The sequence below is a fragment of the Hevea brasiliensis genome, chromosome 16 (genome assembly GCF_030052815.1).
Source record: "Hevea brasiliensis isolate MT/VB/25A 57/8 chromosome 16, ASM3005281v1, whole genome shotgun sequence".
NCBI classification, from domain to species: Eukaryota; Viridiplantae; Streptophyta; class Magnoliopsida; order Malpighiales; family Euphorbiaceae; genus Hevea; species Hevea brasiliensis.
The window spans coordinates 65,959,647-66,029,339 of NC_079508.1; the positions used below are offsets into that span (position 1 = coordinate 65,959,647).

The 69,693-nt window shown below is 34.3% G+C and overlaps 8 protein-coding genes and 1 non-coding gene across 14 annotated transcripts; 5 read left to right on the forward strand and 4 right to left on the reverse strand.

Annotated features, from left to right (window-relative positions):
* Positions 1 to 5,789: 5,789 nt before the first annotated feature.
* On the reverse strand, positions 5,790 to 10,497 carry LOC110634433 (RGG repeats nuclear RNA binding protein A). Of its 2 annotated transcripts, none has more exons than XM_021783418.2 (7): positions 10,037 to 10,497; positions 8,802 to 9,120; positions 8,634 to 8,699; positions 8,382 to 8,514; positions 7,246 to 7,404; positions 7,109 to 7,162; positions 5,790 to 6,334 (listed from the first exon to the last, which is right to left on the reverse strand). In XM_021783418.2, exons 1-7 carry the CDS (start codon positions 10,230 to 10,232, stop codon positions 6,155 to 6,157), a joined length of 1,107 nt encoding a protein of 368 aa, XP_021639110.2. In that variant the 5' UTR covers positions 10,233 to 10,497; the 3' UTR covers positions 5,790 to 6,154. The 2 variants fall into 2 exon arrangements, with proteins under 2 accessions (XP_021639110.2, XP_021639111.2); XM_021783419.2 differs by having other exon boundaries at positions 10,049 to 10,496.
* A 1,494-nt stretch (positions 10,498 to 11,991) lies between these two features.
* Positions 11,992 to 13,817, reverse strand: LOC110634431 (phospholipase A1-Ibeta2, chloroplastic-like). The gene has a single exon (XM_021783417.2). It carries the CDS (start codon positions 13,682 to 13,684, stop codon positions 12,113 to 12,115), a length of 1,572 nt encoding a protein of 523 aa, XP_021639109.2. The 5' UTR covers positions 13,685 to 13,817; the 3' UTR covers positions 11,992 to 12,112.
* An 8,781-nt stretch (positions 13,818 to 22,598) lies between these two features.
* LOC110634461 (polycomb group protein EMBRYONIC FLOWER 2) lies at positions 22,599 to 29,199 on the forward strand. Of its 2 annotated transcripts, none has more exons than XR_002490988.2 (15): positions 22,599 to 22,752; positions 22,926 to 23,082; positions 23,168 to 23,223; positions 23,516 to 23,580; positions 24,062 to 24,114; positions 24,467 to 24,520; positions 24,598 to 24,657; positions 24,940 to 24,986; positions 25,093 to 25,226; positions 25,635 to 25,896; positions 26,740 to 26,788; positions 27,377 to 27,460; positions 28,158 to 28,272; positions 28,504 to 28,593; positions 28,847 to 28,904. XR_002490988.2 is itself a non-coding variant. In XM_021783468.2 (15 exons), the coding sequence occupies exons 2-15, from the start codon at positions 22,957 to 22,959 to the stop codon at positions 28,983 to 28,985; spliced, it is 1,299 nt and encodes a 432-aa protein (XP_021639160.1). In that variant the 5' UTR covers positions 22,599 to 22,752; positions 22,926 to 22,956; the 3' UTR covers positions 28,986 to 29,199. The 2 variants fall into 2 exon arrangements, 1 of the variants encoding a protein (XP_021639160.1); XM_021783468.2 differs by having other exon boundaries at positions 28,193 to 28,272; positions 28,847 to 29,199.
* Positions 29,200 to 29,922: 723 nt separating this feature from the next.
* LOC110634418 (uncharacterized) lies at positions 29,923 to 32,434 on the forward strand. 2 transcript variants are annotated; one of them, XM_021783401.2, is made up of 6 exons: positions 29,923 to 30,076; positions 30,512 to 30,632; positions 30,777 to 30,915; positions 31,001 to 31,123; positions 31,210 to 31,300; positions 31,808 to 32,434. In XM_021783401.2, the coding sequence occupies exons 2-6, from the start codon at positions 30,556 to 30,558 to the stop codon at positions 31,975 to 31,977; spliced, it is 600 nt and encodes a 199-aa protein (XP_021639093.2). In that variant the 5' UTR covers positions 29,923 to 30,076; positions 30,512 to 30,555; the 3' UTR covers positions 31,978 to 32,434. The 2 variants fall into 2 exon arrangements, with proteins under 2 accessions (XP_021639093.2, XP_021639096.2); XM_021783404.2 differs by having other exon boundaries at positions 31,210 to 31,310; positions 31,808 to 31,951.
* Positions 32,435 to 33,147: 713 nt separating this feature from the next.
* LOC110634451 (increased DNA methylation 1-like) lies at positions 33,148 to 35,503 on the reverse strand. Its single transcript, XM_021783453.2, has 7 exons — positions 34,766 to 35,503; positions 34,589 to 34,688; positions 34,417 to 34,502; positions 34,088 to 34,308; positions 33,854 to 33,940; positions 33,627 to 33,726; positions 33,148 to 33,465 (listed from the first exon to the last, which is right to left on the reverse strand). The coding sequence occupies exons 1-7, from the start codon at positions 35,501 to 35,503 to the stop codon at positions 33,148 to 33,150; spliced, it is 1,650 nt and encodes a 549-aa protein (XP_021639145.2).
* A 3,045-nt stretch (positions 35,504 to 38,548) lies between these two features.
* LOC110634428 (uncharacterized) lies at positions 38,549 to 41,627 on the forward strand. Of its 3 annotated transcripts, none has more exons than XM_021783414.2 (8): positions 38,564 to 38,705; positions 38,831 to 38,867; positions 38,990 to 39,192; positions 39,584 to 39,620; positions 39,741 to 40,018; positions 40,166 to 40,202; positions 40,392 to 40,594; positions 40,703 to 41,627. In XM_021783414.2, exons 1-8 carry the CDS (start codon positions 38,682 to 38,684, stop codon positions 41,411 to 41,413), a joined length of 1,530 nt encoding a protein of 509 aa, XP_021639106.2. In that variant the 5' UTR covers positions 38,564 to 38,681; the 3' UTR covers positions 41,414 to 41,627. The 3 variants fall into 3 exon arrangements, with proteins under 3 accessions (XP_021639107.2, XP_021639106.2, XP_021639105.2); XM_021783413.2 differs by having other exon boundaries at positions 38,567 to 38,705; positions 40,341 to 40,594; XM_021783415.2 differs by lacking the exon at positions 38,831 to 38,867 and having other exon boundaries at positions 38,549 to 38,705; positions 40,341 to 40,594.
* Positions 41,628 to 47,600: 5,973 nt separating this feature from the next.
* Positions 47,601 to 48,551, forward strand: LOC110636750 (AP2/ERF and B3 domain-containing transcription factor At1g51120-like). The gene has a single exon (XM_021786577.2). The coding sequence runs from the start codon at positions 47,601 to 47,603 to the stop codon at positions 48,549 to 48,551; it is 951 nt and encodes a 316-aa protein (XP_021642269.2).
* A 912-nt stretch (positions 48,552 to 49,463) lies between these two features.
* On the forward strand, positions 49,464 to 54,136 carry LOC110634462 (ubiquitin carboxyl-terminal hydrolase 3). The gene is made up of 9 exons (XM_058138110.1): positions 49,464 to 49,714; positions 50,013 to 50,144; positions 50,495 to 50,533; positions 51,245 to 51,350; positions 51,894 to 51,952; positions 52,116 to 52,190; positions 52,979 to 53,027; positions 53,196 to 53,272; positions 53,749 to 54,136. Exons 1-9 carry the CDS (start codon positions 49,640 to 49,642, stop codon positions 53,845 to 53,847), a joined length of 711 nt encoding a protein of 236 aa, XP_057994093.1. The 5' UTR covers positions 49,464 to 49,639; the 3' UTR covers positions 53,848 to 54,136.
* Positions 54,137 to 64,637: 10,501 nt separating this feature from the next.
* LOC131175202 (small nucleolar RNA R71) lies at positions 64,638 to 64,745 on the reverse strand. Its single transcript, XR_009145365.1, has one exon. It is a non-coding gene; the product is annotated as a small nucleolar RNA R71 (small nucleolar RNA).
* Between the last annotated feature and the right edge of the window lie 4,948 nt (positions 64,746 to 69,693).

The following is a 69,693-nucleotide window of genomic DNA, read 5'->3' on the forward strand; positions in this document are numbered from 1 at the left end:
GAGTTTAGCAAACATAATAAAAGTGAAATAAAAGAATATAAAAAAGTAGCCTAAAGAATTAGAACAAAAGAATCAAAGAGAATTCTCTGCAGCTTTGAACTTGTGAAACTTTGGCTGAGGACTCCTTCTTGACGCTAATGCACTATTCTTCAAGACGGCTTCAAAAGAATGATGAAGATGTATGTATATGCAAATGTGTGTATGAAGATGGTGGATCGAATTCGGAATATTTTCTCTATTTTCTGCTGCTTTTATTTATATTCAATGTCCTAGAATTAGGTTTTTAGAGTCCCAAAGGCATCAGGAGTATGTTCTGAGTGTCAAAGCTGGAGCTGGAATCAAATTAGGAAACTGGCTGTCGGCTCATATACAGCTCATATGTCACTACACGGCCCAGGTCTGTGTAACTTACTGGAACTTGAAGGTTGCATCTCATTTTTGGTCAGAAGATTACACGGGTCTTGGCTAGTTACACAGGTCCAATTACACGGCCCATGTTCTGTTGCTCTTCTAAAAATTCTTTGAGTTTTGCCAGACAAAATCTTACACGGGTCTCCACAGGTTACACGGGTCATGTTACACGGTCCATGTACTATATCTCTGTTTGGCTTCTTTGGTTTTCTCCTAGCAGTAAGTTATAAAGGTCTATGGTATATTTACACGAACTGTGTAACTTGTATCAGCAACAATGCTCTTCTTCTTGAGTTTTTCCAAGCTTCCTTCTTTACTACTATGCTTTATAACTCCCTCAAAACACTTGAAAATATGCAGAAAACATAGAATTCAGTGTATAGTAATAAAATTTACAAAAGTTAATGAATTTGATGATTATGCATGCAATTATCTATCTAAATGCTATGAAATGTTATACAAATATACTTAAAAATATCTATATAATATAGGTGTATCACCTAGGAGGGACTAGATGATGTTGTTGAGATGTGAATTTGAGACTTATAATTTTAGAAGTGTGATCTGAGCTACTTTAAAGGTTGGGTAGGTTTTAGGTATAGGAGAAATTCTGTCGAATTTTCGGTAAAACTTAGGCTGTCTTTAACTTTTTCAAAGTTTTATTTAAAGTAAATATTGATTAGTTTGTAATGTAATTGTTTAGGTGAGCCAGGCCAGCCTTCCTCCTCTGCTCAGCCGCTGTAGTGACTTGTGAAATACTGTGAATAGATATTGATTTTACTTATAATCTCAATATTATTATATATTCAAGGCATATTTATATATTACTTATAGATATATGTATATAGTTATTGGCTAGGCATGTCTTATATTGCATTTTTATTTAATGACATTACTGTGGTTGAAGCTTTATGGCAACCTAAAGTCGTGTGTGTGAGTTAGTGTGCATATGGTGTGTATATGGATATGAGTAGGACGGATAGTTGTGGCTGGAGCTTGACTCGCTGGAACCCAATCCTTATTATGGATAAGTCAGGGTAGGCACGGCTCAAGTTAATCTCATTGGCTCCCACATTTGGATATTAAGAGAAAGTCCGACTTTGAGTTGATCTTGCTGTCAAAGGTTGGAATTAAGAGAGCTGTCTAGGGGATCAACTCCCATATATATATGTATAAGTATTTATTTGACACACGGGTGTGTGAGTGCTCCGGATTGCCTTTGGTGTGATTATGACTTAACTTATTTGAATTGTGTGAATATGTTGCATTTCATTCTTAGGGATGCACTAGACTTAGATAGTTATAAAAATTATATGTAAAATCAATATCTTACTCTATAAGTCAAATGCTCACTCCAGTTCATTATTTTTTTTAGGCTACAAGAGGGCTTTTCTTTGTGACTTACTTGCTTTCTTCCTCGCAGGTCTATTAGTCGCTGTATTTATATTTATATTATGTTATTGATTTAAACTCTAGAACTCCGCATGTGCTATAAATATTTTTTTGATTTGGGGCTGTAAGAGATTATTAATTGAGGTTGTAAACTTAATATTATGCATGTATGATTAAAAGAGATGGACATATATTTTGGATGAGGGAGCTGGGCTCCCATTTGATTAAACTAATTGATTGTGGGTTGTGAGGGTGAGCTAAGCTCTTCACACACACACACACACACACACACACACACACACACACACACACACATATATATATATATTGTGATCACAGGTCGGGCGAGCTAAAAAAACTTCTCGTTGGATAATCCAGTTTATAGTCGGACTCTATCCGATTAATTTCTTGAAAATGGGCGTGGATATGGTCTTTAAGGTTGGATTAGAGAATATTTAGGCTTATAACGAGCTTTGAGGGTGTTATGCTGACCCAAGCCCTAGTGCCTATTTGGCCTAAAATTTGGGTCCTGACAGGCAATCTGAAAGAACAATTCAAACATTAGAGGATATGCTTCATATGTGTGTTCTAGATTTTGAAGATCAATGGGATGATCAGCTACCATTAGTAGAATTTGCCTACAATAAACAGCTATCATTCTAGTATTAGAATGGTACTTTATGAGGCGCTATAAGGTAGGAAGTATAGGTCTCCTATTTGTTGGACAGAAGTTAGAGAGGTAAGAGTACATGATATAGACCTAGTGCAGTACACTGCAGAGATGATCCCTTTGATTAGGGAACGTTTGAAGACAACTTTTAGCAAACAGAAGAGCTATGCAGATCCTAAACATGAGAACGTAGAATTTGCAGTGGGTGACTATGTATTCCTAAAGGTCTCCCCTATGAAAGGGGTTATGAGATTCAAGAAGAAAAGTAAATTGACGTCTTATTACATAGGACCTTTTGAGATTCCTGACAGAGTGGGAGCAGTTGCCTATCGGTTAGAGTTACCACCAAGCCTTTCTCATGTCCATCCAGTTTTCCACATCTCCATGCTTAGAAAGTATATTCCTGATCCTTCTCATGTGCTGTAATTAGAGACAGTGGAGTTAAATGAGGATTTAACCTTTGAGGAGCAACCTGTTGTCATAGTGGACTATCAGATGAGACAGTTTCAGTTAAAGCAGATCTCTATGGTTAAAGTCTTATGGAGGAGCCAAACTGTAGAGGAATGCACCTGGGAGTTAAAGCGGGATATGCGTAGCAAGTACCCGTACTTGTTTAATATACAATTCTATATTTTTATTCTGCCTTGTATAAAAATTTGAGAATGAATTCTCTGTAAGAAGAGAAAAATATAACGCCCTAAATTTTTAAACAATTATTTTCTGTTGATACTGATGAATTCATTAATATAATTGTTTAGGTGATTAGAATTAGCCTTCTTCTTCCACCCAGCCACCACAGTGATATTTAGTGAATTTATGAGTAAATATTGATTTTATTTATAATTTTAATATTATTATACATACAAGGCATACTCACGCATTCACTTATAATTATATGTATATAGCTATCATAGCCACGCTTTATGTTGTATTATTATTTGATGAAATTGATATGGGTATCACCTTTGGTAATTTGGAGCTGTGTGCATATGTCGACGTGCGTGAGGTGTAGTACTGGATATGGGTAAAAGGAGCAAATCAACTTGAGATGATCTCACTTAGGGCTCAGTCCTTTTTGTGATAAGTCGGGGTGAGTATGGCTTTGAGTTGATCTCGCTGACCCTCGCATTTAGATTATTAAGAGAAAGTCTGGCTCAAGTTGATCTCACTGGCAGATGTTGAAATTAAGAGAGTTGTGTAGGGATCAGCTCCTATATATATATATATATATATATTTGATTTATGTGACACGCGAGTGTGTGAGTGCTCTAAATTATTTTTGTGTGAATATTGTTTGAGCTTGGTTTAATGTGTTGACATATGCTGCATTTCATTTTTAGGGATATATTAGCCCTAGATCGTTATAGAAATTGTATTTAAAATCAATATCCTACCCTATGAGTTGAACGCTAACTCCTGTTCAACTATTTTTTCTTAGGTAACAGGAGAGCTCTTTGAGTTTAATCTGTTTTCTTCTTCGCAAGTTTACCAGAAGCAGATTTATTAAATTCTTATTTCCTTATTTATATTCTAGAAACTCCACATGTATCATTAGTGTATTAAACTTTATGGGACTGTAATAACTTATTCTGTTGGATGTTGTAAAGGTTATTATGTGATTGTGCTTGGATGAAGGACCTGAGCTTCCATTAGATTATAGTGTGTTTTCGAATATTATAAGGGTGAGCTAAGCTCCCAAAATTGAGATATATTATGATTACAGGTCCAGTGAGCTATTGCTCTCCGTTGGATAGTCCAATTTATTGTCAGACTTTATTTATTTATTTTCTTGAAATTTGACTATAATTATGGGCCTTATAATTGGATTAAGAATAATTAAGTTTATTACTGATTTTGAGAGTTTTATAATGACCTAAGTTCTAGTATCGATCCGGCCTAGAATTTGGGTCGTGACACACTTCATGCATTTGCAAGAAGATCAAATGGAAGAAAATTCGAGTTGCATTTCTCATGCATCTGTAGACTTTTTTTACTATAATAAATAAGCTTACTGTTGAGATTTTTCTAGTGAAGTTAGTTGAGGCGAAACGAATAGCTTAATACAGGAGAAATTATACAGTTTCCTGTACTTAATGTTAATATTTGACATAGAATGATAATTTAATAATTAAATATTATATAAATAATTACAGTTATAGTTTTTTTAAGAAATAATTGCTGATTAATTATTATTTTTTATGATCTATTATTAAATAGTTATTATTTCATGAGACTTACTTATACATATATATATGAATTGTCATTCCATAAAAATTATTTTGCATAAAATAGTAGGATACTCTTATAATTATACTTAATACTGTGAGAATCAAGAGTTCCTCATCGATAATGGGTTATTTGTTTTTGTTTTTGTTGGTTATTTATTTCATTATTTTGCATTGTAAATATATACTTTTGACATAATTTTGTATCATTATGACATAACCCATTCTGATATGCATCAAAATTTGAATATTGTATTTCTCACTAAAAAAAAAATTTATAAGTATTTTTAAACATACTTTGATACGTAAAAAAATTTATTAAATTTTTATTATTTTTATTATTTTTTTTTTTATCTAATTTTATTTATTTATTTTTTTATATAACATAATAAATAAAAATAAAAAAATTTAAAATTAACAATAATATAAAAATAAAATTATTTATAAAATTTCTCCATTCATTTTATTTATCCATTTAGATTTTTTTTAATCTAAAATTATTTATCACTTTTAAAATATAATAAATATTTATATAAAAAATAATTAAATAAAATTAACAATAATATAAAAATAAATTTATTTATAAAAATAAATGGATTAACTTTCATGATGCATGAAAAGGCTCGCTTCTGGTAAAATAAAGCGATTGTGTTCTCCCGTTATTTCATATAAACATATTACATAAAATAACAATCCAATTAAAAAAACACTTAAATTAAGAAATAATTACTATTTTTAAAAGAAAACTTATCTGTTATATGTAACTACATTTTATAATATCAATTATCGCTTATTATAAGAACCATCATCACTTATTTGACATTTTATCATTGATTTACTATTCCATAAGCAAACCTACATGAAATCACCGGATGAGGATATAATTTCTCCCCAAAGCAAGCGTAACAAATTGAGATCGAGAGACTTTGAGGGTGTGGTATTCATCAGTCACAACCTAGTCAAGTGAACCATGCCACAAGTTCATATGCCAAAGCAGACCTTCATAAGTAAGACCTTTGCTTTTAACCAACAACGAACCAAATTCATTTCTCTTGAAGCATTAATGAAAAATAGCTATAAGAAACACAACATAGAGAATTAAAAAAAAAAATAATAATCACAAAGACTAAAAAGTACTCTTCACCTATTACAAACCAAAACTGATGCCACTACTCCGTCCAAGACAATAATGACTCCATATTCCCTAACTTAGACCCAAAAATAAAAAATAAAAACAAAAATAAAATGGAGTATGAAAGCATGTCAAAGTCGAGAAGGAATCACAGGGAGATACCCACGGAGGAATATCTAAAATTTACATCAAAAGACTAAATGTTAAAAGTCGGTTTTTTAATGCAGGAAATAAAATTTCCAGTAGATGACCTTCAACTTTTACTCTCAAGCAGATTGCAAAGAAATTCCAACCATTACGACTTTGAAATAGGGATGTAAGATCTCACTTGCCACCCAGGGTGGGGAACTGACCAGGATCTTCAATCGAGGGGGCTGCTGCATCACGCATGTTACCGCCACCATATCCACCTCTTGAACCACGGCCACGTCCACGACCACGGCCACCAGGGTTATAGTATCTCCCCCCATCAGCAGGCTTCAGGAACTCATTTATGCTGACAGACTAAAAGCAAATACCAATTTATTGAAAATAAAATTTGAAGCGCTTAATTACATAATATGCAATGATTATGCAAAGCACAGGACCAAGACTTGTAATCCAATAACTAAAAGAACCTTAAAGCAACCAACTGCAAATAAAAAATACAAAGGTTGTGTACATGCTTCCCCATATAATGGTAACATGGATGAAAACATTAAAAAAAAAATGAAAATTCTCTGGCCATGACTGAACCGGGGGCCCAAAACATTAAGGAATCACTCCTGTCGTCCACATAACAAAAAGTTGAGGCCATGATAAAATCCTCCTGGCCCAAAATAATCATACTGCTGATCAATAGTGATACAGCATGTTGTGATGCCAACAAAAACATAGTGGCAATTCCAATAACTGGTTGCACGCAGAAACCCAATAAAACCGAAGCAAAGCTCAAAACCCCAACCTCTCACTGAAAGATGAATGACCAGAACAGAAAATGATAGTTACTGTTATGAAAATGAAGGTAATAATAGATAAAAGATTTTTTCAAAAACTACTCAAAACTCCACACATGCCGGCCATCATGGAATTGTGTACACAACCACTTACCATCCTTTCCATTTCAATAAACTCCAGATTAGCCAAAACGATCAAGTCTTTAAACATTCCAATACATATGCTAAAAACAGGGCAACTCACAACATATAAGCACATAAGCAGTCACAACATCCAGGCCATGGTAAAAATACTGCAACACCACTCAATGCATGAAAGAGAGAATCACTTAAAGATACATACCTTTTTTGCTCTGTCATCTTTGTCAGCATCCTTTCGTTTGTCCTTTTCAGAACCCTTACAACCATGTAGAGCAAGTCAATATGTCTATTAATGCTTTATAAACAAAAGTATCATGTATCATGAAACATTGTTCATACCAGTTTGATAAAGATGTCATCATTGCCCTTCTTATGTGAAAGCTGAAGCATGGAGCCAAACTCTTTGTCCACATCAACCTTTCTTTCCTCTGACTTTGTAGAAAGCAAAGCTTTCCTCTTTTCTTCACGAATTTTCTCATACTCTTCCAGAGTCATCTCCTATCAGATGAAACAAAAATTAATTACTTGCATACCAAACATTACCACAGAATAGGAAATATACAAAACTGTTTTTTAAAAACTTTACAATTAGGAGGAATGATCATACAACACAATTGTATTTTTAAACTACAGCATGATTATGCCCAAAGGCAGACTGAAGTGTTTACTCAATTAGATCATTCAACCGAATGTAGTATCACTCAAATGTACATTCAGTAACCTTTATCAACACATTATAACATGCATACCAGAGCAACACAACATCTGTTACTCCACTCAGAATACTAAATCCTCATTCATAGTTTCATAACCAATATGCAATAGTAAGTAATCAATTTCCTTCATTTTTTGTCATGATCCTGTCTGTATGAACTTTATATCTTTATTCACACAAAAACCACATTATAACCAAAAGGCAATAGTAAATAGTAAATTTCCTTCACTTTTTGTCATGATCCAGCATGTATGAACTTTATATCCTTTGATATAAAAATATGTATGCATCTATAAAATAATAATAATAGGCACAATAAGAAAAAAATTATCTAAGAGACAAGAAACAAAAGCTTGAAGAAAAATGCTTCCGTGTTACACCACGACAAAAGCTAGATCCAACAAAAAAAAAAATTCAAATAAGCAGCAAGACAATTCAAATATGAAACCCCAGCTTCACCATCCACCCATTTAGTACATTTTGACCCCCGACCAAGGAGACATAAAAAGTCTGTTCAACTTCTGTAATATCATACCCAAATTCACTGAATCCTGGAATCAAGAAAAGCACTATAACCTACCTCTGACCAGTCCGTCTTTACTTTAGCTGATAACTGTCCACTTAATATTATGGTATAGTACTATGGACATCAAGAAAATCAAAATAACAATTGAAATAATTTAAAATTTTCTTGAAATATGACTCAAAAAGTAAATTTCAGGAAATAAACAGAAAACAAGGTCCAGAAAAGAAACTGTACCTTGTTCTCGGGTTCCTTCTCTTCAGGCTGATCTACAGGACTATCCTTGTTGGCATCTGCAGCATCCTCCTCTCCTGGCTGTTTCTCAGAACTAATGTCCTTTTCATTTTCAACCACAGGTTCTTCAGTTTCCCTTTAAAAGAGAGTAATCATAGATGTAAATACAAATGCCTTGCACTAGACATATTAGCTCTAGTACAACATCAAGAATTTCAGGAACTGTTTGGATTGCCAAAATTATAAATTACTCACTGAGCAATTTCATCAGTGGGAGTTCCCCAATTGCCACGACCAGCTCCATCACGTTTGACCTCATTGCTTTAAAAGGACAAAGAAAAAATCATTATTCTTGCCAATATATGAACAAGCATGTGTAATGTTCCATACAACAAAATGATTATTTCAACAACAAATACTAACCCACGACCAGTACCACTGCGACGTTCATACAACCTACGAGGGCGTTCACCCTCTCCAGCTTCCCCATTGCTCAAACTACCCCGGCGGCCACCACGGAAGCCACCATGAGGGCCTCCATAGCCACGCTTCTCAGATGGCTTCCCAGTGTCACCCTCTTCAGACGGTCTGTACCCTCTAGAAAATCCATTGTTGCTGCCAAAGGTAGTCTCATTGTTATTTGAATCTCGATTAAATCCACTGCTACCTCCACGCCCACGGCCAGAGCCACGTACACCACCTCGGGCCCCCCCACGTCCACCTTCATTCTTTGACTCCCTCACTATTCATGACATGAGCACATTTTGGTGCAAAAAACATAACATATACAACATGAATCTCCAGCAAATTTCTTCAACAAATAATTCTATAATTTTGTACAATAACCCAAAATGTGCAACAAAAGCTTACAAAATCACAAGCCACTTAATTCAAAGTTCAAACTTGTCTTAAAGTATATTCTAAATTCCTTTTTATTCAATGTAATTTTGCCTTGCCTCTGCTGATTGTCTAGTACTCTGGGGCCAAGATATGCTAAATAAATTAGATATAAATATAAAATTAATACCCAACCCACACTTAGGATGGCAAACAATTATTCCATAAAGAGCATGCTCAGTCCAATTGCAGTAAAATTTAACAAAAGCAGAAGAAATAGAGAGGATTTTTGTCTCGTTAGTATGGAAGAATACTCATGCAGCTTTGAATGGCATAAACACAAAGTACCCTAAAACTCATCCCCAGAAATTACAGTGCTACTGTGATAATGGATCACAGAACTTCAACTCGCACATATGACAACTCCAATTAAAAATAAACTCAACAAACACACATGAAACACATGGGAGTTGGACGCTATCAATGCAATCCTATGAGAGAGACAGACCAAGACACAATCATTCAAATCGACAGCAAAAAAAGATTAAAACAACGAGGATTATGAACTTATTATCTTCTTTCTTTCTTTTTTTTTTTCCATTTTCTCAGCAACCTAAACAGGTTACTAAAATAAAAATCAACCAAAGTGTACTTAAATCAATATCTCAACAGCATGAGCTTCAAAAACAACTACATAATAAAACAAAACCAATAAAAAAAACACAAAATGTCAAAAACTAAATAAATGCCCAACCTCTCCTTTGAACCTAAAAGCCAAAATGAAATTACAAAAAAAAAAAAAAAGAAGAGCATATAAGTACATCGACGCTCACCAGCCTGAGCTGGAGGAGGGGGCTTGGTCGGAAGATTAGCACTTTTGGCCGGCTGAGCTTGAGGCTGAGCAGGAGCGGACGGTTTCTTAGGCTTCTCAACCTTGAGCTGAGCAGCCACGAAGAGTTGAGTGGGGTCCTCATTGTCATCGTCAACAAGGAGATCGAAAGGGTTCGTGGTTGCCATTTCTTTCAATAGTTTGATAAACAAACTGAATTGAAACTCTTGCTTTTTAACTTAAAAACAGCAACCACGACCCTCTAGTGCTTGTTTAAACCCATTAGTGATGAAACGATTTAAGATTGATAGAGTATTTTCGGAATGGTATTGGGTAAGGTAGGTTTGAGAGGAGAGAAAATGGAGAGGAAGTGATGAGAAAAACGAAAGAGAAAGGTGAGAATTTTGAGGAAGTGTGGAAAACCCTAGCCAATGCGGCAGAGACATGAAAGTGAGTCCCGACCTAATCTTAAAAACCCTAGTGAAAATGTTACTGTACATGCGGGTGCATGTTATGATATGCGTCTCAGTGCACGGATTTTTTATTAAAACTATTATTTAGTCCCATATTATAATACTGTAATAGTAATAAATTATTTAGCGAACCTTTCCAACTAGCAATTGTTTGGAAGTCCTCTCAGGTTCAGACAAGTCCAATTGGCGCTACTACAGTACAGACAACGTGTGAGATTTTGATTTTTTTTAGTTAGGTTTGATTTTTTTGGGCAGTTAATAAGGGCCAATCCTCAATCCTTTTTTACAAGTAGAGTTAAATACAATAATGGATCATGGTCCAAAAAATATTGTCTGCTAACTACGCAAGCCCAGCACATCCAGTCCAAGAGAAAAGGCCCACAAGAAAACTCCAGAATTCTCACTATTCCAATGGCAATGCAAAAGATGATCCAACTCTCTCAAGTAAAAGCAACCCAGCGCCACTCAAGGGAGGCACAATCGGTGGACCTCCACCAAACAATGACCATGCAAGGTTAAGCTAAGCAGACTAATTCAAGTCAAGCAGAGGTCTCAAACCAAGTTGTCTCACCTAAACTAAGCCCAGACTAGGAGAAAGCTTAAAGGAACAGAGGAGCCATAAATCATGGTCGGCCGAAAAAGTCACCAAAGGCATTGTTTGCAACCATTTGAGGCTGATGGGGTAGGGCTCCATAGCATCTCAAAGCCTTTAGGGTCATTATTGGTGGCTAAGCCAGTGCACAACTTAGGAGATATCACAATCCGGATGAAACTCTCTCATAGATGAATCAACTCACGAAGGACGAATAGGTCTTCCCAATCCCTCATCAAGCAAGCCCAACTTACAACACAAGATCAACGAAAAGCAAAAACAAATATATGCAACTCCACCAAGAGATGGGAGGGAAAAACCTGTCAAGGGGAATAAAGCCACCTCACCCAAAAGAGGCCGGGGAGGCCGTAAAACTCGGTAAGGAACCAAAGGCCTGGCCCCCTAAGGAAGAACTTGAGAAAAAAAAAATTCTCTCTATGGAAACTAATTGCACCAGTAATAACCCTCGTATTATTACATCAAATGACTTACGTTATTGGTTTCTAAAATATAAACATTTTTTTTTCATATTTTTAGGAAATTCTATGTATAATTCATTTATGTTACATTCGAATTTGGATATAATTCATTTATGTTATATTCAATTTTGGGAACGGTGAATTACATGAGTACCTATCCATTTCTATCTTATCTTTGATCAATCAATCGAGTGTAAATTTCTTATACTAAGAAATATATATTTAATTGTTAAATTGATAATCTAATAATAATTAAAATCTTAATAGCTAAATTTTATAACAAAACTATTTATCAAATGAAATAAATGTAAAAATTATTATTTGAATTTGAGGGACATTCGTTGTATGCAGAATTAATCAAAACTTGAAATTGAAACTGAAACTTCCAGGCTGAATGTTATAATTTTGGTGTGGTATATGAAACATAACTATATATAACAACTTCAGCATATTATACAAGAAGTGTATTGTCATTTGATTTTTTCATTTTTTATTAACTTTTTTTTTAATAAAAAAATAAAATTTTATTGAGATGGACTAGGCAAACAACCAGCACTAGAGAATCCTTGTCTATCAAGATTCAAACTCAGAGCATGGGCTTTGGCTGTATACAATTTCTTCACATTAGACCTCTGATCATTAAGTAATTTCACTAAACTTCTCTTTGCATTAGCTCTGAAAGGGCAATTTGAAGCCAAAAACCCATCCACTAAATGAAGATATGCCTCCAAGTCATGGCAGCATGCCACGTCAGCATTCGGCTTTAAGTAAGGTGACATTTTTGTATCGACACGTAGTTCAATTCCCACATGTGAGTATGCCAATGGCAAGTCCTCATTTATTTCTGCAACCATAGGCAAGCCAGGAACCTTAGTGATAACATCTTGATTGTTCACAATACGTAAGACCTTAACATTTTTTGCATTAATTTGGTTTGCAAATCCCCTATTACCAACCCTAGGTCCACCGAAGGAAAATACTGCAATCGGTGGCATTTCAGAGGCTTGCGTACTTAAATCATCTGCTACTAATAGGGCCAAGGCTGCCCCTAGGCTGTGGCCTGTCACTGTAATGCTTAGGGTCTCACCCTTGTATTGTTCCATGAGCCTTTTTACCTCTTCCATCACTGATTCGGCTAGACATGGCACATGAGCTCCACCGGTTTTGTGTAGGCTCAAGAATCCACACTCCACCTTCGGTTGTCCATGGATAGGGTCGTGATTTCCGGGCATATCAACTAAATGGGCTCTCATGTTCTCGGCCCATTCAAGACACGTGGATGTGCCGCGTAATGCAATCAGTATATCCCTTCTTCCCATCCTCTGGATCTCCCTTTTGTCATCACATATGGCCACGTACCCGACCCAACTCGATCGTTGGGTCATCCAACCGAGATCCGGTGCTACGTCGTCTACCCATTTAGGCAAACCGATGGAGGATGTAGCGTAAAGGCTCTTTGTCACCTTATATGACCTATCAGGCAAAGCTACATGTCTGGGCAAAGGAGCTTCCTCTGATGACATGGCAGGATTCGAATGGAAAGCATGGTAGGCTGCTTGCACGAACTCTCCATATCTCACAACCTCTCGCCGGAGGTTCTCATCCAGCGGATCAAGAAGCCCTGTCCAATCATTGCTACCATGATACTCTCGCCACCGGGAACCGAGATTATTCCTCGGAGAATATTCTTCCGTTTTGGACAACAGCCGCTGAAGCCTGTTTAGATGTCTGGGCGACATTTCCTCAGCCGCTCTCATTTCAGGCCATATCCTGGCCAAGTTGAGGCGTTCAAGTAAAGCTTTACCTTTGTTTGCTAATGTCGATCTATTATTATTCCCATTCGAAACTTTATGAACTGGTTGCACAGGTTCAGGTTGGTTCAGCTCCGGAATAGAATGTTTTCGAAGAAGTTTTTCAAGATTGGCTATGTGTTTCTTAGTAGACGACTCAGACTCAGTTGAAGTAACCGGCGGCTTCAGAGATTGAGTCATTGACGCAGAAGTGGGTTTCCTTGAAGGATTCAACGGAGATTGCCGGTATCTGAAACCCTCAACAAGGTGGAGGTTCTGGGCGGGAAGACTTGCGCTGATCTGCATGGATTTGACAAGAGAGAGAGAGAGAGAAAGGGTCAAAGAGATATGTTAACTAAGGAAGAAGAACGGATGGCAGCTGAAGCCAAATGAGATAAAAAGGACGAGAAGGGGTATATATAGAGAGAGATGTGTCCTTCAATTCCCAAAATGCTCTTCAATTTGAAAATAAATCACAAGAAAGCGCAAGTCATTGGCAATAGTATGAAGACCAAGTATGCTAGTGACATCTGTATTCGATAATGGAAATCGTGTTTTCATCTTTGTAATAAATAAACTGGTTTGATAAAAGTCTGCTACACGAGATTATCGCTGTCTTCTTTTCTTTTATTTTTTTTTTTATAGCCCAAGAAATTGGTCAAATGACGACTTTAACCTTTCATCTCTCGGCTAATTGGTTGAGTAAAACCCACGCATTTTTTACATTGACTTTTTTGTACTATCACGGACGGAATTATTAAGATTTTTCTTTTTCAATTCGTAAAAGAAATATTATTATAAATGAAAATCCTGTACGAATTAGGAAATGTCATTTTTTTTAAAATTTTTTTAAAAAAGAAAACTTCTAACTACCTCGTTAAATAGATTAATTTCTATATTTTAATTATTATATTAATTAATCTTTTAAATTTATTTTTATTAATTAAATAATTATTTGGTGCAATTTTACTAATGACACAGGTGATTTTATTTCGTATGGTTCTGCCAGCTATTCCATAAGTGTTGGTAGTCATTATAAGGGTTGACCAGAGCAAACTTTAGGTCAACGTTAGCGTGGTGAAAGAAACGGTCATTTAAGATATTATAGATGGACAGAGATGCAACTCAAAAAAGATATGTTTTTAAATTTTTTTTTTTTTATATTTCCCAGGTAATCTAAAATTAATATATGAGGATTAATTTTATTTGTATTGAATCAATTTATCAAAGAGTAAAATATTTTTAATAAATATTTTTTTATACATAAATATTAAACACTCGGTATCATTTAAAAAATAACTAAACACTCATTAATTTTAATTTTATATTTTTTAGTATAACACTCCAGACCTGGTAAAATAGGTGCCGGTGAAAATGTGTTTGGTTTAGTTGTTTTTTTGCGAACATCTGTCCCTCTTTTTTTAATAATAAAATTAATTAATTAGATATGATTTTTAATAAAATTATTAAATAAGGGAATAATTAAAAAAATGTGTGTGCCCATTTTCCTTCTTGGAAAACAATAAATTGACTTGGTTATTTTGAAATTAATTTTGGTATTTTGAGTTTTAAATTTGACATTTAAATTATTTTCAACAATAAGGGGAAAAATAAAGGCTTCTTTAAAAAAATTTTAATATTTCTCATATTTTTAAGTATTTAGATACTTAAAAAAATGAGTTAATAAAAAATATTCTCTAATTTTGATAATTTTATTAAAATGTTAAAACATTTACTCATATATGATATAAGCACATATTATTAATTTAATATTATAATAAAATAATAAAAAATATTTTTTATGAAAAATATTTTTTATATATATCATAAAAGTTTCATCAATTCACAATCTCCATCTCCCAAATGCTTGGAAAACATTCCCCAGTTTCCTTGTCAATTCCTCAAATGGGTTTTGGAAACGTAGGCTAATCAAATTCTAAAAGAAGTCATTTATAATGTCAGCAGTGATTTCAAAGACAATGTCACTACCATTTACCATCTTCTTTGCATTAATGTCAAAAGCTTAAGCAAAAGGGCCATTGATTTCAAACAAAATAGTCTTGATGATCAAGGCACATGCAGCACTACTAATTAGGGTTGGATATGGTAAAAGGCTGAATAATATTAGCCAAACATGTTGAACATTGAAATTGAATGAACAAAAAAGTGGAGAATTTCAATCAAACTGTTCTGTTCTGACGTGATATCCATATAGATTACTGCATGCCTTTCCTTCCCTAACGGCTAATGGTCGCAAGCTACCTTAATTTCTGAAACAAACCCTACAAAGGGTTGAGTTTTATATAATAACTAACGCGCATGCTGGCTTGCTTGCACGATTTGCTTTCTTTTCATCACTTTCTATTTGTAGAAGTTTGATCAGAACATTACAGAAAAGTATAAATATATAAAATATTTTGGGTTGTATCCAAGGCCGGAGCTAGGGTCTCACTCGTAAAGCCTATTCGTATATTAATTATTTTAGTATATTTTATTTTATTTTTAATAAATTAATTATTTTTTAATTTATTATTTTAACAATTAAAATTAAAAATTTTATATTTATATATAAAAATTGCATATTAATAATAATGAAAATTTATTATTATTATTATTATTATTATTATTATTATTATTATTATTACTTAAAATTAGAAAAGTGATTATTTTAGAGAACATGAAAAGAAAGGAAAAAAAATAAATAAATAAAACATGCTAGTCTATGTGGATGTGGAATTAACACACTTCCCCTCTAAGTAACCGACCGAGATAGTGATTGAGAAAATCTTAGGCTGAGAAGGAAAAGGAGAACAGAACGGAGGAGCAATAATTGCCATATGAATATGAAGTGAGGAAGGAAGAAGAAGAAAGAAGGTAGCAGTTGGCATGTGCTTTTCTTGTATATATAAATAAATAAATAAATAAATAATTGAGAGTAAGCTTAAAGGCACATCTGCTCTACCAGGCGATCGAGCGATGATGAGGATGAGCCTTCTTTCACTTTCACTTTATTTCCCACTATCAACACCCACTAGCAAAGCGACCATTTAATTTCCAACTTTCATTCACTCACAATTCAAAAGCTCCATTTCATGGTGGAAACAGAGGGACGTGTGCTCTTGTATTTTTTGCAGCAACGTAAACGTGGTGATTTAAGTGTCATTTTTTTTTATTATTAAATTAACGTACTCGATGATTTTTATTTTTCATTTTTATGATATTAATTGAATTGCTTAATAAAAATTAAAAAAAAAAACAGATAAACATTTCATGCTCTAATAAAAAAAAAATTATATTGCATTTATGTAATGTAGGAGAATCTCACATTGAAATAATATAAGATAAAAGGATAATATATAGATAATTAGGTTACAATATTAAACCAATTAATCATTTTAATGTATAAAGTATTCAATTATTTATATAAATTTCATATTAAAATAAATTAAAATGTAATTTACTCAATACCCTCACTCAATTTAAGACTACTAAGTACTCAAAAATTGTTAACAAAAATTTGACTTTTGTCATAATTAAATAATAATAATAAAAATATTTACAATTTGTAAATTTTAAAATATTTAAAATTTTATTTTAATTAGTTTATATTCTTTATTTTATTAATTATATAAAATTTACAAAATTTTAAAAATAAAAATATCAACCAATAATTAAATACACATAATTTAATATATATTAATATTATATTGTATTATAAAATTTTTATTTAATTATAATTTTATTTTTAATATAAATAAATTGAGTGATAACAAAACGATAAACAATGCAGGAAAAAAATAAGCCACGCTCATATTGTCAAAAATTGAACTCTTAATATTATGAGTTATGCACTTGACCATCAAACTATTATATTACGCTTTCTAATTTTTTTTTTTTAATATTAATGAAAATGATTTTATAAATAAAGTAATTAGACTATATATATATATATATATATATATATATATATATATATATATATATATATATATATATATATATAACCCAAAATTGTTAATCAAGATTTTGCAATTGTATTTACCATTAATTGTTTTATTTAAGAATATAAAATTTTGAAATTTTATTTTAAAGTGAAATTAATTTTATTATATAAAGTCTAATTGAGTTTAAAATTTCATTTTAGCTTATATTTTTTAATTTTAAATTAAATTACTAATATTTAACTTAATAATTTTATTTTAATAATTGTTGGTATCCAAAAATAAGATAATAAAAGTAGAATTATCGATGTGAATACCCATTTCATTCATGTTTCTTATAATTTAGTGGCCAGGCTAATGATATTGATGTTCAAAATTTTAATAAAATTTAATTTAAATTTAACATAATTAATTAAAAATTTTAATATTAACAAAATTTTAGTATGATTTAAGCAAATAAAAAATAAATTATAATATTAAAATAAAATAAAAATAATTTGCGCAATTTGCAAGTAAAACAATTAGTATATATTTCAATTCAAAAAGAAAATGATGGCATTGCGGGACATTATAATTATTAATTGAAAAATGATCAATTATATAGTTATCTTAATTAAGTAAATTTAACTTTATAAAGAAATATTATTAGATGAATTAATAACAATAATTTATTTAATAATAAAATGATGATGATGATGAAAATGCTCAAATTAATTATAATCGGGTTACTTAAACGTGGTGATTATTATTTGCCTAGTCATGGAAGCACAGCCAATCACACGTGGTTGTCTACTTTCTCCTTTCTAAAAAGGCAGTCCCATAAAGTAGAAATTTCATCCGTTGTATATACAGTAATTTTATTATTTTCAATAATTATATCGGGTTATGTATCTCATTATAATTAATAATTAAAATATTTATATTATATAATACATAAAATAAAATTTTTTAAACAGAAAAAAAGATTATATAATGCTTATAAAATACATAAAAATAGTATTTTTTATAAAAATAAGAATTTTTTTTAATAATATGAAAAATAGATTTACCATATGTATACGATTGTGAGAGAAGAAAGCACAATTAAATTGATTTAGTGTACTATCATATTTATTCTTTCTTACAATTTATTGTAAAAAAAATTTGTATTCCACATTAAAGTTTTTAAATTTCAATGTGGAGTATATATGGACTTAAATTCTCTCATTTCAATTGCTAATTAGAATCACTCCAATTTTATAAGACCTGACACTTCAAGCGGTAACTCACAAAATGATGGCCTAAGTTCATTGTGCAAAGATAAGTAATATAATAATAAATATGCTTTTATAAGTTATTTTTTATTAAATATATTAATCATTTATTAATCATTTATAATTAAATATGTAATTATTTAAAAATTTAAATATTTATAAATTGAAATTAATTTATAAGCACTAAATACTTACAATAAAATTTTCATAAGTTAATAAAAAACACTCTATCAATATTGGCTCACCAATTTCAAAAATAGTTTTTTTTTTTTTTTAGCACCAACCCAAAAATTGTTATGTGAAGGTTGCTCCTTCGAGGAAATTGATAAGGATCATCCTATGTAACTACCATGTGTATCACCTAATCTGTAAATCTTAGTTAAGATAGCCTAACTAACTCTATCATATTATGGCTTGTATTTAGGTAGCAATTAGGTTACAGTAATACTCTCTTCATTTATTTTTGTTTGTCACATTTAATTTTTTTTAAAATTATTTGTGATATTTAAAAAATTGGAAAATATTAATTATTATTTTTACTAAATATAATAAATATTTATATAAAAAAATAATAAAATAAGATAAATGATAATTTAATTAATTATTATTTTATTTTTTATAAAATCAAAATTATCTAATTATTTTCTTAATTATTATACAAAATTTAAATATAACAGATAAAAATAAACGAGGTAGTACAATAAAATATTGCTATCTTAAAAGCATTCACATAGCCTTAATTTGTTGAGATGCTTCAACGATAAATTTCTTCAAGTCGATTAAAACAATAACTCAAATATCTAGATTTGATCATATTCGTAGGAATTAAGCATGACCCACATGAAATAGGGACTTAGAAACAAGACAATAGCTACATAAATGTAAACAAGTCAAGGTTATTGCAAACTAAAGAAAGTGCATTTATTTATAGACAATAATGTGTTTCTCATGAGGAATCAAATTATTTCTCGTACACTTGCATTTTCATGAACTCAAGTCAATGCGCGGCTACACAGAATCCAACACCGGCTTGTCATTTCCTCTTGGGATTTAACGTGGAATGAGCATGATCCACGCTCACTTGGTCATTGCTCAAACCATATTTTTAGTAGTAGAACTGGGAATTTGACTCTTGCAATGTTCCGCATGTCAAGTAAAACATCTAGCTATATTAAATATGAATAACTGTTATTTTATTTTAATTTTTTATGTTGAAATTATAAATATTTAAATTAATGGGATACAAATTTCACGCAGAAATTAGTCAATTGACATTTTGATGGGGATGGAGAGAAATTACACGAATGTTGTCAACAGTGCATGCAACACACACGCAAAGACTGCGAAATTAATAGCTTCTCAACCTAACTACGCGACTACTTCTCAAGTATTTAATTTACATGGGAAATCATATACGTAATATATGGTCTAAGCATGACATAGTTTCGGTCGGTCTACTAAATTTGTGTACCATTGATTAAGATTTTGCATATTTAAAAACATTACTCGAATGAAAAGAGGATGTTAGAATATGAACCCTTACCTACATTGATGGTGGTTTCCTTGAACTCACAATTGAGTAGCTTTCATATACAAAGAAAGACCAAAGAAAATATTTAAAAAAAAAGATAAAAGAACATTGACAAACTCCTCAACATTATTCCACCTACTCTGATAAGAGAATTTGAAAAATAATATGTTTAGTAATTTAATTAGTGTTATAAATTTTTTTTTCATCTATCTGTTTCTGTTATATAATTTATAAAGGTTTCTCTTTTCTGTCAATTGAATTAATTGAGGAAATTGAACAAAGAATATGTTAACGATAAGTCTTTACATGCAAGTGTCTGAAGAAAAAGATCATTTAATTTGACTTGTTTTTCTCCTTTTTTTTTTTTAATTATAAATTTCTTTTCTTTCAGTTTCTGGTTAGGTAGGGTTGGAATTTGACAACATATATACAACTGTTTGAAGAAGAGACAGCTCTATTCAAAGGGGTATCGATGAATTATACATGAATATGTCAGGGATGACAAACTAGTGGGTTGTTTGGCAGTGCGTTTGCTAGTATGTCATCAACAAAATAATTCCATGGCTTGCAGTGAACAATTTTAATTATCTAATGGCAAGACTAGGATAGTTTTCCTGTCAAATTTTAATTGACAAACAATTTCTATATATTGTTCTAGTCAAGATAATAGAGCCACAAGTTATTTTCTAGGATTTGACGTCAAATATTCAAAGTTGAAACTCGTAACTACCATTGCTTGATTTGTTTATGATATATAAAAAGAAAGTTGTTGACGCCAAATTTCTCTTTTATAATTATATAATATTTCTGACCGATTCTTAATGGTAATAAGTTTAATCTAGTAATTATAAGTATATCCTTGGATGTAAATATTAATCTAGGAAACTGTATATATTATGAAATCTGTAGAAACTTGGAAGGAAATGTCTCGTTTCACACATCAAGAAAACCTTAGTGGAGCTTTTGCATGCTTTCAAATGGAGCCCAAATTCAAACAGGAATTCTCAAAAACTGAAGAAAAATCAAATTTTCAATGTTTTAGAGCCACAAGGTTTTACCATTGATATATATATATAAAATCTCCTTGACTAATATTTGAATTATAAACAAAGACATTGAATGTATTAATTATCGAACAAATTTATTAAAATAATTGATTATTATGAAATTCATATAAAATTTACTATAATAAATGATTAAAATAAAATATATATCAATTTAACATAAAATTTTTTTCTATTAATTTATGAGGTAATCAATTTATCAATTTACTGATATCCAATGGTTAGCTCCTTAAAATTAGGATTGATTACAATTTTAAGGTGAAAGTAAAAAAAAAAAAGAAAAAGAACAAAGTAAATACAAGTAGTTAATTAAACTAGATCAAAGGAATTATGGAATGAATTTTCAGTTTAATTTGGTGGACAGGCCAATTTGGTCTTATTATAAATTACAACACTGCAAAAATGCTAACTCCAGGCATATAGAATGGGAAAGTTCTCCCTTCAAATCGTAAATGAACCAAATAATTGAACTAAAAATTAAATCAAATGATTCCGAGTCGAATCACTTTTTTCCATTTAAAAAAAAAAAAATTTTGAAGAAAACCGAAACAAAAATCTAAACCTAAATCGTGGGAGGTTCACGGAACCTGCCCAGCGGGTGGGTCTAGTATAGAAGGTATTATTGAGATGACATTTCTTGCCTGCTGCCAGTGTAGCTCTGAACTGACAACGCAACCGTATAATTAAGATAAATGTATTCAAGGAGGCTGCATCATGGTTGACCACCGAATAGATTAATTTTGTTTTGCTGGTACTTGCCATTAAGTCATGACCATTAATAATATCTATATATAAAAAAAAAAGAATTTGTTTCTTCGAGCGCAAGTTTTACTCGTAATTTGACAAAAGTCCATGACCTACTTCATACATAGATGATACGTCATAAATAAAGTACAAATAAATGTTAATTTATGTTTATATTATTTTTAAAATTAATTTTAAAAAATTATAAAATAATCGAGATATATACATATTTTAACAAGAAGCAAATTTAAATTTTCATTCTTCTATATAATATATCAGTGATTTCATATAAAATATTTTCTATAAAATTATAAATAAATAAGAATTAATCATGCATAGATGAGTGACCCTATAAAATTATAACTACTTAATAACGATTAAGTAATTTTTACTTTTGGCTTGCTGTTTTATGTAATATGTTTGTATGAAATCACATGTTGATAATATAATTTCTCTAAATTTAGAGGGAGACTTTTTCAGCGGACGATATCTGGTTTGGGCTTTGGCTAAGCAGGAGCCTAGCCTTTCTACAAAGAAGAATGTGGGCTAGGTCCATCATTCTTCCTTGGTTGCATTTCAATTTTGATTAACAAAAGTTGCTGTAACTGTCGAATTAACTACCCCTACCATTGTAATAAAGTCGATTTCTTTAATATTAACTGCCCTGTAATCTTACAAAATCAAAATAGTCTATAATAACTTGAAAAAGGCACTGTTCATTGTTGTGTATGGCCTGCTCCCAATTGGTAGGAGCCTATTCTATCATTCGTTTTCCGTTCGCTAACCTAACGACTCGACCTCGCCGTTGCTACCTCACTTTCCGGCCAAATTCTTCCACTTGGTAATTCCTCTTGTTCTTCTTCTTCTCTCTGTAATTCTGTTATTACTTTCCACCGTGGAAATATTTTTATGCTGCAATTGTCTTTGAAATTTCGCTTTCAGACGTTGTGATTACGAATTCATACTGTAATTAAGCTAGGTCATGGTTTATGTTAACTGGATTTCGTGGAACAGGAATCTATAACTTGGAATTTGAGGAGAGGAGATGTGTCATCAGAATTGTTGTCTGCATTTGTCAGTAGATGAGGAAATTGCAGCTGATGAAAGCCTCCTCATTTATTGCAAGCCTGTTGAACTTTACAATATTCTTCACCGCCGTGCTCAATACAATGTGTGTGTGTGTGTTTTATTTATTTATTTATTTTTTCTATCCAGTGCTCATCAGAACCACTGAACTCTAGCTCCTCTTTGTGTAGCCTTCTTTTCTTCGAAGATGTTTGCGTTACAAAATGAAAGCAGGGCGAAAAAGGAGGTATCATCTTGCTAATTTAACTACTTTGCCATTACCCTTTGATGTCTTTATTCTGCATTAGCTTTAACGCTACTGATAGTCATTAGTTCCTATTTTGCGGTTAAGAAAAGGATTGAGCTTAATAATTAGTGTGGTTAATTGTTCTTCCTTTTGTGACATACGAGTAATGAAAAAGTAACCTACCAATCAAATTCAGAGGGAGAGAAAGTACATGCTTCTCTCTCTGTGTTCTGTAGTTTTATTCTTGGCCTTACCGACTGGTTGATGTATTTCATTGCATATGCTTGCCTAGGTTGGCAGCTGGAGTTGTAATTTTCAACTACAGGGATTACAATAACAAACTGCAAAAGACTGAAGGTATCACCATTTTTTTATGGGTATCTTATAAAATGGTACTTTTTTTTTTGTTGGGGGGGTCTTTTGGTACTAGTAGAGAATGAGGGGTTTGATGCTCTTTGAAGGTTGTCAATTCTACACTTTGCAGTTACCAACTTGGCTTCATTAGTTACCAATACCAACTATTAATAGTTGTCCTATTAATAATATTTAGTTATTAAGCTGGCATATGCTTTACTGCTGAAGCGAGAAATTGCGGACAGAGATCCTAAGTTTGTAATATAAATGTTTGCCTCTTTACATATTTAGGACTTCCTTTCATCTATCAAAATGAATTTCTCTTTTTTACTGTTTATCATATATCTGAATTTCTGTTAATAATTGGTAGAGCATGATTTTGAAGATCTTATTGCATTTTACATTTTTTTTTTACTGAACATATGCTTAATAAAATCATTTTCATTGAGCTGCTAACCATTTTGTGCGATTTTTTAACCTGTAGTCACTGAAGACTTCTCCTGTCCATTTTGCTTGATGATGTGTGTGAGCTTTAAGGTTGGTGTTTTCTATTTGAGATACGTGCTTAACCTTGTTATTTTCTTTGCTGTTATTCCATTCCTAACTTCAAAGTATAATAAATAGTCATAAAATTTAAGATTTGGTGATGGGCTTATAATACAGCACCCTAAATTATGGGTTTGTAGAAAAACCTTAAAAATATAGATCTTTTATTGGAAACAGTTTTGAATTTGGATGATATAATTAATTTTATAGTCATACATATATTATTTTTTTTTCCTCCTGAGAAACTGTGAAGTGTTCACAACAAGTCCCATGAAGGTGTATTTATAACCTTGATTTTGTTAGATAACTTATCATTCACTTGGGGTTTCATTTCTGTTTCCAGGGTCTGCGGTACCATTTATGCTCTTCACATGATCTATTCAACTTTGAGTTCTGGGTTGGTAATAATAAATTAATCACCTTTTCTGCATTAAGCATTTCTGGAAGTATTAATCAAGAAGCTTTATTTTGCAGGTGAGTGAAGAGTGCCAAGCAGTGAATGTCTCGGTGAAAATCGACAGATTCTTATCCGAGGTCACAGCCTCACTTTATTCTGGATGTGTTATGGATGATTTTCTTTCTTTGTTTCTTTCTTTGCTTTTAAGGTGGACCATTTTTTCCTTTGTATTTTGCACAAAAAGCGACTAAAATTGAATTCGGCATTGCACAACTGATTTCCTAATTGGAATCGCCACCAAAAAAAAAAAAAGTTTTAGGGTTTGAGTTATGCAATGAGCATCATAATTGGGCCTTCAAGTATGACAAAAGTATGAATGCAGTCTTTTCTAACTATCTATGTATTGTCAATGCATACAGACTGTTGCAGATGGAGTAGAGCAACGACAGCAGACATTCTTCTTCTGGTTGATTTCAGATCTCTAAGTACAGTTTCCATTTTCTGGTTACTGTCCATCTTTCTGCTAGTAGAAGTAGTGGGATTTCAAAAGGTTAAACAAATTGTATGTGCAGCTCCAGGCCACGAAGGCAAAAATCAAGAAACCATGATCAAAATGAAAAGCAAGTTTGTGTGCAGTTATTGGAGTTGGATTCTCCAAAACTACTCATGGAAGGCATAAACAAGGGATTTTTGAGGAAGGATGGTGGTAATATTTCTTTTCTGATTCCTACAATGTCTCTATTATTAATATTCAAATGTTTCCAACTATAAAACTAAAAGCATCAATGTTTAGGGTTCATTCTACACAGAAATAGTGCCCTTTGGATTGCTGCTCTTGTAAATTGCAAGAATTTGTTATAAAGTTTCGTGGTTTAGTAAATTACGTTGTTGAAGAAAGAAAGTCAGGTGGTGATTTTCAGTTTTGATCTTATAGCTCTTTATTTCTTTTTCCTTTTTTTTTTTTTTTAATGCATTGCGCAATAGCTAAAATACCATATAAGTGTCATTCTATGGATCTTTTCGTCATATACTTTCTGCCGGGATTACTTGAATTTGAGTTCATATTTTGATGTTGTACATGGTATAGACGTTTTAGATGTTCTACCTTGTATAGGTGAGAATGCTTCCAAGTCATCTTCCAGTGAGAAGGATTTGCACAACTCAAAGCATAGGGCAGAAAACTATGGTACTGAATATCCTAGCGCAACAGAGTTATTGGAACGTGTTGCATCAAGTTTTAATATCCAGAATGTTTCAATTTCAAAGGCTCAATACTCTGAGTGTGTTAAATCACAATCTGGAAGTGATCCCTCACTGCCTGCTGGGATCCATATTGCAAAAGCAAGGAAGTTAACTGAGGATCGGTCAGATAGAAAGTATGTTCGCCAATGCTGTCATTCCTAGTTTATTTCAATATTATTCCAGTGACTTTTGAACCTTTTTGTTGTTTTCGTTGTACTTCTTTTTACTTCCAAAACCTTCGTACTAGCATTGAACGGCTTTCATGTTGCTTTTCAAAGTAGAAGAAAGTATGTGCTTACTAACCAGCGTGCATGCATTTCAACTAAGTAATTTTTGTTGAAATGGTGGCATAATGCCTCTTCTAACCTCTGAGGGTCAGTTATGCCTATCCTTCTAGGCAATTTGATATGGATAGAATTTTTAGTGCTCTTGAATTGCATTTTTTTAAAACTTGACACTGTGGTGCTGTCAATTTGAACCAGCATTTTTGTCAATGCAATTGTTGATGTTTATGCATATGACAGTATTTTTTTTTTTCTACCAAGAGATTTTCCTTTTAAATGATGCTATACTCTAGAATTGCAGTTTTTTTTTTTTAACTTGATACTGTGGTGCTTTCAACTTGAACCAACATTTTTTGTCCATGCAATTGTCGATCATTTATGCATATGACTGTATATTTGCTTCTAGCAGGAGATTTTCCTTTTAAATGATGCTGTCTCATCTCATTATCTTTCTTTGTCATTCTTGATGTTTTCTTTTGTACAGATTGTTTTACCTGCACAGTGCACAGCACTCATATATGAAACTCAGATGGCCTTACGGTGTTTTAGCTCTTAGGATGTACTCATGTAGTAGAAAGAGTAGTTTTCTTTCTGTCCTTCATGAATTCAAAAATTACAATGAGTGTTATTTTCCTTAACTTTGTCAACTTATGGATGCTAAATGATTATCTTTTCCTAACTTTATCTTTTCAGCCGTGCACTCCTGCAGAAAAGACAGTTCTATCACTCTCATAGAGTTCAGGTGATTAATTGGTCTAGTTAGAAAGTTTTGTTTTCTCATCTATTTGTTGCATGAGGTGTTTGATCCATTGGTTGCCTGGATGATCATCAGTTCTTGCACTACTAAATTTGAACATTTAAGCCGTTCATGGTAAATGAAAATTTCATAAATAGGATCTGTTTTAGTCATGCCAAAAATTTGAGGGTATCTTACTGTGATGATTCCCATCAGAGAGATACATGTATATGATTCAGATGATATGTGGCCTTTTTTTGCATTGAACATGATAATTAATATATTTTCATAACCAACTTTCTCCATCCTTTTTCCTTCTTTTTCTTGAAGTCGTGTCCTTCATGCGATTTTCCTAGCATGTTGATTCTATTCAACGAAACACTTTTGCCAGTTAAAAAGAAAAGGCAAAAATAAAATAAGGTCAGCTCTAAATTGAAAGCCTTATCTGGATGATCTTGTGCAAATGAATGCTTATTATTGCTTAAATTTTCAATTTGCATTTTTTGTGCATACGTTTCTTCTTTAGTGATAATTGACTTTCTCAACTGACTTAAGTTTTTTTCACTATTTTACAATTTATTTTTGTACATGAAGCCTATGGCACTAGAGCAAGTATTGTCAGATCGAGATAGTGAAGATGAATTCAATTATAATATTGCAGATTTTGAGGATAGAAGGGTATGCTCATGCTTTTGCATATTTGTTTTGCTTCTCTTTCTGAGTTACGATTCTGATTACAGTAATGGAACATACTTTTTCTTTCATATTTTACAGAATTTGTTTATTAACTATTTGGTTATTATAGTCTTGCTGAAGCAAGACGTTATTTGCCTTTTGCCCCCCTCTAATGGTAAAATGTGGAACAACTTGATTGCGTGCACATTCATTGTTGGTTAACTTTCTACAAGACAAAAGCTTGATTAGGCATAAGCATCTCTAACTTCCATGAGCATGCAAGCTAAGATTGACAGTTTGCAGTAATTATTAAGTAATAAAAACTGAGATATATATGTGTACTTGAATTGTTATGATTTATGGCTAACAAATTTGCAAGCAATGTTCAGAAAATGTGCTTTTCACTTTTCAAATTTTTTTTTTCAAAATTGCTTTTCAAGTTGGATTCATTATATATGGTCATTCTCGCAATAGTTTATAAGGCCCATCATTATGAGATATCCCTCTCATAAGACGCTCATTAATTGTTGGAAAACTTGAACATGGTCAACTTGAATTAAACTCGACTTTCACATGCTTTTATAGATGGCGACTAAAATTTATTTTAGCTTGATTTATACATTTTTTTCATGTGTCTTCTGCATCCCATCCAAGCATAGTCTGCTTTCCAATATGAGATGTTTTCAATCTAACTATTCAGAGCGGAGAGGATAACACTGAACTGATGTGTTTTAGATGCTTGATGACTTTGTGGATGTTAGCAAATGTGAGAAGCAAGTTATGCATCTTTGGAACTCATTTGTGAGAGGGCAAAGGTAATTATTGCTTACCAATTCTTCTTCTTCTTCTTCTTCTTCTTGGTTATTTTTCTATTATTTTCAGTTATATTGTTTCTCTCTCCTTTTCTGCTACTTTTTTCCTGGTATTTTTATGTGCTGAGATGTTAACAAGACCCAGCACGTAAGGAGAGCTTTTTAATGCTGGTTCATCTGATTTAGTTTGACAGTGAAATTAAAGGCAAAATGTCCTACTTTCCACTTTGGCAGGGTGCTAGCAGATGGTCATGTAGCATGGGCATGCGAGGCATTTTCAAAACTTCATGTACAGGAGCTGGTTGGATCTCCAGCTCTCTTTTGGTACTGTTCCTGAATTTTTTTTCCCCTTTTTTTTCTGAACACTGCTTCATTTTTTTATTTTATGTTAACAATTACGTACGCTTACAAATTGTTTCGGTAGAATTATAATCCTGCTGGGCGAAACCAAAGTCTCACTGGCAAGCTTCTTCTTTAATCAATTCTAGTGTTCCCTAATTTCTTGAATTAGAAATGATTACACGTTTTCAGTATCTTTACATATTTATCATGACCCATCAAATGCTCACGGACTCAGGTGCTGGAGGATATTCATGATCAAGCTTTGGAATCATGGTCTTCTCGATGCAAACACAATGAACAACTGTAACATGATCCTGGACAGATGCAGAAATGAAGGATCGGAAGCAATGAAAACCGAAAGAGGAGTTGATTAATGACGTGATCTTGGAAATATACAGATGACAGGATATATGACATTGATTTTCTGCTGTTTTAACCCATTCTTTACATATCTCAACCAACTACTCCTAATGATTGAGCCATAGTTGGAATATTAACGTTCTTTCCTGTACAACGGATTGTAATTGGGGCTCCCTTATCGCTATTGTAATCTCATTCAATGCAATGCAAGCTTTTTTTTTTTTTTTTTTGAATTTTATTGAGTTTATGAAGTTCATAGTTGTACGATACAACCACTCATTTTAATGTTCTTACTTCTTACTCTATGATTATAGTCTTCTACTCTCCTTGCTTTTCCTCATAACTTCTGCTTTGCTCTTCGCTCTGCTTTCTTCCATTTCTTTTATATATGTGAAGATTCAAGAATTTCTGCCATATTCTGCAGCTCTCTCTCTCTCTCTCTCTCTCATATTAAGCAAGTAATAAGTTAACTTTTTGACATATAAAAAAACTTTTACACTCCTGTTGGGAGAATGTATAATAAAATAAGGTTTTATAAAATAAAATTTTTTAAAGTAATTTTAATAATTATTTTTAATGTTTAAAAAGTAGAGAATATATATTTTTAAATATACTCTTTTGATGTTTGAGAGAAAAATAATATTTTTTAAAAGTATTTTTAAGTTTCAAACGAAAATTTTATTAACTAATTAATTTAATAAATTAAAAAATAAAAATTTTTGAATATTTTAAAAAATTTCTAAAAATCATACTTTGAAAAATCTTTCACCCTGCCAAATATAAATTTAAAGATTATTTTAAGAAACGTCTTCCCAATCAAAATGTTAAGGCTTTTATAATTTCCGCTAAAGGGCTGACGTGGCGGTTAAAAAATTCACCCAAATAAAAAACATTGAGGCAAAACGCATCGTTTTGTACACGCTCTCCCCAATCTTTGTGTTTCTTCCTCCAATTGCGTGCTATCCTTCAATGAAAGTGATCATTCAGCTCCAAAATTCACCGTGTATCGGCTCTTTTTTTTAAAAAAAAAAAAAAAAAAAATCCTTCATTTCAGATCGGCCGAAAAGCTTCTCCGCTGGGTAAACGATTGGTGGCGTCAGACCCGGTGAGTAACTTCCCATGATCTCCTTATCGGTCTTATTCGTTCCCTTTGCTGTCTAAGAAGACGCTAAAAAGAGAAAAGATTGATTGCTTTGTCCGTACTTAAGCAAAAACTGTGACTATTATGAGTTTTGGGAGTTTTTCTGTTAACCATTTCGTTCATTTATTTATCCTTAAATGTGCTGAAACATGTTGGATTTTGGGATTTTGCTTCTATTGGGTCTTTGCTTAAAAATGCGTAAGCTTTCTGGACAATTAAAGACCCCCTGATATTTAAGAGGCCGACAATTATCATTTCATTCAATTAGTCCGCCAGTGTTATTATTTCTGTTCTGCTCATACAGAGTTTCATAGGCATCCCTTTAGTTGTTTCCCTTTTTTGGATGTTGGCATTTGTGAAAGGTGCAGTTCACTAAAATTCATGATGGTGGTTTACCAGGTTAGGGAGCTTCAACACAGATTGGGATTTTTTGTTGGCCTAGCATGCTTTCTCATTTTGTCATTCTGCACTACATTCTCAGCTTCATTATAAGTATCTCGACTTTCAGTTATGGGGACATGTAAGTATGCTCAAAATGGAATGTAGTTGAAATAATCTACGAATTTTATTTAATTTTTAGTTCATGCCTAAAACATTACAATCAATTTTCCATATGTGTTTTCTCTTGGAAATGTAATAGTTTTATTGGTTAATGGTCTCACAGTGGTGAGAATAAAGTTTTGACTGTTGGGAAGGAACTGTTGAAGGAAACGCTTCCATTGCAAATGGGTTCTCGCATTTACGGATTGCAAGGGCTCAAATCTTATACTTGGTACGAAGTGAAGATATCATATCCAGCTTCTGTATGTAATTCTTTATCATTTGATTTGTTGGTTTTTGCATCATTTAGATTGTGAAGCATTAATGGGATTTATTGTTGAGTAACAGATACCTGCTACCTTTTCTATACAACTGAAGAAAGACGATTCAGACTTGGGGATGAATAAGAATAGAAGATTGCTTAACACTGAGAAACTGATTTTCAAGACTGATAGTCTCACTGGTAATCAGGTTTGAATACGCTACTGAATATTTGGATGCATTTTATCATGCTATATAAGCTGGTTGGGAGCTTGATCCTTCTTTTTCCTTCTTAGAATAAATTGTATGTGTTGGTGACTGTGGAGCCTGAGGGGGTTGTTGCAATGCCACATGTACCAGAGAGGCAGTATATCATATTCAACATAGGTATGGCATGGTATGAACTTCTAGATTTATTGTGTATTTGGTTAAGCTAACTTGTTCCTTATTTGTAAGTTATTTCTTTTACAGTCTATTAATGTTTTTTAAACTTTCACATGCAATCTAATTCCCCTCTCCCTGGGTCATGTTTGAGGCAAGAACCATTAAAAGTGGTCATATACTACGTAATCATCTTACCTTTAATTAGTTTATCAATTCTTCCTTTTTTTTTTTTTGGTGAAGATATTCTTTTTCTTCTTCCTAACATGCAGAGTGATATTGGAATAATTTGGTATGAAAAGGCTAGTTTAGTTCTGAGATAATTTTGTTTCGTTTGCACTAATTGACCTTTTTTGTAATCTCTTGTTTTGTGTGATCTAACAAGAACCCAATGAACTTTTCAGGATGTCATTTTTCTTCTCTTCTTTTGCTTCTGTTGTCCATTGCCATCTAGTCACCACTGCTCTTATTTCTTTCTGTTTTATATTTTAATGATAGCCATTTTCATGACAGTTTGTGATGAGTTGTTATTGGGCATCCCACATAAGGCTTGGTGGGTTGTAATCTTAGTGTTGCTCTGTTTGGGATTGGCATTCATCATTCCTCAATTTCTTCCGCCGTATCTGCTTCGAAGGAATGGAAGTCCAAAGTCATTAAATCAGAATGTTTCCAAGAAATCTTGATAAGATTGCCTAAGAATCATAGCTTCCATTTTGTTGTGGTGCATTTTTGCAGCCTAAGAATCATAGCTTCCATTTTGTTGTGGTGCATTTTTGCAGCTGGTAACGACCTATGGCTATAAGGATGTATTGTTTTTGCTCTGAAGTTCTACTTGGTGAGCAAATTGCGTTTTGCAGTGACTATTAACCAATAGGGATGTTTGGCCTTACAGTCGTACACAGTGGACAAACATTTCAAGGGAAGGGGGTGTTAAGGATCTATTTTTTAATAATCAGTGACTTTTAGATGACCTCTAATGGAGTGTGCCACTGCTTTGATATGAAATTATCTCGGATATGCTTTACTTGATTACAAGTTATACTTGCCTTATTGAGTTTCTGTTTTCATAGTTTGATCTGTAACTGTTTGAACAAATTCTTCTGCCTCTAATTGCTGAAGGAAACTTACGTTGCTGTAGAACTTTTGTTCGAAATTATATTAGTCGCCTAGAAGTACCCTACTGTGTAGTCTGTGTTAGCTCAAAATATATTATAAATTGAACCTGAATTTTATATATATATATATATATATATATATATATATTGGAAAATAATCTGAGATATATTTTGAAACTGAGAAGACTGATATTAGAAGAGATTTTTTTTTCCCTATATTTTATTAGGTATATAATTTGTCATGTATTTTACATTTATTTTCTATTTGTTGGGACATTGGAGGCCCAACAGATTTGAGGTATTATATACGTGAAGTGGCCTTCCACTGGATTTAGGCAGATGTTTGTTGTTATGTCATTCCTTTTTCTCTTCATTATTCTCTTCTGTTAAAATATTAGAAAATAAATTTCTAATACTAAAATGAGGACTTCTAAAAATGTTCTAACAAGAAAGAAGCTCATAGAGAAATCCATACTGCCTTCAAGTCTGAGAAGATGAAAACAAGTAAAGAGGAGCAAATTTTAAGTAACAGACATTTAACCAAGGATGAGCAAAGTCTCTTCAGTTCTACTTGCCATCCTTTAAAACGCTAGGAGAACAAAGTTTCCAGCTTATCAGAAGATCAAAGCATAACAGTAGCACGACACTCGGAAGTTCATTATTTAGCTAAAGCCACCTTCCATGCATGAACTAATGCTTAACCAATGAGACAACTGCCCCAAAACAATGGCATTTGATCTACTCATTCCATGCCACTGGTTTTGCGAGCTCATCATCTGCAGGTTCAGGAGGATCGAGATTCAAATCCAGAAGGGCCAGCTTTAAGCTTTTCTCATCATTCGCACCAATGTCCATAGCTCTAGAGGAACTAGCAGAGATGTCCGGAAAGGTCTTTTGCAGCCTGACTGTGCATGGAAACATGAGGGTGTTGTAGTTGATAAGCTTGGGCTTCACCACATCATCGATGGGCCGAAACCCATATTTCTCCTGCCACATGTTGGCAAGCTCCGGGAGAGATGGGATGATCATATCTTTAGCCTCAATGCAGGAAAAGACCTAGATATTAGATCAACATTAAAATTCCTTCAGAGAAGTACCAACATGGTACCTAAAATTCCAGGCCAAAAGCAATTAAACTTGTTTAAATCTGAGCAGCCAAACAAAAAATTAAACGCTAAGAACATTTAAATGTAAGCAAATGAACAAGAACGACTAACATATCCAAGAGCATCAAATAGCATTCTCGACAACCCTTTAAACCTATATCGCTCTCGGGTTCCAATGAAAGGCATCTCAGCTAAGTCATTTCCATGCATCCTGCAGAAGCATAGAGTGATCACTTTAAAAACAAAATATATGTAGTTGTTTGGTGCAAGAGGGTGAATGTGCACCAAAAGGTATAAATATGCGTGTGCCAGTGTATATGCATATATGATGGGGATACCTTATAGTTGCAGCTGAGACGATGGCATCATTCTTCTCTAGTATTAGAGTGTAGAAGCCTTTAAAATTCATTCTTGACAAATTTGATCTGGAAAGAGAGAAATAAGAAGTGATCAAGTATTTCTTGATTTTGGATAGCTGCATATCTACACTTCCATTGTATGAGCATATGAAATGAAGAAAAAAATGTTAATTATGTTATAGAAATTTAAAGACAATATTACAAAGTGCTTACCCTCTATTATAAACCACACTTTGTAAAATATTTATTCGAGTATGCCAATCAGTGTTAGTCACAAAACATTCATTCAACACCTCCAATGCTAATGTAGCCTTCGAGTTGCATTCCATTCTTGTATGCTCATTGATATCAATGTCAAATGGGTCCAAACGCCGGATCAGTGTCCAAGAAAATCCTTTTTTTATCTCATGTCTTACTCCTAGTAGCCTCTGAAGCTTCCATTGAATCTTAAGAAAACTCAAGTTCAGTTCATATTTGTAACAGTTAAATCAATTAATACTAATTAAAGATAAGATATATTCTCAGAAAAATTAGTTAATTACCTGCTGGCAGTTAGTCCCACAAAAAAGGGTGAGCCAATTTTTATTAAGATCTAATTCCTCTCTTTGAAGAAAGCACTCCCAGTGATCTACAACAGAAATGTTTGCAAGCTCCATCAGTGGCTGGAAGAATTTTCTCCTTATGATATAACAAAATGGAATTTGATATACATACATTTCTTCTCGCATTGTTGACACGTTAGCATATCACCGTTGCCACCGTCACAGAAGATGCACACACAATAAGAGCATAACCAATCCCCTTGGGGTATCCTCTGCAATCCAAATTTCAATAATTTACAATTCATTATCATTTGCACATAGAAATAGTTTTTGGAAATACTACAATTACCTCCATTTCCAAACAGCTTGGATGGAACGTAGAAGGGCATTTCTCACAACAAATCAACTCCCCTCCATCAGCACATATCTGACATGCATCATCGTTACTATCAGTTGCACCAGGTATAGGCCCAACATGATTAAAATTGCGGTGTGCTGGTTTTTTCTTTTCATTCCATAGATGAATCTGGTGTTTCAGGAGGGAACTACAGGTTCGAATCACATTTATATTCGCATATGGCATCTTCAAATTACTTCCAGCATGAATCTCAAATTCCCAAACTGTCATAAGCTTATTGCAACACTTACACCACACACCATCCCTTCTCGCAATTCCCTCCCTTGGCAGCTTGTTTACAGTATATTGAACTCTGTCATTCTCATAGATTTCTCCATGCTTTATCAACCATGATAATATTGTTTTCTCTTCAGGTTTTGTTTGCCGAACGGATGCACAAAGTCCTAGAACTATCTTTCTCTTTTTTTCTTTCAGCTCTCCATTTCCATTATTAGCTCTTTTCCATGGAAGGCAACCCCTCCTCTTTCGTCCAATGGAAATTCCATCCACCCCTGGAAATTTAGTCTCAACATCCATATTTTGAACTAATCTGCAAGAATTCCTGTTTCTTTGAAGCCTAGTCGTGATATAATCAGGATCCGAGATAGAGTCACTCTCGTTTTCTCCTTCACTGTCAAAGCTTAGATTAATAATATCCTTTTGTTTCCTTTCCCTCAACTCATAAGCCATTCTTCTATATTTCAAGAACCGACTGGTTTTGTGTCAAGAACTTGATTTTGGAATGCGAATGCAAGATAGTATCTGAAACAGATCACATCAGAAGAAAATAGAATAGAAAGCACATTAAATCACAAGTTAGTTCCTTGGTAATGTGCAAATAAAGCATCTGTGTAAAATACAAAATCATCAGTTTGATTTGTTTCCATTTTGATTTTAGATTTCGTTAATCTTGTCGATGGAGTGTTCATGTTCAAATGTGTGAGATCATAGCTGAAGCATAAGAGGAATAAAACACCAATTGACATACTAATATAAATGCGCAGATCATTGACCAACAATAAGAAATCATTGAAATGGATTTCGTTTTTTGAAGTTAAAAATAGTAACAGGTTGACTGACTCACACATTAGCAGACAGAGCTAAAAGCAGTTAGCTTGGACTTTTTATACTAAAAGAAGAAAGTAGTGACCCTCCAATCACACTGGTTGACCCAACATTTTTGGGGACAAAAAGAGTCAAAACATGTTGCTAAAAATCTGACATCAGCCATTTTAATTTTTATAATGATGGTGTTTGGGCCTACCAAAGATCATATATTTTTGGTAAATTATAATTAAGTCCTTGGAATTTAACAAGACTTACAAATTAGTCACTAATATAAATTTAGTAATATTTAGTCACTAAATTTTATTTCCATTAACAATTTAGTTTTCATATTTTACTTTTATAATTCACTAGTTACAGGGATGAATTTGTTAATAAAAATTGGATTAATTTGGGTTATTGTGATTTTCTATTTAGTGTGAGTCAAATATCACTTATCATTTTTCTTAAAAACTGTATGATGCATCTAAAAAATTATTTAATTTATTTATCAGATTCAGAATTTTGTTAAGTGATTATGAAAAATACAAAATACTATTGGCTTTTTACATGATAGTCTTTATTTTTTGACTAAAAGTGAATGAAACTTTAGAATTGTGTTTCAAATTTAATATATATCATAGTTTATACATAATAATATATAAATTTAAAATTAATTATGAAAATTAATGTAATTATTCTAACTTTTAAGGTTTAACAGCAGGGGAGAAACTGTTTACTTTAAAAATTGAATCAAAATGATTTTTATTTATTTTTTAAATCGGAGTGAAACTCATATCTAACTGTGAGTAATATATCTTTAGCCACAACATCAAATCAAATACATATTGGGCGAATTTATTATGAAAATCAAATTGGAATAATTGAAAAATATTCAATTAAGTATCTAAAATTTAACTATTAACTCTACTCTACTAGATTATAATGATAATTAAGGGGGGGAAAAGAAGGGCCAAAACACCAAGAAGACTGTGAACATAACAAAATAAAAATAAATCAATAAAAAGAAAAAAAAAATTAAACTGATGCATGGTGGTGAAATCAAATTGAAAATTTTTCATTCAAGATTAGAAAAATAAAAATAAAAATTTTATTTATATAATAATAATCAAGTATAATTTATTTATTTTTAGGGATTTAAATTCAAATTTTTCGATAAGATAAAAAAAATAAATGACTACAATTTATACTATATAATTTTTTTTAACAAAATATGATAGGAAAAAAGATCACCTAAGATTTCTCGGAGATCGCGCCCTATAAATTCACCGCATGCATATAACTTTCTCCGCCGATCGTCAAATAAAAATCGCCGATAATTCCTCTGAAACCCTTAAAATTTAAAAATTAAAAAATATATAAAATAGTATATAATCTCATAACAATAAAATTAAAGCTCATATAAAACTTATCACTTACACAATTGAAATATGAGAATTTGGCCTGGATTAAGTAGTTTAGAAATGGAGATCAAAACCTAACATAAATAGGGGGAAATTGGTATGGGGGGAGGGGGGGGGGGGGTGTTTAGAAGAGTGGTAATGTTTGGTGGACCTTGGTTTTATTTTCTTGACAGACAGAACAACAGGACACGGGGCAATAAGGTTTAAGTGCAAACCACCAAAATTGCTAACAAAAATTAAAAATGCTATTTTCCTTCAAAATTATCATTCCTATTTTAAATTGTGCCATTTGTTCAATGTATCATATTAATTAACAATCTGATTGTCATACCACATTGGAAATTGTGTGTTTTATTTGGCTTAAATACATTTTTTTAATATAGCTTTATTTAGTTTTAATATCATCAAAGTATACAAAATTTCATTTGCATGGGTATATTTTATGGTTCTTCATTTTATACAAAATAAAATTACATTTTTTTTCTATAAAGTAATTAAATATGAAAATTTAATTAATTTAACAAATAAAGTGAAATTCTTTTTAAAAAAAACATATAATATTTTTTAAACATCCAATTGATAAATCACACGTGTCAAATTTTATTTAAAAAATTATAAATATGAAATCGTATTTATCTACACTAATAGATTGTCCATTAAATATAGCATGTCACCAATTAATTATAGACAATATTAAAATAACTAAAACGATACTAATATCTTAAATTTTCTATAAAATTTTATAATTTTAATTAAAATTATAAATTTTAAATATGAAATGTTATATTTATTCAATTATTATTTTATTTTATATTATTACAAAAAAAATTACATATGTTTCTTTTCTTTGTGAGGTAATTTTTTTATTAAGTTAGAGAATTTTTCATAATTAATTACTTTAAAAAATATTATTTTACAAAAATATTTCATGGTAAATTGTAAAATTATCTTAAATCATATTTTTGTAATATTTTAAATTTTTATATAAATTTTTATAATTTTAATTAAAATAATATAAATTTTAAATTAAAAAAATTTATATAATTATACCATATTTAATATTATATGTAATTAATATTTTTAAAATATTACTAAAAAAATATTATTAGTGATTTTTTTATATGGAATAATTTTTTTTTTTAAGTTAATAACTTTTTTATAATTAATTATTTAAAAAAAATCATTCTATAAAAATTTCATAGATAAATTATAAATTTATTTTTTTTATTATTTCGCTATATTTAATTAAAATAGATTAAAATTTAAAAATCTTCCTCTGCAAAATTTTTTATGCAGCGCCAAATTTTGCCGGTAGATTTTGAAAAGTTTAGCTAAAACCTTAATTTGTAGCTGCATTGGAGATAAAACGTGCGCATTCTCATGCATCAGGGAGAGATCTGATGGAAAACACCTCTGATTCGGAGGTAAATATATAATTTCCAATTTTCCCATTTCAGTTTCTGTTTGATTCTTGAGAAAATATAGGAAAACAAGTTTTATACTGCAGAAACCAGACTTTCTAATCATTCTTCAATGTTTCCACTTGTAGGCTCCTAATTCGTTTCACTCGCTTTCACTTCTTTCGGGTCCGTATAAATTATAGTCATAGAAGTGTCCATTTATTTTGTTTCCCAGGGTTGCTTTCCGCAGCCAGAAATGGTTGAATTAGAAAATCTTATAACAAATGTGAACTTTTGTTTTATTGCAGAGCCTCCCGACATAAGAAACTGGTTTCCTAGTTATAGATATGAATCTTTTGTACTGGATACTTATGAGTTTAAAGAAAGTGAGTGTGAGGGAGATGGGTTTTCTTCTGCTGGAGAGAGAAGCATAGAAAAGGAAGGACATTTGGGTGAATCTAGAAGAAACGGTGAAACTGCTGATAAGCATGAACACCAATCTTTAATTGGGGTATTCTCTTTATCTCTCAATTTCTCTCTTGCTCGCTTGCACAATTTTCCTTTTGCCTCATTCATTTTCTTTTGTTGGTGCCAATCTTGAAAATCAGTATTAGGTTATTCTATTGTCATGAATAGCTTAAACTGGCATTTCCTTTCTAATAGCATGTATTGGGATCTGATAGCCTATATTTGAAGATTACAGTTTAATGGGCAAAGTATGAATTTTACTTCATTACTGTGTTTTACTTATTTTTAATGCCGTTGATTTCTTCCTTTTTTGTTGATAATTGCAATGGTATTCATTTCTCCTCCACTATCGGTTGTCCACATTTTTTCTGCAATCAATAATGTTAGTAAATGGTAAAGGTTTTCATATCTAATACATGCTCTTTCTTTTTCAGACAACAGATTCGATGTGCTCGTTGTCACTCCTTTCCGGTTAGGTTAATTCTTCTAATTTTATGAAAATTTGTCACTGTTTGTGATAATTTTATGATCTGGGAGAATATGCCAAAGTTGTGATAATGTTAATAACCCCTGTTCTATTTCTTCTGTCAGATCCACCTCACATCAGAAACTGTTTTTCTAGTTATGTGTATGAATCTCCCGTGCTGAATACACTTGATGATTTTAAAGAATCAGTTACTAAACAAAGTGAATGTGCGAAAGAAGGATTTGCTTTTGAGGGAAGTAAAAGAAAAAGAGAAGACAATTATGAGTCAAGGAATTCTTGGAACAGCAATGAAGTTGATACTGGAGGGGGACTGTGCTCAAATGGGCTTGTGAATTGTGAGAATTCATTTGAAGACACACGTGTGAACAAACCTTCGAATGAGGTGCTTTTGCTTGTTCCATCATTTTTTCTTATTGTAATTTTCACAATAAAAAATTGGTTTGCAGCTGTGTTATATCAAGCATATCATGCTACTTATTTCTTTTACTAGGAAGCTGATAATTTTGTAACATTTTTTTTTGTATCTCAGATTCCACATCCTTCAGAGTCACCTTCAGCTCTTTCTGGTTAGTAGCCTTTGTGAAAATTCTTCTATGATTTTTTTTTTAAATTTTGTATCGCCTTACGTTTTAGCATTAAAATAAGGATGCTAAAATAAAGTCCAAGTATAGTGGTTGACTTGTGTTATATTTATTTTCAATCAGAGCCACCAGATATTAGAAACTGGTTCTCTAGTTATGTGTATGAATCTCCAGGAAGCAATGGATTTGTTGATAAAGAAGCTGATTGTGAGGATTTGGTCAATCAACACAATAACAACGAGAAAGAAAGGAATTTGAGGAAATTTGGACAAACCAGAATTACTGATGAATCGATTATTGATGAGAAAGTATTCTCAAAAGGATTTTTTTTCAGATCCTTGAGAGGTGATGAGCAGGAAAACCAGTCTCTAAATAAGGTACACAAAATAATCTTAGTCTTATGATTCTTTTAAGGGCATTAATGCAGGATTTATACTTTAGTGATCTCATAATTCTCTCTTTAATTTCACATTTTCAAATGCCAGGGCATGAGGGCTCTTGTGAATGGGAACTCATCTGCTCGGGATAATTTGTGCTGTGAAAGGAGACAGAGCTTGGAAGATGAAATATTTCCCAGTCATCGGGTAAGTTCAACAAATGATCTTGAGAAAGCAAGCTTGAATGATGATTGTCCTCCATATAAACCGCAACAGAAGCAAAATTTCCTCCAAGAAGCTCTTTTAGTAACGTGCCAGAGGAATACAAATTCAAGCACTAATGCTAGGCCATTTCAAACGAAGTTGAATCTAATGAAGGATCTTGCAGAGAACTTGAAAACTGAGGCTGAAAAGCGAGTAGATGAACATCTTGGATCACCTACAACAAGTCAGAAATTTGTTCAAGTTGCTGTAGATTTAATTAAGAAATCCACTTGTGAAAACAATAACAAAGAAAATGAAGGAAAAGAAGTTCTGGACAGTGGTTTTGTGACAACCAAGAACCGATGGATACCAAATGAAGAGAATTCTTTGCATAAGCCACTAAAGATTTTATCAGAATGTTCAAGAAATAAAAGAATTACCTCAGATTGTGGAAACAACGCCATTGAAAGAAAGGTATTGTCAGAAAGAACCAATTTGGAACGTATCGATGCCACTGAGATCACTGGAAAATGGCGGTGTCCTCAGAAGACTAAGCCGAATATTGGACCTCCTCTGAAGCAACTTCGACTTGAACGATGGGTTCATAGGTTGTAAAAGTTTCAACTAGGAAAAAAAAATCCATGAAAAGGCCGTTTTTTAGACACCAAATTGTTTAGCCCATCAACCATCAAGACCATGGAGCCCATTTTGTGAAATTCTTGAGAATTAGGTTGTCAATAAGATTATATATGGCTTCTTTGTGCGACTTTTCGTTGCTTTGTATTATTGAAGGAGATGGCTGTTTTGAATGAAAGAGATGGTTCGCGTATATCATCAAAAGCAGAATTTGTAGGAAGAGAACAAGGGTAGAAAAGATATAGAGAAAGACGCTGCAAATTACTTCATTTTTACATATGATTTGATAAGACAAAACAAAATAAGAACTTTGTAAATTATAAACAGAAAAGAAAGAAGAGCTAGTTCATTTTGGTATCTGCAAGTCGCTATTGATCCTTTAGCTGAGGTTAGGTGCCCTCTCCTGATTGTTCTCTTTCATTTTCCTAGACTGGTAGGGTACGTTAACTCTTGCTCTAGGCCTAGGGCGATTACTTGAAAGTAAAATATACCTTCTAGCCTCTAGGTTGGATCATTTTCATTTATATATGTATATATGTTATCATTTAGCTATAATGAATCATCTTTAATTTGTGTAAGGGGATGTTGTGGGTTGTGCCAGTGCCTCTCTTAGGCGGGGTATTTCTTTTCCTTGAAAAAAAAAAAAGATTAAGAATGTTGTCACTTAACAATTATTATAATAATCATTATAATATTTATTATTATAGTAATTTCAGGACATCTTTTATACGGTAATTATATACAATATACAGAATTCCTTTAAAATTGTCATTATTAACCTTATCTTATTTCTTTGATCATTTTGTAATTTGTGTATATAAAGTATTTTTATTTTTTTTTAAGAAATATAATTTGAGTTAGTAATTTCAACTAATAGATAAAAAATGTGAAAAAATGAACTGTTCACTTCTCTGCAAATCAAGGTAAATTTAAGACTGATATTGTCTGATGTTTTTAGGTTAAATATTGATTAGAGTGATGCTTGCATCAAAAGAAGGAAGGTGAGGCCAATAGTCTGAATTAGGTCACTCCAACGCTCAATTTAGTAAATGCCAAAGAGGAATAGAGCATATACTAATAAGAATGGAAGAATTGAATTAGTTACCTTAATGGGATGTTGACCCGTATTTATAGATTTGAGTATGGAACCTTTCTTGCTTTATTCAGAATTTGCCAACACATACCAAATCATCCTTTTCTGTTTATTGCGGAATTGTTATAGCATGGCGATTTCCCAGTGGGATTCTAGCACATCTTGCCCTCCTGCATCCAGTCCTCAACCGAACATTATTCTACATTTCATCCTATCTCCTGACTTCTCGTCTGAACACGTTATGCTTTTATCCTAGCACCTTATTCTTTATCTGAACATAGTCCGAACTCCCTTCATTCTACCCAAATACAATATTTCCTAACCGAACACCTTATGCTCTACTCTGATTCGGACTAAAGATCCGAATCCTCCTCTACTTGGATCGGGTATTTACCCATACTGTATCAAAGACATAGAAGAATGCTTTATCCGCTTCAATGCAATCTAAACAAGGAAAAGGAAATGCTGTGATATTCAGTTCTTTATTTCTACCATTACAAATGCCAGAAATATTAACAATACAAGCTAATTTTGATTTGCTTGCCTATCAGCATACAGGCAGGCTTGCCCGTGTTAAATCGATTCTGTAATTTCACAGAAATCTAAATTAGTAAAGAGAATTTAAGCCTTTTGCATCCCTAAGAGAAGATTCCAGTTATTCCATTTAGTCACTAATAATCCTATTCTGTACAATTCTCTGATGATATTCAAGAAAAGAAAATGAATATATTAAATACCCTTTCAGCAAAAGAGTTATACAAGCTTGGCATAGAGCCCTAGCAAGTGAGTTTGCTTCATAGGATCTGGAAGGAATTTGAATTTTGAAGATGATCTTTGGCTGTCAATATGAAAACTTCAAATCTTAGACCATCATGTTGATCATGGCGTACCGTAAATTCAATTTGCTGGATCAAGAAATGAGTATTCGTTATACATTTTACAATGTTTTGCATATTTTGGAATCATTTACAATTAATAATGAATATCTAATTAATGTTCTTAAAATAAAATTCAACTGAAAATAAGAATTAAGTTGACAATTAACTTTTCTTCTTCCATATTAGGAAGAGAGTGAATGATTTTAGAAGCAAAAAAGAACACTTCACTGAAGTTGAACTAAAACCTGGATATGAACATATCAAGTAATTGAAATCGAAATGCTAATATTATTGTTTCTTACTCACTATGTAAAAGTTGAGTTTCAGAATTAGTCATGCAGATCTGTCATATTTGGATAAATTTCAAGAGTTGTTTCTAAAAGGTTGTAATGAAGGTGTTATTTAAAACCAAAAAATCCTGAACTTTGAAAATTTATATAATAAAATTTTTCTAATCCTCAATAACTGATTTTATGTTCCTCAATAGTTGGTTTTATGTTACTTAACCGGCTAATGAAAATTAAAAGAATTTTAATGAGCAAAATTTTAAAGTTAAAGAGTTCTATTTTACATTTTTTAGTTCATGAAACTCTGGTACAACTCCTAAAGTTCATGGACAACTATTAAAATTTATTTGTCATATTCCTAAGATATAAGTTGGCTGCTTTAATATCAGCATCAACTGTATTCTTCAGCGGCTGGTGAGTTCTTCTTATAGTTTCTGTGGAGGACATAATGCACTTAACATTAGAACAAAAGATAAAACCATCTACAGGACAATGCAATGCATAAGCAGGCAGTGAATTTGTAATGGAATCGATAGATCCTTAGCTTGAATTTAATCTCTCTCTCTTTTATTTTATTTTATTTTTTAATCATTGATTGTCACGACCCAACCTATGGGTCGGACCGGCATTAGGACCTGGGCCAGCCTAAAGCTCTCGAGGCCCGTAGTAAGCCTAACTATTCATTAACCCAACTCTAAGGCCCATTTGGGCCCAATTTCAAGAAAACAACCAGACAGAGTCCGGCCATAAAATGGACCTTCCAACGGGGAGTTTTTGACTCACCCGACCTGTAAACACAATAAATACTCAATTGGGGAGCTCAGCTCACCCTCCACATACTCATATCAGCATAAAAATAAATGGGAGCTCAGCTCCCTCATTCAATCCATCAAACATGCATAGAATATTAAATTTACAGGTCTAAAATAACAATTTAGTTTACAGACCCAATTCAAATAATATTTCTATCACATGCGGAAATTCTAGGAGTAAATAAAATTACACAAATATTGATAAACAACCTGCGAGGGAGAAAAACAGGTTAACTACAATAAAATCCTCCTGTAGCCTGAAAAAAAAAATATTGAACAGGAGTGAGCGTTCGACTCAGAGAGTAAAATATCAATTTTAACCATAATCTCTATAACTATCTAAAACTAATGCACCCTGTAGAGTGAAATGCAACATCAACAACATTTTCACATCATAACATCAAAAAGGTAATTTAGAGCGCTCACGCACCCTGTAACATCAATCATAATATATGGGAGCTGATCCCCGATACAGCCCTCTTAAATTCAACCTGGTGCCAGCGAAGAACTCAAGCCGGACTTTTGCTTAATAAACCAAATCGGGGTCCCAGCGAAGAACTCAAGCCGTGACTACCCCCGAAGGATCGGGTCCCAGCGAAGAACTCAAGCCGTGACTACCCGTCCTGTCCATAGTCCACACCACATCACACGCATGCCAACGCATGCACACTGCTCCAAATTACCACAACAACATCCATGGCACGTTAACAGTTATGAATGCAACATAGATCGTGCCTAGAGTTTAACTACATAAATATATGCATATAAGTGATGCATGGGCATGCTTGAACATATAATAATATCGAAATTATAATTAAAATTAATATTTTACTCACAGACTTGACAACGGTCACTGTGGCGGCTGGACGGAGGAAGAAGGCTGTCCCGGCTCACCTGACAATTACATTACAATTATTTAATACAAATGACTCAATACAAATCAAAAAAAGACCAAATACGTCCTAAGTCGTGCCGAAAATCCGACAGAGTCTCCCCTATACCTAGGACCTACCCAATCTGCAAAAAGGCTTAAAACACACTTCTATATCCACAATCCATATATCCACAACTCAATCACATCACACAGCCCCTCCTGGGCCCATTAAATCAATCATCCATCACAACATGTAAAATTTCAATTGAGTCCTTATAATTGATTATTTTTGCAAAAACTGTCCAAACAAGCTCTAAAAATTCTAAAATTTGCCCCGCGGTCCCTAGCAATATTACTAGGTTATTTGCAAAAAGAATCATAATTTTCTGAGCTACCACGAATATTTTATGGATTTTTAATCCTATTTAAGCACTAGAAAATTACGAAAAAGCAAGGTTCAGGTTTACCTTTGCCTATTCCGACTTCGGGGACGCGCTCGAGACGTCTAACAATGGGGGGGTAGCCAAAACCTCGATCCAATTCAGAGACTTTTCCGATAACGGGTCTGTCTGGCCGGAAATTCACAGACCTGGACAACTGTCGAATTTCCGAGAATTGAGGATACCTACACGAAACCCATAACACGGGGGTTAGCACATAAATTTTTCAGAATTTTCTAAGCTCATTTAATGCTCGGAAAAACATTGCGAAGTTCCGTGGGACCCACCAAAAAATGATGTCAGAAAAATTCGAAATTTATGTCACTGCAAAGCTCTCGACGAGTGGAGCGCTCTGGTACTCTCGGTTTTCTCGTGGGGTTTACGGTTTGTGAGAAATCTAGTCCAAAAGTCAAAATGGGCTAAAACTTCCCTGGCAAAAATTGGACAAACCGCTCGATGGATTTCGGTGTTCTTGGTGTCTATGGAAAGCTCTCGACGATTAGATGAGTTTAGACACAAGACCCGGTCCGATTGATGGCCGGATCGACCAGATTTTGGCCGGGAAGTCGAAGAGTCGCGCGCGCAAGGGAGGGACGTTCGCGCGCGTTTTCCGGCTGTTTGGGGAGGCGGCCGGCAGTGGGGGAGGGTGGGGCGGTCTTGGCCGTGGTGGGGTGGCGGGAGGTGGTGGCCGTGGTGGGGCGGGAGGAGAGAGAAAACGGGAGAAAGAGAGAAGGAGGAGGAGACGCGCGCGGGAGGAGGAAGAAAAAGAAGAAGACCGGTCCGATTCGACCGGTTCGATTCGGTCGGTTCGATTCAGAATACAAAATTTTAAATTTTTACTCTGCCTCCGGACCGAAAACGAGGTTCAAAAATTCCAAAAAAAAATTTCAGAAAATTCAGAAAAATTCGTAGATTCCAAATATATTTTTAGTTTTGCCACGTGTTTTTTAAATAAATTTTTAAAAATCATCAAAGTTTATATTTTCGGAAAATCGAACCCGATTTTTAAAATCCGAAAAATCTCAAATAATTTCCTAAAATTTAAATAAAATTAAAACATCAATATTACTCATAAAATAAAAAAATTTAAAATTTTTTTGGGGTGTTACATTGATAATTCCTGAATGTTGTTGCCATTCGTCACAAAATCAATTTTAAACTCTCATATTTGCCTTCTCCAACTACCACGTATGGTTTATAAAAGGAATTTCCATGATGAACTAGAAGATAGCCTAAGCCTCAGCTGTACTTACCCTTCTGGAAAGGTAGGTTATTTTTCCGTGCGGTTTCATACAATTTTCTGAGGTTCATAATAGGAGTCCTGCAGACATCTTCCAAAAATGAATATCCTCTTTTTACACCATAGATAGGAATGTGAAACTTCCATTCCATACGTGGCTTGAATGTTCTAGTCTTATCTTTATAGCTCAGACTCCTCAGAGTTACCATAACAAAGTCTCCAGAGAGTTGTACTAATTTAATGTCTATCCTACAAGCTTGAGCTTTTAGGATCACTAGTTTCTTACCATGGTATCAGAATCTCTCACAGATAAAGTCTTGTTCAGGCTTGCGGGAATGCATTAGATATATGAAACTATTATTAGTAAATACAAGTTTCAGCTTAGTTTATTGGACACTTATAAATAGACAATGGCACAATGTAGTTTCTGGTGCATTCATTACTCCTGTCCTTTGTTATTTCCTAGTATTCTTTTTCTCAATATTGTATCACAAAAGTCAATGGAGGTGGAGAGGAATTCGGATTCAAGGGTAAGCGCTACGATGGAAATTTCAAACCTGAACATCATCAGCACAAATCAACAGAGCACTGAGCATGATAGCAGCAGTGGTAGAGGGACGTCTTCAAAATTCAGGGGAGTGATTTGGCTCAGAAGTGGCAAGTGGGGTGCACGGATTGCCTTTAAGTACAAGGCTTACTGGCTTGGAACATACGACATGGAAGAAGAGGCAGCAATGGCTTATGATAGAGCAGCGATCAAACTTCAGAGAAGTGATGCCCCCCTGAACTTCCCAATGACCATTTACACAGTTCAAGAGACCAAATTCCAGAGTCGGTACTCAAACGAAGAGATCCTGGATATGATCAAGGACAAAACTTACTTGTCCAAATTTTCAAATTACCTTGCAAATCAGTCTTTGTTGAGGGAATATGCAGCAAATAATCTAGCAAATCAGCAAGGGATCTCATATCAAATGCTTTTTCGAAAGGAATTGACACAAACTGATGTCACTCACATCAAGGGCTTTCACATCCCTAAAGAACATGCAATGGAGTACTTTCCTCCACTTGCTGGTGTGAACTCATCTGGAGGAGATAAAAGTGGGGATAAGTCCATCGAATTAACATTCTTTGATAGACACTGTCGTCCATGGACTTTTCGGTATTCTTATTGGAAGAGTACTCAGACGTTTGTGTTTACAAAAGGCTGGAGACACTTTCTCAAGATGAACAACCTGAAGCCAAAAGACTGCGTCTTTTTCTATAGATGTGAGCATCAAAGGGAGGCTCAGGGAAGAGTGTTTTACATGATAGATGCACAGCGTAGTAGTATGGAAAGTAATGCTGTTACTTGGAATATACAGAAGGAAACGTATGCAAAGAAAAGAACAAACCATGAAGTAGATGGTGAAGACAAGGAGCCAGATAATGGAGTTAAGCTTTTTGGTGTCCAAATTAGCAAAAGAAGACCAAACTACAAGCTCTTTTTCTGAGATGTTTGGTTAATAAAAACAATTGCTATTGTTGTTGTTTCTTTAGTTTTCCTTTGATCTTTCATGAACTTTCCATGGTTTGAGCACAATGATTCAGTATGAAACTTCAATTTATGCTTGCCATTGCAGGATTTTTATTTGATTTTTGCTTTCATCTGATGCAAATAAACAAGAAGGTTATAGTGTTCTTAGACTTAATGAGATGATCTTGAAATGGCAAGAGAAACAAGCTTAAAGTATACTCGAGAGTAAGGAGAGTAGAAGGCCTCACGAGGGATACATTACTTCCATTCCAGGTCGATGTGGAATATTAACACGCAAGCAAGTAGATCCATTCAATTTTAAAAATATATAAATTTAAAATGATATTTAAAATTATATTTTAATTTATCAGTAATTTTTTTTTTTTTAAATTGCATGGAAGCAAAAGTACTTTTAGGTATTGTCCTCATGAGATTGTATTCGCCGGACGCAATTGTTGGTGAAAGGGAAGGTTTTTTAATTAACAAATAATAATTTCTTGTCTCTCCAAAATAGCATAATATTCGCACTCAAAAATCAAAATTTTTTTTGGACATAAATTTTTTTTTTTCAAAAAATTATTTTAAATTTATATTACTGAATAAACAATGACCCACTGGGTAAATTATATATCACTAAAATTATCTTAAAAGTTTAAATCAGAAGTAATTACAAACTAATTATATTTTCATTTGATAAATATATAAAGTTAAAATAGAGAAAATATTTTTTATTTATATTAAATTATAATTAGAAAAAAATCCTTGTAAAAATTCTTCAATTAATTTATTTTTACAGAGTTATGAAAAGATTGGAAATTTGCGAAAAAAATGTTAAGTTATTAATCAAAATATAGAACTAATTTGTAATTTTCCAAAAAGAAAATAAAATTTCGGAAATGGACCAAATGCTTTACTCGTTGGTACTTGTGGATTGAGTAGGAGTTTTTGGGAGTGTGACGCGAGAGAAATTCCGAGTATAAAACTCGGCCAAAACCTTCTTATAGCTATTATCAAATACCTTTCTTCCTCTGCGAACCTAGAAATTCTAGACAAGTTGAACGCCAAATGGCTACCATAGACGAAAGTCCCTCTGCTAAGCGGTGGCTTCCTCTTGAAGCTAATCCAGATGTTATGAACCAGGTTCCGTACCTCATAAAAATCTCTACTTTTCTTTAATACATCTTCTTTTTTATTAAATTTGCTGCAACCCAATCGAAAGGTCTTATTTTATTTTATATGATTGTGTTTGGTTGCTGGGATTTTTTTTTTCTAGGGAAAGAAATCAATCAGTTGATCTTAATAAGCTCATCTTGCTTTAAATTGAAACTCTTCGTGATTTTTGTTTTTCTTCTGATTTAAAATTTCTTCTATACAATTTTCTTCGGATTTGTTTGGAAGCCATTTTAGTTTATTATTTTTTGATATTTTTATTGTGTAGTTCCTTTGGGGCTTAGGTCTTCCGGAGAGTGAGGCAGAGTGCTATGATGTTTATGGCTTGGATGAGGAACTCTTGGAAATGGTTCCGAAGCCTGTTCTTGCCGTTTTGTTCCTCTATCCCATAACTCAGCAGGTTTGTTCCATTAATTTTTTTTTCTTTTCCACTTCTGTACCTGGGGGCCATTCTTGAATTGAACTTCAGTTTCGTGTCGCCTTTCTTTTTGTTTCCTTTTGTTCTGCATTTATGCTGGTGTGGGAAACCATTCATTTTCATTGTCTTCTTTTACCTATGTGATTTCTCTTTACTGCCCTTTTACCTGTAATGTGTCTTAAAATTATGCTAAAACTCCTAATCTCTTTCACTGTTATGATATATGTTAGCAATTTAAATTTAATTGTTCGATGCCTCTCAACTTGCTTGTAAGGTTAGCCATGAAAATGTACCTGTCTGATGATTTCATGAAAATTTTATTTCTTTTACAGAGTGAAGAAGAGAGAATGCGGCAGGAAGGTGTGAAAAAGGTGACTACCATGATAATTTAATTGTATGCTCAGTATGAATTCTTTTACTTTAAAACAAGTGTCTTGTTTATCATCAAGAGGCTTTTTCTGCAACTAAAACATTGGTATAAAGTTTTATTGTGCATCTATAGACTGTCATAAAAATTATGGGAATTGATAAGACTTTAATCAGTGAGATGCCCTTACTTTTGTTGTTTGCCCTCTGATATTGCCTTAGTAGCACATGCAATTTTATATTGAACACTAGTATCAGAGTCCACATAACTTTTGTTGACATATGAGAAATTTCAATTTTGGAATAAAGAATAAGAAGTTATATTTTTCATTTGCATGATATGTGAGATATTTCACTCTAATATGAGTGTTTACTGTTGGCACCCTCATCTACTTCAGCTGAAGCTGCTCAGGTTCTGTTTAATGATTACTATTCAATCAGATGAAGGTTCACTTTTAGGTCCAATGTGATATTTCTGAGCTGATGCAAAATTTTAGATTTCCAAGTTCTTTTTGACATCCAGAAGTAATCACTAGGTTTTCTAGATTCTAAACCCTGAAAAAAAAACTAGAAGATTGTCTAATGAGTGAGACTGAGCTCTTTTTTCCAACTATGTAGTTTTTCATGATAACGGCTTTGAATTCTTAGTTTACTTTTTTCCTTTTCATTTTGCATGGACAATATGATTATCATTCTTTAATGTGTTCTGGCTACAGGAACATGGCAGTAAAGTTTATTTCATGAAACAAACTGTGGGTAATGCTTGTGGAACGATAGGGCTTCTTCATGCTGTTGGGAACATCAATTCAGATATCAAGCTTCGTAAGTGTTTTTTTTTTTAATAATCCTTTATTCATGAGCCATGCTTATGGTTCCCTCACTCTCCCCCCAACGCAACCATTGACAACTGGATTGGATCAGAGCCATTACCAAATCACCTATGCATTTGGTTACACAAGGATTTACATGAGAAGCTGAGCTTTTAAAATTACAGAATGGACCTATGCAGTTGTTATATCAATATGCACCGTCATTTTCCAGACTGGTATGTGCACTGCTCTAGTTGATGAGCCATAGTGCATAGAACATGCAACTAACAAAATGGTAGTGATAATAATTATGAACCTTATACTTGCCTTCTATATTGATCTATGTGAGCCTGTCAAAACCTACGGATTGTCACACAAGAAAAGGTTTAGGTGTTATGTTGCCCTGTCGTGAAATTTCCAAGTCACATGCCCATATTGAAAGGGTTATGAATTAAATACATTTCTGTATCTGGTAATTAAAATTTGCAATCCAATTTCAAAATCCCCATTAACTTAACTAGTACTTATATTTTGATATTTAACTTTTTATTTTCAGTTGAGGGATCATTCTTGGATAAGTTTTTCAAATCCACTGCAAAGATGGATCCACTGGAGGTTTTCCCTCTGTTCCTTTTGTACCTTTTGTTTTTGGCCTTCGTGCTTCTATTTCCAACCTGAACCCCTACATGTGCAAGGTTCAATGTTTTGATGATACCTTAATATGGCTTCCTTATCTCTCTTCTTATTATTTTTTTTCTTTTCCGAGTATTTTGTGTAGCGTGCTGCATATCTTGAGAATGACAGAGAAATGGAAGTTGCACATTCTGTAGCAGCAACAGCTGGTGATACAGAGGTATCTTAGTTCTGTTTCAGTTTTTTTGATACAGAGGTAACTTAATTTCAGTTTTTTGATTGAATTATCATGTTCATATTAGTTCTTCTTGGGAACAAAATATGGATATACCGACTTTAAATGCTATTGTTATTTGAGAATACAGGCTTGAAGAGTAACCCTTTTCCTATTTAGTATTTACCATTATTACTAGGGCACCACTGAGATCCAGATTATAGGACCTCAGATGATGAGCATTCAGTAGTAAAAAAGAAATTGTATTTTGATTGAGTTGAAGTATGTTTCTCCTGTAAGGAATGTTATGGTAATTAGCCTGTTGTTACCTGAAGCAAATACATGATTAATATATTTTGGACAGTGAAGGCCATAAAATTTATCCGTTGCAGTCCCTCCAAATTACTTTGATTGAAAAAAAAAAAAAAAGAAAAAAAATGCTGAAAAGATATAAATATTAGTAAAACCAAGAAAACTAAGGTAGAGAAAAGGTTCAACAATGGTTTCAACTACCTTACTTTGGAGTGTGGGATGAGTCTGCAAAGTGATTTTAAGGAAGTTTTATCTTCTGAGACTTGAGAGGCTAGAGTGATCTCCACACTTCGAGAGAATATTGAGTGAGAGGCTCTACATCGGGTTGCTCATGCCTTATAAGAGAGAGATGGCTGTAAATGATAAAGGATAGGAATTTATGAATGTTAATTTTCCTTCTCTTGTTGGTCAAATGAATGAACATTACTATTGTGTTTATCTTTATTTCTTTTTTTTTTTTTTTTTTTTTTTTTTTGGTGCAGGCTTCAGATAATGTGGACACTCACTTTATCTGCTTCGCGTGTGTGGAAGGTAGATCTTGCAGATGTGTTTATATTTGTTTGTGTCTAAGTATGAAAAACAAACGAGAAATGAAGCAATAATGTGCTTGTGCTTAATTAATCTGATATATTGGTGAATATTTTACTGCAGTCATTGCTTCCACATGTTTGTATTTAATCCTTAATATGTTATATGTAGGAGAACTTTTTGAGCTTGATGGAAGAAAGTCGGGACCAATATCACATGGTGCATCCTCGCCAAGCAACTTATTGCAGGTGCATATTTGCAACCTTTAGCTTCGGGTCTTTTTGCTATGTTCTTTTGTAGTTTATGTGGCTGCTTAGAAGAGAACAAAATAAAAATGTTTTGATTATTTAAAAATGGTGAAGATCAGCAAGAGAATGAAATGTTTTCTGTAGCGCTGTGACAGAATTTAGTTGAGCCTAAACAAGATGAGATTAATATTTCATAATTGGCTATAAAAGACTGCTAGTGCGGAGGATTGGGCTTTATTTGAAGAGGGGTGCCTCTCTCTCTCTCTCTCTCTGTTTTTGTGTGTGTCCCCCAACCTGATGACATTAGATTGTGTGGCTTGGATTGAAGTGGGGCCTTGGTGGCTTCAAACCCAACTGAGCACAATGGGTTGCATTCATTAATGTGACAAATCCTTTTTTCTTCAAATTTGTATCAGTGCATAGGATATGCATGTAATCTTTGAAGTCTTACATATTGATGTTTTATCTCGCAACAGGATGCAGCTAAAGTCATACGGAACATGATCCAGAAAAACCCTGACTCCCTTAATTTTAATGTAATCGCCATTTCAAAGAAAGCTGAAGGTGCAATTTAAATTTGGCAGTTTCAGGCTGTACAAGTTTTGTCCAGCCATCCATGATGTGGTCGGTTGTAGGCTTTATAAAACCCTTTGTCATCAGTTAAAGACATGCAGGGAATAATTTTCTGTTAAATGTTCTGTGTAAAGCTAAATCTTTAGCATAAGATTTCTATTATGAATCTCGCTGGTTGGATGTACGGTTTGAGTTCCAATATTGTTCAACCCTAACATGAATCCTATACTAATGATTTGGGTAAGAAGAAATGATATTATAATGGATCAATTATTCAGAAATTGGGTGAAATGCTGAATGGCCCATTCACTCTCTCTACTATGTGTCAAATAATTTTTTTTTTCCCCTGTATAATTTGATGTAGATCATATCTTTCCTCAGGCAGTTTCTAATTATATCCTTTTATAGTTTTACTTCATCACCCTCACCTATCTAAATCTTTATCTGAAGAATCTATTTTTAACAGAACATTTTAATTGGTAGGTTGATATATTGTGCTATCTTGCTGGGGATGTGTTCTGGTTAAATATTAGATTCCCCCCTACACAACATATCCTTTCCTCCTCGCATGTAATAGTGAGACAACCTTCCCATTCAAACAGTTGTAAAGAATTTTTCCAGTGTCTGAGTTGGCAAGGAATTTTCTGTTCATGACTCTTAAATATTCAACTATTCAGTGAGTTATCAGGTAATTATAAGCAAAAGAAAAAGAAGAAATACACCAGCTTAACTCGTGGTAACTAGCAATTTATGGTATCTACTCTTTGTTTGATTACTAACTTCTTAAATTCTGCAATAAAACTAAACTTCATGAATCATGATGACAGAGACTCAAAATCTGAATAAGTCGAGCTGAAATAAATCGATCCCACACTTAGTTAATTGTTTTTTGATCTCTTATCAGATGGGTTCAAATCAATGACGGGTCTCCGGACCATTCAGTCTTGCCTCCGACCTCTCTTTACAAATGTTGTGGAAATTCATTTAGCTAATGTTAAGATCGGGCTTCTCACTTGAATGTCCCAGATATTCCTTAAAATAAAGTTAAGGTTTCTTTCCGGTCTAATGATGATTCCGACCTCAAGAATTCAAATTAAATCTTTCCAATTCTAATGTTTTAAAGTTTTACCCGATGTTTGGTCATGGCTTAGTCCGATCTCATGCTTACGAGTGATGTTTTTTTGATCTCTCATACTTAGGTTAATAGTTGCCTTTAAGTTTAATGTTCTAATACGTTCAAACAATCAAGTACTCATACAATTGGGACGCTCTCCAATCTCATCAAGAAATTGAACAAAAGAGAGGATTTCAATTCATTTCAAAATAAAAATTTACAAGTCATTCGGTTGGAGGGTCCCCCCCAGCCTGCTCTCCAGATACATTATCAATTCTCTCATCCCTTCCCTCTCTCTCGGGCTCCTTCTCGCTCCCTTCTTCATCTCTAGGAGCAAGATCCACCATCCAGGAGAAGTCTTCCTCAGGAGAGCGCCTTTCAAGTTCGGCCAGAAGATTGCCATGTGCATTCTCATAAGCACCAGCTTCCCTTGTCATAGCCTCCTCTTCTTTCACTCTGATCTCTTCAGTGAGGCAAGCGACATCGGCAGTTTGGCAGGCTCGAGCTTCTTCTAGTTCACGCTCCAGATCGGCTATCTTGTCCTTATAAGATTTCGTCCAACCCTCAATCTCGGTGATATAGTCTTGAGTGGAAGAAAGTTGGGCTCGGGCGGAAGCGGCATCCTGGACCGCATTCAGAATTTCTTGCCTCAGGAGATGAGCCTTTTCCCTGATTATGTGTTGGTTCACTAGGCTCTCTACGCTCAAGCTCATCATCTGAGCTAAGAGATTATCAAGGCTATCCGGGGTCAGTCTGTTCTGGTCATCCTGAAGACATATGGTGGCACCCAGAACTTTGGCCAAGCCCGGATTCCCCCGAACTGATCGGTTTTTCTCTAGAGAGTGAATGAGGACCTGGGCACCACGGGAAAGAGTCCTCACAGCAGGTTGGGAAGACCCTCCTTCCGCACTTGAAGAAACAAGTGGAGGTGGTGGTTCTTCTTATCGAGGAGGGGAAGGAGCGACCTCTACTTCTGGGATCGGCTGTTCCGAAGGTTGGGACGAAGAGCCCGGCACTTCTCTCGAATCTCGCCTTGGCGTCTGGGATACCGCGACGACTTTCATTTCTCATACCTTCCAGGAGACCTCTCTTTTTCGCTTGCGGCTCTCCTTTGGGCCTTTGCTTCCAGCCATTCCTGTATTAGTAACTGAAGAATTAATTGCGTTGACCAAGATAAGTTAGATGAGGAAGAAAGATCTAAAATGGAAGAGATCGAAAAATGAGAAGGGACTTGATACTAGAGAGATCAGAAAAGGAGAAGGTCATAATAGGGAGATCAGAAGAAATAGAGATCGGAGAGCACGGAGAGATTGAATAGCTTTCAAATGACTCTCTTCATAATCAAAACCGAGTTAGTTAAAGCATTGCAGGCATGATCAAATCTTCACCGCACGCCTCATTTGCAGAAATGCCTACTTAGCTGACAGACGCCAAAACAGTTATGGCAGTTCCGTGCATTTTGAGCTCCACCAATGATCACAATTGTAAGGATGGACCAGGAACCCTTGGATCAAAAAGCAGACGACAGGTTCAGCGCTTTTTATTCCCAGCCTTCGGATCCATCTTGTAAGGCAAGACCTTGATCCGTTGGATCAAAAGAAGAAAGGACGGATATTCCGAATAAAATCCCAACCGTCCATTTTGATTCTCTTTAATTCTCAGACATCGGATTATGTCCTTTTGGATCTAAACCCTCCGTCTCCCCTGATGAGATCCTAACCCTCCATGATGAGCACCCGTTCCCTATAAATACCTGCATGCAATACTGTAGAGGGGACAGACAAAAAAAAGGGTGCTGGTGATTATAGTGGAAAGACTCTAAAATTTGATTCAGTCTTGCTACTTTGCCATTCTGAGCTTTTGAGAAACTTTAAAAACTAGTTTTCTTAAGTATCTTTATTGAAGGAGTTCTGGACCTTGAAATTCTTCGTTTTCAGTGCCTGTTCATTACTCTGTGAGACCATTTTTCCTTTTTTTTTCGTTTATTTTCGTCTTTGCCACCTTAACATCAGTATATTACTCTCCAAGCTTAACTGCATTCTGACCCAGTTCCCGTCGCTTCGACTCAACTGCATTCCGACCTGGTTCCCGTTACTCTGAAGTAAGCATTAGTCCTTCGGCCGTCAGCTTTCAGCTCTGCAATATTTGAGGATTATGGAGTCATTCCATCCATCTCCTTAACTCCCCACAGATAAGCGTCTAAACTATCATTTTGTCGAATACCCTTGTTTATTTTCTCCATCTTTCTTTTGAAATTTCTTCTATATGCAGTTGCATTAAAATCTCAAAATAGATTGTTCAAGCCAATAGTTATTTCCTGCATCTTCTATCTCATTTGCAAATTTCATTTATTGTCATTTAGTTTTCATTTCCTTTAAGAGTAGACGTTCAACTCACAGGTAACTTATAAATACTCAAAAGACGTAGGTAGAGGTATTTCGATATGAGAGTTTACAATAAAAAAATGACAAAAGGATAGGTGTAACAAAGGGTCGAACAGTAGGTCAAACAAATAAGTTATAAGGTCGGGCTACGAAACGAGCCCAGGAGATAATATAACAAAGCGAGAATCGAGATAGGATCGGATCCCTGACTAAGTGATTAAAAGAGATCGGATATCGCCAATCAAAGAATTTTGATAAGGCGATCATATAGGAAATCGGTGAGAAGTTCGGTCTTGCATCCACTTTCTAGTTATAAGGCTTAGTGGGCCAGGAAAAGTTTGACAGTTTTCTTTTGCGCCATCGGTCACGAGAATCTTTACTTCGTAGTTCTTATAAAATGCGATTCCGACAAACACCTTAAGAGTTCAGGAAAGAGTTCTTACCCGAACTCAATCTAAACTTTTAACAGAATACTTTAAGAGATTGGGAGAGAGTTCTTACCCGATTCTCAACCAAAAATCTTAATAAAATATGTAGAGATCGGAGGAGAGTTCTTATCCGAGATCCTTCACTTAAAACTTTAAACCGAATACTTTAAGAGATCGGGGGAGAGTTCTTACCCGATTCTCGTCCAAAACTTCAATAGAATATAGGGAGATCGGAGGAGAGTTCTTATCCAAGATCCCTCGCTTAAAACTTTAAACAGAATACTTTGAGAGATCGGGGGAGAGTTCTTACCCGATTCTCATCCAAAATTCCAATAAAATATATGGAGATCGGAGGAGAGTTCTTATCCGATATCTCTCGCTTAAAACTTTAAACCGAATACTTTAAGAGATTGGGGGAGAGTTCTTACCCGATTCTCAGCCAAAATTTTAGTAAAATATGTGGAGATCGGAGGAAAGTTCTTATCCGAAATCTCTCACTTAAATTAATACATAAAGAGATCGGGAGAGAGTCCTTACCCAAATTCTCTTAACTAAAACCCAAATTAAAATATCACAACTTCAATATACAAAGTAACCCCTAAACAAAACCGCTCGATGGCATCAAGTTTGTCAAGAGGCTTTTGAAAAGATTAAGCAATACCTGTCAAACCCGCCGATATTGGCCCCTCCAACGGCAGGAAGGCCATTGATTCTGTACATGGCAGTTCAACAGAGTTCAATGGGGTGTGTTTTGGGATAGCACGATGACACAGGGTGAAAGGAGAGGGCGTGTTGGCCTGGACGACAACAAGAAATTCAATGATTGCGAGTCAAGGTACTCATTTCTAGAGAAAACTTGCTGCGTGTTGGCTTGGACGGCAAATCGGCTCAAACACTACATGTTGAATCATAAGACATGGCTCATCTCCTGAATGGATCCCATCAAGTATGTATTTGAAAGCCCATTCGTGCCAGGGAGGATAGCAAAATGACAGGTCACTCTTTCAATATGACATTGTCTATATGACCAGAAAGGCGGTAAAAGGGAGCGTAATTGCTGATCTCCTAGCAGAAAACCTGATCCAAGATTATGAAGCCCTGGATTTTGAATTCCCCGATAAGCATGTTAATGAAGTCGGCAGCGAGGATAAGGAACCAACTGATGTATGGGAAATGTATTTTGATGGAGCAGTCAATCTGTCTGGTAATGGGATTGGAGCTGTATTGGTATCCCCTGACAGAAAATACTTCCCGATAGCTATCAAGCTAAGATTTGACTGCACCAACAACGTTGCAGAATACGAAGCCTGTGTGATGGGTTTACAGACCGCTATTGAAATGAAGGTCAGAAAGTTAGAGGTGTATGGAGATTCGGCCTTGATCATTTATCAAGTCAAGGGAGAATGGCAAACTAAGGACCCGAAGCTGATCCCATATCAGAAGTACCTACTGAAATTAATTAAGAAATTTGAAGAGATTTCTTTTACTCACCTCATTCGGGACAAGAATCAATTCGCAGATGCATTAGCCACTATGGTTGTCATGGCTTAAATGGAAGAGGGACAGACGGCTCAGGTACTGCAGATCAAAGCAAGGGGTGAACCAGCTTATTGTTTCGTGGTTGAAGAAGAAACCAATGGTAAACCCTGGTATCATGATATCCAGGTCTACATCAGAACCAGGGAATACCCTCCACGGGCAAGCAGAAACGAAAGGAGAATGATCAGGAGATTAGCTTTGGGATACTTCCCCAGTGGTGAGATTTTGTGCAAAAGGAGCTCCAATGGCGAATTGTTGAGGTGCGTAGATGCAAAAGAAGCAAGGAGAATCCTTTTTTAGACTCATGAGGGGAATTGCACAACCCACGCTAATGGACATATGATGGCCAAGCAAATCATGAGACGGGGATACTTCTGGACTACTATGGAAAAAGACAGCATCGAGTACTTTAGGAAGTGCCATAAATGTCAAATCTACGCGGATCTGATAAATGTCCCACCTCATCAATTATTTAATCTCGTCTCACCTTGGCTTTTCGCAATGTGGGGCATCGACGTAATTGGTCCCGTTAACCCTAAGGCATCCAATGGGCACAGGTACATCTTGGTGGCTATTGATTACTTTTCCAAATGGGTTGAGGTGACATTATATGCTCATATCACGCAGAATACGTTCCTCAAGTTTCTCAAGAATAATGTTATCTGCCGATACGGCCTCCCCAGCAAAATTGTCACGGACAAAGCCAAGAATTTGAATGGTCCAAAGATTCAGAGTTTATGTGACCAATACAAAATTCGGCATCTCAATTCTTTGCTATACCATCCCCAAATGAACGGAGCAGTGGAGGCCGCTAATAAGAACCTTAAGAGAATAATAAGGAAGATGACCATCACTTACAAAGATTGGCATGATATGCGTCCCTTCGCCCTTCATGCTTACCGGACCTTCGTAAGAACATCGACTGGGGGAACTCCATACTTATTAGTTTATGGAATGGAGGCTGTTTTACTATCGAGGTAGAAATTCCTTCCCTGAGAATTCTGAAAGAATCAGGAGTCGATAAGTCGGAATGGATACAATACAGGTTGGACCAACTGAATTTGCTAGACGAGAAAAGACTAGAAGCAGCGTGTCATGGGCAATTATACCAAAGAAGAATGGCTAGGGCATTTAACAAAGGTGTTCGCCCGCGCAAATTCCAATAAGGAGATCTGGTTTTGAAAAAGATTCTTCCAAATCAAAATGATACTCGGGGCAAATGGTCGCCAACTTATGAGGGACCCTATATAATTAAAAAGACATTTTCTGGTGGTGAACTGATCTTGACCCACATGGACGGCGAAGAATTCCCAAGACCCGTGAATACAGAAGTTGTCAAAAGGTATTATGCCTAAAAAAAAAAAACGTTGGAGTGAAAACCCGAAAAGGCGCTCCTAGCAAAATGTGAGAAAGAGGGCGAAAACCCGTAAGGGCACTTTCTGCAAAATGAGTGAAGGGTGAAAATCTGAAAAGGCATCCTGAAAAAGCGAGCGAAAAAAAAAAATCTAGGGGTGAAAACCCGAAAGGGCGCCCCTAGAACCAGAAAATGGAGAAATAAGGAATGGAGCATGGGACCAAAAAGGGAAATAAGTCATTACGGCACGAACGTTCGTCAGAAGATTACTTGAAATAATGGCAGTCAAGGGAGTTTAAAGTTAACTACGAGGAATTTGTGAGATCCATTCTTGTACCATTTTTCTTTGAAATTGTACCTTTTTTTCTTAAGCTATAATAAAGTCATTCTTATACTCGAATTTATCTTTCTTATATATTTACACTCTAATTTATCTTTCCTATATACCCACACTCTAATTTTATCTTCCTTCTACACCTTTATTTATGCGCTATTAATCTGTTAAAACTTTGTCATAAGATTAGGATTTGAATATTGATAACCTCATGTACTTTGCTATGAGATTTGCAGGAAATGATCGATGGCCTAAAAAAAAAAAAAAAAAAACTAGGGATGAAAACCCAAAAGGTCACTCCTAGTAAAATAGGAAGATGAGAAAGTGAGAACCCGCAAGGGCGCTTTTCGCAAAATAAGAAAAGAGTCGATAACAGAAAGGGCATCTTGGAAAGTGAGTAAGAGAAGGAAAGTTGTAGGTCAAGTCTTGGGACTCGTCCTCCATTAATCATTTATCTTCTGAATCTTGTTAAGTACACTTCGATGCGAAAGAACTTCTTGTGTCAGGTTGGTCTTGCTTTGTTAGAATTTTAATTTTCAGCATTTTAATTTCTTCCTATCAACCTCTGGTTCCTTGATCCAAGTTGATTTTAATTTCTAACATTTTAATTTTCAGTTATCAACCTCTGGTTCCTTGATCTAAGTTGATTTTAATTTCTTGCTATCAACCTCTGGTTCCTTGATCTAAGTTGATTTTAATTTTCACATCATCCACCTCCGGTTCCTTGATCCAAGTTGATTTTAATTTTCACATCATCAACCTCTGGTTCCTTGATCTAAGTTGATTTTAATTTTCAGCATTTTAATTTCTTGTTATTAACCTCTGGTTCCTTGATCTAAGTTGATTTTAATTTTCAGCATTTTAATTTCCTGCTATCAACTTCTGGTTTCTTGATCTAAGTTAATTTTAATTTCCACATCATCAACCTCTGGTTCCTTGATCTAAGTTGATTTTAATTTTCAGCATTTTAATTTCCTGCTATCAATCTCTGGTTTCTTGATCCAAGTTGATTTTAATTTTATCCAAGTTGATTTTAATTTTCACATCATCAACCTTTGGTTCCTTGATTTAAGTTAATTTTAATTTTCAGCATTTTAATTTCTTGCTATCAACCTCTGATTTCTTGATCCAAGTTGATTTTAATTTTCACATCATCAACCTCTGGTTCCTTGATCTAAGTTGATTTTAATTTTCAGTATTTTAATTTCTTGCTATCCACCTCTAGTTCCTTGATCCAAGTTGATTTCAATTTTCACATCATCAACCTCTGGTTCCTTGATCCAAGTTGATTTTAATTTTCACATCATTGATGCACACATTTTGCATAGTCATTTAGGTCTAATTTCACAATCATTTTATTTGATTATTAGTCATTTTTAGCTAATTTCATTAGTTAATTAGTTAGTTTTTCATAGTTGTCAATTTTGCACTAATTTGTAATTTTTACTTTGTTTTGTAGGAAAAATGGTGTTTTTGAAGGACTAAAGAGAATTTTGCCATTGAGGAGTGTCTTCTACAAAGAAAGATGCCAAAAACAAGTTTTCAAGTGAAATATGCATTGACCAAATCAGTGCATAACTTGCCGCATAAGCTATGCGCTTCGCATAAGGAGGAAGATCACTGCTCCAGAACCACGAAATGTGCATAAGGAGATCGTGATAGCTTATGCACATTCTCACCTCCCTTATGCACATTCACGAATTTGTGCATAACCTATGCACTAAGTCATGCTTTCGCATAAGTGACCTGTAACCAGTAAAATCGCATAAGGGATCAGATAACTTATGCACCCACTTATGCAATCCCATAAAGAGTTCATTAATGAGTCAAGGTAAGATTCCCTTAATGAATTCCTCCTAGAACATACAATTTTAGGGCTCCATGTCAGAAAAATGCTATAAATAGTCCCATTTTCTCATTTTAAAGAGGGGAGACAAGGAGTAAAGAAGAAGGAGGAGGCTAAGCAGAATTTGAGGAGTCATTTTCACCTTCCACACCATTTTCAACTAAGATTTGCAGATTTCTTCCTTCCTTTACATTTTTCTACATTTCTAGTGTTTAATTTCTTACTTCTTAGCTTAGATTAAAGCTTTATTTCCATTTAAACTCATCATATCTTGTAAGCATTATGGATAGTGAGTAGTTTACTTTTGATTCTGGAGTAAGGGTTGTAATATTTGAGATATTTTGTGGATTTTGATTGGGTAATCCATATTTTGTGGCCTTAATGAGTTTTATTCATTTCTTGTATGCTTAATGACATGCTTAATGTAGGATCCCATTGAGTAATGTTCTTAATCCATGGTTGAAGCACCGAAAGGAGAAGACCTTGTGATAGATAATCGTGAAATTGACTTAATTAACTTAGACCTAGAAATAGGCTAAGGATTAAGAGGATTCACAGATTAATTAAAGAACTTAATGGGTCTTAATTAATTCTAAGTCCACGAAAGTAGGATTAGTTTGATTAAGGCACTCTTTGTCTCACTCGAAAGGGAATTCAAAGGATTTAAGGATTAATCTCCTTAAAACACATAAGTTTCATAAGATTGGACAACCAATTTAAAATCCCAAAATATCTCGAATATGAAATCCCAACTCCTAATCACCTTTTACCATTGTTAATTTCTAATCAAATTTAATCATTTGCCATTTTAAATATTGCCATATTTGAACTTGCTTATTTCTATTTGATGCAATTTTAGTTTAATTAATACATTGTTGAATGGAATATTAAATATGCACATTTAGATTTCATACTCCATTACCCATTAATTCATTACTTAATCTCATAAATACTTCAATTTAGTCAACTTTTATATCGAAAATTCAATCATTAACACAACTCCTCGTGGGATCGATATTTTTCTATACTACTTGTACGACCCGTGCACTTGCGGTTGGGACGCATCAAGTTTTTGGCGCCGTTGCCGGGGAGTTATTTGTTTAAGATTGAATTCTTGATCATTTTAGTTGTTTTTAGTTTTATCTTTGTTATCTTTTCATTTTGTGTTTGTTTGTTCTTTTCGTACTCTTAATCTTTTATGAGAAGAGCTAGAAGCACAAGTGACACATCCTTATTGTTCAATCCTGAAATAGAGAAATTTTGTAAGGCCAACAAGAAAGAAACCAGAAAAAGAAAAGAAGCCTTGATAGAAATTGAATTAGAAGCAGACATGGCTGATGAAAGAATTAGAATTGGTGTTGGTAATGCTGGAAATGGTCAAAATAATGAAAATGCAGCCCATGGTGAAGAGGTAGTTAATGCAAACGTGCCTAGGGGAAGTATGATGGATCATGCTTTTTCACGTTTTGATGATTTGAGAGAGAGCATAGCAAGACCAAGAATTGATGCAAATAGTTACAAGATGGATTTTGGAGTTCTTCAAATGATCCAAAACTCTCAATTTGGAGGACATCCTTCTGAAAATCCACACACACATTTGAAGAAATTTGCTATGATTTGCGACATGCAAAAACAACCTGGAGTGTCTGATGATGCAGCAAGATTGAAGCTATTCCCATTCTCTTTGAAAGATAGAGCATTGGATTGGCTTGATTCTTTACCTCACAACTCCATTACAAATTGGGAGCAACTCATCGATGCATTTCTTGCAAAGATTTTCCACTGAAAACTCAAGAGTTGAGGAATCAAATGACAGCTTTCAGACCAAGATAAGATGAGACTCTTTATGAGTCATGGATGAGATGGAAGGAATTGGAAAGATTATGCCCACATCATGCCATTCCAAAATGGATGATAAATCAGAATTTCTACACAAATGTCACTCCTGCAATCAGAGGAATCATTGATGCTCAAACAGGAGGAGAATTTATTATAAAGCATGAAGATGAAGCTTATGAGCTATTGGAGAAAATTGCAAAGAATACTCATCTTTGGAGTAGTCCAAGAGGACCAGCTCCAACTCAAAAAAGGCAAGCTGCTGGAATGTATGATCTTGATCCATTCAACATGATTAATGCAAAGTTTGATGCACTTACAAATGTCCTTGCTAAGAAGATGGAAGATTTGAGTATGTTGGTTAGTTCATCATCATCAGCTGGAAGTTCACAACAAGTGGCTTATGCAGAGGAAACAACCAGCTGTGGAGTAGATTATGGAGAACAAGCAGCATATGTTGGTAATTATGGAAACAAGCAAATGGGAAATCCTTATTCTCAAACTTACAATCCAAATTGGAGGAATCATCCCAACTTTTCATGGGGCAATCAGCAAGGTCAAGTTCAAAATCAGAATTTTCAACCACAACAGCAGAGTCAAGTTCCATATCAGCAAAATAGGCAACCATTGCCTAATTTTCAGCCCAAAAATATGAACCCTCCACCAAAACAGCAAGAACGAAATTCCACCACTGAAGCTTTATTGCAACAGATTCTTGCCAACCAAAATAAGCATGATGAGGAGATGAGAGAGGTGAAAGCAAGGTCGAGCAGATGCAAACACACAATGTATCGTTGGAAACCAGATTGCACAACAAGCATCTTCCTCAAGTGCCAAATCTTTTGGAAAGCTTCCAAGTCAACCAGAAAATCCAAGAGAGCAGTGTCAAGCTATTACTTTAAGAAGTGGAAAAGTTATAAATGATGAGAAGAGTGAAAACAGTGAGAAGAGAGAAAACAGTGAGAAGAGAGAAAATGAAAAAGGAACTGATGGGAGTGAAAACAAGAGAGTGCAGAAAAATGTAAGGAGAAGTTTGAAGAAAAAGAAGAGAAGTATATACCTCCTGAGCCCTACAAGCCACAACTTCCCTTTCCACAAAGATTTCACAAAGCCAAGCTTGATAGGCAATTTGGGAAGTTCTTAGAGGTTTTGAAGAAACTTTATATAAATGTGCCCTTTGTTGATGCTCTTTCACAAATGCCCTCTTATGCAAAATTCTTGAAAGAAATTCTCTCAAACAAGAGGAAACTTGAAGATGATGAAACTGTAGCTTTGACAGAAGAATGTAGTGCTATCCTCCAAAGGAAACTTCCTCCAAAGCTAAAGGATCCAGGGAGTTTTTCAATTCCATGCCACATTGGAGAATCTTGTTCTACAAAAGCTCTATGTGATTTAGGGGCTAGTGTTAGCCTTATGCCCCTTTCTATCTATGAGAAGCTCAACATGGGAGATCTAAAGCCAACCCACATTTCTCTTCAGTTAGCTGACAGAACAATCAAGTATCCTGAAGGGATTTTGGAGAATGTGCCTCAAGGTTGGAAAGTTCTACATACCGTTGACTTTGTCATCTTGGACATGGAGGAAGATTCTAATATTCCAATTATCTTGGGAGACCCTTTCTAGCTACAAATAGAGCATTGATTGATGTGAAAGGAGAAATGCTGACTCTTAGGGTTGGTGAAGAGCAATTAATTTTCAATATTAATAGCACTATGAGAAAGCATCATTCTGAAGCTGATACTTGCTTGAGAGTTGATATCATTGATGAGCTGGTTGAAGAACACTTCAGAAAGAAATATCCAGAAGATCCACTTGAAAATTGTTTGGTTCATGGAGGAGGCATAGACTATGACAACCTCATGTAGCCGCATATACTCAACACTTAGAGGGAAGTCCACCATTCATTTCTCGCCCAGCTTTTCAACTCACACAAAAGGAAAAAGCTGAATTTAAGCAATCATCATTCAAGGAAGAAGATGCACCTAAGGTAGAACTTAAGCAACTTCCTTCTCACTGTATGAATTTCTTGGCACTAATAACACTTATCCAAAGAATTGTAAATGCAAATTTGAGTACTTTAGAGGTCGATAAGTTGTTAAGAGTATTGAGACAATTTAGGAAAGTTTTGGGATACACCATAGATGACATTAAGGGAATAAGCCCACACTTTTGCACGATAGAATCGCTTGGAAGAAAATTGTAAACCATCTATTGAACATCAAAGGAGGTTGAACCCAAATATGAAAGAAGTTGTTAAAAAGGAAATTTTGAAGTTGCTTGATGCAGGATCATATATCCCATCTCGCATGCACTTGGGTGAGCCCAAGACATGTTGTCCCAAAAAGGGTGGAATGACAATTGTCAAAAATGAAAATAATGAATTAATTCCCACCGTAATGCTGACTAGTTGGCGAATGTGCATAGATTACAGAAAATTAAATGTTGCCACTAGAAAAGATCACTTTCCACTTCCCTTCATTGATCAAATGTTGGAAAGACTAGCTAGGCATTCTTACTTTTGCTATTTAGATGGATATTCGTGTTTTTTCAAATCCCTATCCATCCAAACGATCAAGAGAAAACCACTTTTACTTGTCCATATGGAACCTTTGCTTATAGAAGGATGCCATTTGGGTTGTGTAATGCACCACCACTTTTCAAAGGTGCATGATGGCAATCTTCTGCATTTCATTGAAGACATAATGGAGGTTTTTATGGACGATTTTTCCGCTTTATGGATCTTCTTTGATATATGCTTGTTAATCAGCTCACATTCACAGCAGCTTTCATTAGTGGAGCACTTTCGCTCATTAGAGCTGTTTTCGCTCAGCAGTTAGATTCCTTATCACCACGATGAGCTGCCTACCAATTGAGCCGCACCAATTGGTAAGAGGCTAAGCAAACTGTGAGGTGATAAGGGTTCAATCCTAGCTCGCAGGCTTAAGGGATTGAACTCCACTAAAGCGACAAGACTTGTGAGTCGACGCTGTGCCTCTGTGGGGTACGGCAAGATGGCCACCCAATGAGGGGCTTGAGTCAGCCCGCTAAGCCGGTGTGACAATAAAAGGCGCTTATTAAATACATTCGGCATGTCTTCACAGGAAGCTACAGATTGACTCAAGACATCATGTATCGCCGTGGAGTTCATCGCAGAGTTAGATTCGACTATCACTCACTCAGCGAGCTAGCCTTACCAATTGAGCCGCAGCACCAATTGGTAAGAGGCGAAGCAAACCCGTGAGGTGATAAGGGTTCAATCCTAGCTCGCAGGCGAAGGGATTGAACTCCACCAGAGCGACAAGCACTGTGAGTCGACGCTGTGCCTCTAGGGGTACGCGCAAGATGGCCACCCAATGAGGGGCTTGAGTCAGCTAAGCCGGGTGTGACATAACCTTTCTAAAATTTTGCAACATGTGCGACATCGACCTTGTGTTAAATCGGGAAAAGTGTCATTTCATGGTTCAGAAGGGATAGTGCTTGGACATTTGGTGTCTAATAGAGGAATAGAGGTTGATAAAGCCAAAGTTGAAGTGATAGAGAAGATGGCCCTCCTACCAATGTCAAGGGAATTCAAGTTTCCTAGGACATGCCGGTTCTACAGACGTGTTATCAAGGATTTATCTAAAATAGCTAAACCTTAGTCAAATTTCTTAAATAATGACACACCATATGTATTTGACAAAGAGTGTTTGGATGCCTTTTGCAGTTGAAGCAAGCTCATCATCGCACCAATCATGCAACCACCGATTGGAGCCTACCTTTTGAAATTATGTGTGATGCTAGCAACTATGCAATTGGGGTCGTTTCTTGGTCAAAGAAAGGACAAAAGGCTTATGCTATTTATTATGCTAGTAGATCACCGGATGAGGCTCAAACAAATTATGCAACAACCGAAAAGGAATTTTTGGCAATTGTCTTTGCATTGGAAAAGTTCAGACCTTACATTATTGACTCAAAGGTGGTTATATTTTCAGATCATGCAGCCATCAGGTATTTGCTCCGTAAAAAGGAGGCTAAACCTAGGCTCATTAGGTGGATTCTGATGCTACAAGAATTTGATTTGGAGATTAGAGATAAGAAAGGAGCCAAAATGTAGTTGCTGATAATCTTAGTAGGTTGAAATTGATGGTGAAGAATTGGATGAAATCCCTATTGATGAGTTCTTTTGGATGACCAACTTTTCTCTTGTTGCTAAACTACCTTGGTATGCAGACTTTGTGAATTATCTATCTTGTGGAATATTACCTCTAGGTATGACATGGCAACAAAAGAAAAAGTTCTTGCATGAAGTGAAGTTTTATAGATGGGATGATCCTTTACTCTTTAGGAGATGTTGTGATGGTTTAATTAGAAGATGTATTCCTGAAGAGGAGGTACAAAGTATTTTGCATCATTGCCATGCTTCTGATTATGGAGGTCATTTTGGCATCTCTAAGACACCAAGAAAATTTTGCAAGCTGGTTTCTTTTGGCCAAATCTTTTTAAGGATGTGAGGAAATTTGTGTTGAATTGCGATAAATGTCAAAGGAGTGGAAATTTGTCAAAAGGAGATCAAATGCCCCTAAATAATATTCTTGAAGTGGAATTATTTGATGTTTGGGGAATAGATTTTATGGGGCCATTCCCTCCTTCATATGGTAATAGATACATCTTAGTTGGGGTTGACTATGTGTCAAAGTGGGTGGAAGCTATTGCAACTCCAACTAATGATGCTAGAGTGGTAGTGAAATTCTTGAAGAAATTTGTCTTGAGCAGATTTGGAGCTCCTAGGGCTATAATTAGTGATGGGGGTTCCCATTTTTGTAATAAGCAATTTGAGAGCTTAATGAGGAAGTATGGTGTAGTGCACAAGATAGCTACCCCATACCATCCTCAAACTTCAGGACAAGTTGAAATTTCTAACAGAGAACTCAAGCATATTTTGGAGAAAACAGTGAATAATTCTCGGAAAGATTGGTCTATCAAACTAGATGATGCTTTATGGGCATATAGGACTGCCTACAAAACCCCTAT

Bases quoted from the DNA above. Each gene is read 5' to 3' on its own strand.
- LOC110634433 (XM_021783418.2), bottom strand. From the start codon at position 10,232: ATGGCAACCACGAACCCTTTCGATCTCCTTGTTGACGATGACAATGAG. The intron at 9,121-10,036 runs GTACTTATATGC...TGTCATGAATAG, and splicing joins TCAGGCTGGTGAGCGTCGAT to TGAGGGAGTCAAAGAATGAA. The intron at 7,163-7,245 runs GTATGAACAATG...CATGGTTGTAAG, and splicing joins ATGACATCTTTATCAAACTG to GGTTCTGAAAAGGACAAACG.
- LOC110634431 (XM_021783417.2), bottom strand. From the start codon at position 13,684: ATGCAGATCAGCGCAAGTCTTCCCGCCCAGAACCTCCACCTTGTTGAG.
- LOC110634461 (XM_021783468.2), top strand. From the start codon at position 22,957: ATGTGTCATCAGAATTGTTGTCTGCATTTGTCAGTAGATGAGGAAATT. The intron at 23,224-23,515 runs GTATCATCTTGC...ATGCTTGCCTAG, and splicing joins AAAGCAGGGCGAAAAAGGAG to GTTGGCAGCTGGAGTTGTAA. The intron at 27,461-28,192 runs GTATGCTCATGC...GATGTGTTTTAG, and splicing joins CAGATTTTGAGGATAGAAGG to ATGCTTGATGACTTTGTGGA.
- LOC110634418 (XM_021783401.2), top strand. From the start codon at position 30,556: ATGCTTTCTCATTTTGTCATTCTGCACTACATTCTCAGCTTCATTATA. The intron at 31,124-31,209 runs GTTTGAATACGC...TTTCCTTCTTAG, and splicing joins ATAGTCTCACTGGTAATCAG to AATAAATTGTATGTGTTGGT. The intron at 31,301-31,807 runs GTATGGCATGGT...TTTTCATGACAG, and splicing joins GTATATCATATTCAACATAG to TTTGTGATGAGTTGTTATTG.
- LOC110634451 (XM_021783453.2), bottom strand. From the start codon at position 35,503: ATGGCTTATGAGTTGAGGGAAAGGAAACAAAAGGATATTATTAATCTA. The intron at 34,503-34,588 runs GTATGTATATCA...TTTCTGTTGTAG, and splicing joins TCAACAATGCGAGAAGAAAT to ATCACTGGGAGTGCTTTCTT. The intron at 34,309-34,416 runs GTAATTAACTAA...ATTCAATGGAAG, and splicing joins GTGGGACTAACTGCCAGCAG to CTTCAGAGGCTACTAGGAGT.
- LOC110634428 (XM_021783413.2), top strand. From the start codon at position 38,682: ATGGAAAACACCTCTGATTCGGAG. The intron at 39,193-39,583 runs GTATTCTCTTTA...TTTCTTTTTCAG, and splicing joins AACACCAATCTTTAATTGGG to ACAACAGATTCGATGTGCTC. The intron at 40,595-40,702 runs GTACACAAAATA...TTCAAATGCCAG, and splicing joins AAAACCAGTCTCTAAATAAG to GGCATGAGGGCTCTTGTGAA.
- LOC110636750 (XM_021786577.2), top strand. From the start codon at position 47,601: ATGGAAATTTCAAACCTGAACATCATCAGCACAAATCAACAGAGCACT.
- LOC110634462 (XM_058138110.1), top strand. From the start codon at position 49,640: ATGGCTACCATAGACGAAAGTCCCTCTGCTAAGCGGTGGCTTCCTCTT. The intron at 51,351-51,893 runs GTAAGTGTTTTT...TTTTATTTTCAG, and splicing joins CAATTCAGATATCAAGCTTC to TTGAGGGATCATTCTTGGAT. The intron at 53,028-53,195 runs GTAGATCTTGCA...TGTTATATGTAG, and splicing joins CTGCTTCGCGTGTGTGGAAG to GAGAACTTTTTGAGCTTGAT.